The sequence below is a fragment of the Triplophysa dalaica genome, chromosome 4, assembly GCF_015846415.1.
Source record: "Triplophysa dalaica isolate WHDGS20190420 chromosome 4, ASM1584641v1, whole genome shotgun sequence".
Classification (NCBI taxonomy): Eukaryota; Metazoa; Chordata; class Actinopteri; order Cypriniformes; family Nemacheilidae; genus Triplophysa; species Triplophysa dalaica.
Window position 1 is genome coordinate 9,994,319 of NC_079545.1, and position 72,089 is coordinate 10,066,407.

General features: G+C 38.2%; 4 protein-coding genes across 6 annotated transcripts in view; 1 reads left to right on the forward strand and 3 right to left on the reverse strand.

The window, feature by feature from the left end:
- The first annotated feature begins 9,656 nt into the window (after positions 1-9,656).
- gpr83 (G protein-coupled receptor 83) lies at positions 9,657-12,509 on the forward strand. The gene is made up of 4 exons (XM_056745911.1): positions 9,657-10,114; positions 10,921-11,046; positions 11,233-11,366; positions 11,635-12,509. The coding sequence occupies exons 1-4, from the start codon at positions 9,794-9,796 to the stop codon at positions 12,110-12,112; spliced, it is 1,059 nt and encodes a 352-aa protein (XP_056601889.1). The 5' UTR covers positions 9,657-9,793; the 3' UTR covers positions 12,113-12,509.
- A 1,914-nt stretch (positions 12,510-14,423) lies between these two features.
- On the reverse strand, positions 14,424-43,647 carry arhgap20b (Rho GTPase activating protein 20b). 3 transcript variants are annotated; one of them, XM_056745909.1, is made up of 15 exons: positions 43,346-43,647; positions 42,244-42,314; positions 40,777-40,914; positions 40,534-40,680; positions 38,207-38,248; positions 38,016-38,106; positions 37,797-37,874; positions 37,381-37,447; positions 33,836-34,000; positions 27,219-27,379; positions 26,748-26,909; positions 26,517-26,626; positions 25,918-26,107; positions 18,987-19,101; positions 14,424-17,017 (listed from the first exon to the last, which is right to left on the reverse strand). In XM_056745909.1, the coding sequence occupies exons 1-15, from the start codon at positions 43,427-43,429 to the stop codon at positions 15,204-15,206; spliced, it is 3,435 nt and encodes a 1,144-aa protein (XP_056601887.1). In that variant the 5' UTR covers positions 43,430-43,647; the 3' UTR covers positions 14,424-15,203. The 3 variants fall into 3 exon arrangements, with proteins under 3 accessions (XP_056601887.1, XP_056601886.1, XP_056601885.1); XM_056745908.1 differs by adding an exon at positions 43,002-43,115 and having other exon boundaries at positions 37,797-38,106; XM_056745907.1 differs by having other exon boundaries at positions 37,797-38,106.
- Positions 43,648-53,678: 10,031 nt separating this feature from the next.
- Positions 53,679-60,172, reverse strand: fdx1b (ferredoxin 1b). Its single transcript, XM_056747046.1, has 4 exons — positions 59,190-60,172; positions 54,770-54,897; positions 54,229-54,358; positions 53,679-54,111 (listed from the first exon to the last, which is right to left on the reverse strand). The coding sequence occupies exons 1-4, from the start codon at positions 59,375-59,377 to the stop codon at positions 53,997-53,999; spliced, it is 561 nt and encodes a 186-aa protein (XP_056603024.1). The 5' UTR covers positions 59,378-60,172; the 3' UTR covers positions 53,679-53,996.
- Positions 60,173-64,253: 4,081 nt separating this feature from the next.
- Positions 64,254-72,089, reverse strand: part of msna (moesin a) — a 22,890-nt gene continuing 15,054 nt past the window's right edge. The window contains exons 3-14 of the mRNA XM_056745092.1: positions 71,201-71,296; positions 70,803-70,925; positions 70,109-70,260; positions 69,950-70,033; positions 69,699-69,845; positions 69,493-69,589; positions 67,871-68,034; positions 67,214-67,344; positions 66,978-67,138; positions 66,625-66,717; positions 65,865-66,095; positions 64,254-65,780 (exon numbers count right to left, since the gene is read on the reverse strand). Of these exons, the coding sequence (XP_056601070.1) occupies positions 65,616-65,780; positions 65,865-66,095; positions 66,625-66,717; positions 66,978-67,138; positions 67,214-67,344; positions 67,871-68,034; positions 69,493-69,589; positions 69,699-69,845; positions 69,950-70,033; positions 70,109-70,260; positions 70,803-70,925; positions 71,201-71,296 (1,644 nt within the window). The 3' untranslated portion in view covers positions 64,254-65,615. The remainder of the gene's footprint in view (positions 65,781-65,864; positions 66,096-66,624; positions 66,718-66,977; positions 67,139-67,213; positions 67,345-67,870; positions 68,035-69,492; positions 69,590-69,698; positions 69,846-69,949; positions 70,034-70,108; positions 70,261-70,802; positions 70,926-71,200; positions 71,297-72,089) is intronic.

A 72,089-nucleotide genomic window follows, 5' to 3' on the forward strand; every position in this document is an offset into this window, starting at 1 on the left:
GATGCCGAAGTCTTACGTGCTTTGGACGGTAGGAGTGGTCGATCCCCCCCCAGGTGGTAGCCGTCCGCGGCACAGGTGCACCGCAGGCGGACGTTCCACCCGGGGGATCTCGACGCAGTCCTTGGCTGCCTCACCATCGAGGGAAGTAAGGGAGCCGGAGCTGGTTTCACTGGAACGGTCCGTGAGTGGAGCGTTCAAAGTTTTTCACAGCTCCTCATGCACCTCCGGGAAAAACATGGCACCCGGGGTGGGCGCGGTTTGCACCGCGCACCGACCTCGGGAACCACGTATCCCCGGGTTAGCACGGATGACATCACTTCTGCTTCCTCCTGAACTCGACCGCTGGGGGTGGAGTTTGGATTCGGCAGAGTCGGATGCCAGTCTCCCTCCGATGCTGCGAGCGACATCTCATCTACGTCACACATCGTTTCCGAGTGTGTGCGTGAGGATCCGGACGGTATGCCACCGCCAGTTGGGGAACGTTCAGAAGAGCGAATCGGGGTGCGATCGGCCCGTGAGCACTTGGCTGGCGGGTTTACGTTCGCAGAGTTCCCCGTATCACTAACGCTGCTAACGTGGGTGGTCATCGGGGCCGTAGCCACAGATGTCACAGCCCGGGTAGCAGACGAAATGGTGGCTGGTTCCCGTAGGAAGACAGCCACCCGTGACCGCAACTTCTGAATGACAATCTGCCCGCAGTGCAGGCAGATGTGTCAACGAACGCTGCTTCAGTGTGCTGGACGCCCAGACACCTAATGCAGCGATCGTGTCCATCCACCTCCTCGATGAGGGTGCCGCACCCAAGAGAACAGCGGGACATGCCGCGCTGGAGAATGCTCAGTCAGTCCTGAAAAGGACTTTTAGAAAAAATCTCTAACACCTCCGGAACCGCCGAGACGCCCAGGGGAAGGTCGCTGCAGGAAGGGACGATCCGCTGTAACACGTCGTAGCACCAGCGTGTAGTTGTAGAGGATTGAATCCTGAGTTGTACTCATGAGCGATGGCTCTGAAGAACAAAAGGTAAGTGAATGCTGCACGCCGGCCTCCTTTTATACCGGATTTCCGGGGGCGGAGCCCGGCATGCAAATTGCATTCGCCAAATTTCATTGGCCTTTTCTATAGTAGTCAGAGTTGATTGGTTCTCAAGGGCGAACCCCCATCTGTCGTTCTCGACACAACGTCGAGAGACCGACAGAAAGGGAACCCAGATCGCCTTTTATCACGTAAAGGATATGTGGCAAAAATCGCACAACGGAGTCTATCCAATATCTTTTAATAAATCCACAGACGAAATAAAACAAGCATAATCAGGGAGAACAGAAACAAGTGAAAGACTAAATAACTAATGATGAACTCAGGCAAAGGAACACAGAATACAAAACCAAAACAGATTAAAACTGACACCATTCTTTTGTCACACCACAAGACTGAATATGAAAGTGGTGAATAACAGAAGCTTAGTGTCAGGAAAAAACCCAAAAATCTATAGAACAAGCTTTTCCACCTGTCAAAAAATAGGATATTCAAAACAATTTGTCAGTTCATTTACAACAAAAAACTGTTATGAATTACACATCAGAGTTTCATTTTGATTCACCAGATAAAAAAAGAGAAAAAACCCAAAGATTATTATTTCATAATATGGCCCATTACAATTGGCTAATGTTAGACATTAGAACGGTTTGTACACACTCCTATAGGCTGGTAGAATAATAAAATAAAATTTGATTCAATAATTTACGCAATATCAATATTGATGAGACACCTTTATTAATAACGATAGAAAAATAATTGATATAACGCTGCAAACTTAACGTAAGCTAGTTTTGTTGCATAACAAAGATTTACCTTGAAGCGCTCAGAAAACTTGTCCATTAGTACATATCTCCAACAAAGCTGATTAATCTTAATCCTTTTTATTTGTCATTACATGCATTTCACTCAGTTTATATTTTAGGCATTAACTTCACCTGATTAATAATTGTTAATGAGGCTATTACTTATTTGCACACGTTTACTTAAACTTTTACATATAACCAAAGAGCTAATAATATCCCTAACCATTTCACAATATCTCAGTGAAATATGAAAGGGTTAATGTATTGATCGACTTTTTTCTATAACATACAGTTAACCATGACAGAGGGTGATACGGACACCGGTGCAAAACAGAAGAGTTTTCTATCACATTGAAGGGGTTTATACTGTATCACCTGGCTGGACAGGAGTTGTGTTTTTGCCTTTCTGTATATTTGCTTTGTGGGGTGCAAACAATAGACTAGTTTACAAACTAAATCTAAGCAGAGTATTGAGAAATCTGATCAATTAATATTTATATTAATGTCCAGCTCTGCAACCCCAGACCTGGATTGTCTTTGCGGGGAACATCCACATCAGACATGTTTGTGTCTCCAGGAACTGAATCCAATCTGCTGAATCTGGGGAGTAACTGACAGAAAAAATAGAACTGTTGAGTATATTTCAGACCAACATGTTTAAGAACAACATTGACTGGTGTTAGAAATTATTCTTAGAGTAAAGGTTTAAGTTAAAATAATTCCTAACTCTGGGATTGACTAAATTCAGAAATAACATATATTTACAGTATTTGAATGCTTAACCGTCCTTCCCTTATCCCTTAAAGAAGACAAATACTCCTCTCAGTTTCTATCATAATTCATTTTGTTGTAGATGATACAGTCATATATATTACATATATTGGTGAAATGAATTAAAAAATATCTTCCATAACTCTATGATGCAATTTCTCCTAATTCTCTTTTTCCAAGTCCCGAGAATTTCAAATAGATTTTTAAATTCCACTATTTATAAAGGAATCATTAATGCGCTTTAAAATAATGTATTAATTTCGTGTTTCTGTTGTTTGTTAAAAGTCCCATTTTTTTACACAAGTATTTATTGATGGATTAATATTTCATTTATTAATTATTTTTACATTCACGCTTTTTATTCCCCGTTAAAACAATATATAATGAATGACTTTATCATTTTGCCTATTTATATTTGAATTAAAAAATGAAGTTTTAAACAAATAGATTCATGCCTATTTTTATTGTAGAAATAGTTATGAAACAATGAAATGCTTTATTACTTTACACAAGACTCTACTGGTCCTCCCTAGTGGTCCTCCATACCTGCGGTTCTCCATAGCTACCGTGCACCGATTAACTTAAATGGAGATTATCTCAAAATTTAGTTTTTTTTGCACCCTCAAATTCCAGTTTTGTAAACAGTTGTTGTTTAACCATATATCAATAGAAAGCTTTTTTCTTCAGCTAATTTCGAAAAATGTACTCTTTAGACTGGTTTGTCGTCCATGGTCACATATAGCAAAAATGTACACGTTTTACTTAACGTTACACATACATTCAACAACATTGTCAAAATGATCCGTCTTCACAAAAACATCTAAGAACTTAGTATTATGAATTCAGGCCAGTAGTTGGCGATGTCACTCTGTAATGAAGCACTACAGTCGGCTATATGACCGCACATGCATACATAGGTTTACTCAAAAGCACTGTTAGATGACCTTTGTCTGCATTAGACATTGCGATGCAGTAAATCTAGTCTTTACGTTTAGTAGTACAAACACAGTCCCGTAGTCCGCCATTATTATTTTGGTTATACTCGTACATACTTATAGACTGAACATATTATACATATGGGCACGACATCATCATTTTCACAGGCCCGAGACACCGTGGTTATGTAGATAAACAGCGGAAAAGTGTTTTTTTTTGGTGTAAAATGGTGTCATATGAATGTACCCTTAAATAATCCATCAATTGTTTTTGAGTTCTTTACAACTGTTACACAGCTCTTTTAGGATTATATTTTGAAAAATTTGCCTTTTCAAATTTAAACTTTTAAAATAATAGTGTTTTTTCTCACCTCATATAACCCAGACATAATTGACCCAAAAGATGATGATTGGTCTGTTTCAAATAAAGAAAGTTTAAAAGTTAAGTGTAACTGCTCAAAAGATAATATCACAAGAACACAAATGTATTTTTCACAGAAGTTGTAATTTACAACAAAAGTGAATTTAACCTACCTTTCCGACATAGTTTGATACCTTTCATCTCCCCCTGCAAAATAATAGCAACGTGCACTTTTTGTAAACAGTAACTTTCTTAAATTTATAAATTTTATGCAGTTTTCATGATATACGGCTTGTTAAATACCTGCTGTATTAACCAGTTCACAACTCTGTCGATTGCATCATCATTTTTCTGACACTTCAGTAATCCTGTGTCCTCATAAAACAGACAGTCCACTGTCAGTATATCTGTCCTGTTGACACATCTGCTGCTGTCTGGTACAGTTTTCTCTGGGTCAAACGTGTGATGTAGCACCACTAGCACCACCATCTTAGAATCTGTTCAAAGAAATTAAAATCTTATATCTTAAATCCTTTAGAAATGTGTCACCTTGTTTAAGAGTATTCATTTTTTTACATTTTGGAAATAATGTGATTTGTGACAACCTGTAGGGAATTTTTCCATTGCTGCCTCAAGATCAGTTCCAGTTCGAGAAACAATAGGACAGAAAACCAAAACAATTTCACTCTCTTCCACTGTATGACCAGTCGTAAGATCTTTCATTTTGTTTATCAGAATGTCAATAAACTCCTTGTGCACGTTTTTTGTTTTTCCAGCCAAAATTGGCAACAATTTGAGTCCCTCTGGAAACGAATTAAAGTAAAACAAAAAAACATCAGATTTAACATCATAATATTACAATAGATTTGGAAAGTTTACTTATTTCCATTAAACCAGTTAAACCAGGTGTTACAACACTTACCAATCTTATACCCACAAATTAGATTTAATAGAAGCATCACAGCAGAATAATACTGATAACATTTCAAGTAATAGAGCTGACATTTTTGTGGGTTACTCTAAATATATACACATATATACATATAAATCAAATCATTATTAACAGAACTTACTCGTTGCACCTGGCATGTTTCTGCCATAAACAGAAAGAGAACACATTGAGAGAACAAAATGACTCATCACCCCATTACACTTCTAACAACACACACTATTTCTGTTATAGCAGAGACGCAATCCTTATTTTAACTTCTCTATTTAAGTGCAATTCGATAAGATTTTCATTACATTTTCATTTGTGACGACATCTCAGTCAAATTATAAAAAAAGATGTAATTGATGATTTGACGTTACATTTTTTGTAATCCCTAGTTACTGACATTAAAACAATAGGGCATATTTGAAATAAAATTCAGCTTCTGTTTTACAAAGCTTTTTATAAAATTTGAAACATTAAAAATGTTCTTTACTACAAGTTGTCAAGAGAGGCCCCCACTGTTATTACCAAAATTACCACCAGAAAGAGCCAAGACACTTATTTTGTTCCCTACCAGCAATACACACAAAATAAATTTCCTCTGCTGTTATGTCCTGACCTATCAAATATGTAGGCTCAAGCCTATTAAATCTCTATTATAATATGTTTATTTACTTGGGCTATCACTTTCCTGTTAGTTATTACATTTTATTTTAAAGCATGCTGGTTTTAATTGCTTTTAACTGTAACTGTATTTTTCAAGAAAAAATTGTACACCACAAAAACAGGTTCTCAACCCAAGAAGGCATTAAAACCTGGATTGCTAGAGGCATTCATGACGTCACGTCACCGAAATCAACGAGTATCAAGCAAATTCTGCGCAAAACAATACAATGCCATTCCGCCTTAAGTCGCCTGACTCCATCCTGCACTCACCAGACATATTTATCTGTCGACTAGTGTTTTCCAATTTGCATGAAATTCACTTACCTCATTTATTACTTTGATCAAAGAACAAATAAACTGTTTCTAAATGAAGAGGCTTTCTGTGTGCACCACACTCCGGTATGAGCTCTAAACACAAGTCATGCTGTGATCTCTTAGGAAAATACTTTCACTTTCGATTTTTAGTGCAGAATTACCTCCAGCTCTATGTTAGTGTGGGTTGAAATTGTGGGTCTTAAGAAGAGTTACTTTGTGGAGATCTGTTGGATAAATTCCTTTTTTTGACATGTTCTAAATTATACTTCTCTACGAAGTATCGGTCTCTTGAGCATCACCCGCAATGCGGATCATGTTTGTGCGTATGGCATGCCGATTTAGCTTAAATTCTCCCCAGCGTTACTCTTCGTTATTGGATTTTTACTAGTAAGAATTAAATTAGAGAGCTCTAAAATATTTTTTTTACTTGTAACGATGACGATTAGAAAGCTCTATAATTATTTTTTTTACTAGTAACAATTATGATTCGAGAGCTCTCTTAAAGGTTCTGTGTGTAAGTTTCAGAGGCCACTATTGGCGATGTAGGAAATTGCAACCTACTGCTCCGCTACCCCCCTCCCCCTCCCATTAGAGAAGCTACGGTTGCCGTCACAGGACAAAAGGGTTCCATAAATGATAGCGGGGGTGTTGATAATTGCAATCTACGGACACAGGACAGAGATGTCGTCGTTTGAGACAGCAGAGAGTTACCTTTACAAGTCAAGTGACAAGGTTTATTTACAAAGAAAAATAAATAAATTAAATTGACTTAATTCATCATTTAATTTAATCGTAATAGTGAATATTATTGTTACTTGTTTACATTGTGTCAGTGATTTATTCGCTTATTTTGCATAGCATTTTTTGGCACGGTAACTTGGTTCGTAATTTACAGCCTATTGAAACGGCTTGCTAATGCTAAAGCCGTGTAATCTAACCGCGAAAGTCTTAGCAGACGTTTTTCTCATCATCACAGAGTCAATCAGAGGACTAAACACAGGTAATAAGAGGGAGAGGAAGAGGGCGGAGAGGTAGGGGTGTTGGAGAGGCAGGCAGGGCAAGGAGAGGCAGAGGGGCTAACGTTACCCGGGAGGACCGCACAAGAGAGGATGTGGAAGCTAAGCAGTATTATAATATAATATACACCGATTTATGCAAATTATGATTGTAAACATGATTTCTAACTTGATTTGCACACGGTCACACAACAAGGACTTGTGTTACAATTACAAAATGCTAAAAATTACAAGGAAAAACGCTACTTCACGCTCATCTGTTAGCTAAAGCTATCAAACAAACAGTTCACTTATATAGCGGAAATTAGACAAACTTACCGGTCCAGCAGAAAGTGGCAACTTCGGCGTCGCTTAGCAAACCCTTGTCCTGCTTCATGCCCTCCTTTTTGAAAAGAACCACGCCGATGTTTATTCGGGTTTTCTGTCATTTTTTGTCTCGACTTCGCCTTGCTGCATCGTATTTTCTCTTTTTTGACGATACAGATTGACGCTCTGTCAGCTCGTGTGCAGAGGATGTGTGGTCCGCCATAGGCGCAAATTTCACTTCTTACTGCAACAAAGAACTGTTTCTATTTCTAATAAAAAACACGACAAGAAAATGTTGTTATTATTCTTCCTCTACTTCTGCTAATCCTTCAATGTAGTGGCTTTGCAAGTTGCCCCCAAAACACAGCCGAAAAAAGGAAGAACATAGTCCCGTGCATCTTTCCTTTTACGAAACGCGCTCAGTTTGTCCGTGTAGTGCTAATATAGAAACATGGCAAGTGCAATTTGATAAATTACATGTAAGGGTGTGCCCGCGGTGTATATACATAAAATTGCTCATTGTAAGGTAATATAAACATTTTGGTTCATTTTGTAAGGTATTTCTTCACCACTCACAACATAGTTTTGTATTATATATTACATTCTGGTAAATAAATCCTTCAAAATGCTACACACTGTACCTTTAATGAATTAGAGAGCTCTGCAATTACATTTTTACTAGTAAGAATTGAATTACAGATATCTCTAATTTCATACTTACTAGTAATAATTCAGTTTATAGAGCTCTCTAATTTAATTCTGTCTTGAAAAAATTTAATTACTACGAGTAATGCTGGGGAAGTGTCTGATCCTTTATGACTATATTGTTGAGCAATAAGCAAGGATGAGGTACAGACACAACAGAAATATCAGAAAAAACAACTGTACAGCACTGTGTCTTAATGTGTCAACACAATACTGCTGTACTGTCATACAAAGCTGACAGCAAACAAATGGTCTGAGGGAAGGGGTGTGATTGACAGCGATGCAAGGAATAATTATGATTGTTTGCTTTAGTCTGTCAGGTGAGGGTAAATATTCTTGCAATCTAGTTTTAGTCTGAACATCAACAGCTTTAACCTTATGTGAATATCCAGTCATAAAAAGATTTTTCCACATTGAAATACAACCATAAGCAAAATACAGTAGGGTATGTAATGTACCATGAGAATATTTTTGAACAAAAAAATTGAATAGTGTTCTTTCTATATTTAGTTTCATTGGATGTATGCACCTGGCCTGTTAAATAATATTGATGTTTTATGTTATTTGACTCACTCTCATTGTGCTACTTTGACTGCTGCCAATCAAACAGTTCAAATGGAAAGTCTGTAATTCAAGATGATTATTTATTTGTGTGACAGAAAAAGAAACAAAAAAATGCATCTGTATAAGATAGACAATTGTCAATTGTAGGTTGAGATACTTTAATACTTTAGGTTTGAGAAAACTTTAGTCACCCTGTCACTGAAATAAAAAAATAAGTAATAAATCACTGCATCTGGACAGTAAACAATACATAATTTGTACAGGGGTATGATTCAGCCATATGCCAAAATGGATCAGGTATTTGATCATACATGATAAAAAATAACATTTCACTATTTTTTTTTTACGAAATTAATAACATACACTTGGATATTCAGATATATTGGAGGAAGAGAGTAGAAATTGGTTTAGTCATATTTAAATAAATAAAAATAACACTGAAGAAAATCTTTGTGAATACATTTGTGCATTGATAAATATGTGATTTTTTTGTCCTTTCAATATTTTATTTTCATTGCTTGAAGAAAACATTGTCAGTCTATAACTGGAAGTCAAGCTTTATGTCTTCCATATACAGAAATAAGTACAGAGGGTGTTTGCTTTCACACCATTGTCTGCAGCCAGAAATTGCCAAAATTGCTCAGTCGTTATCATGTTGTGTCATTCAGCTTTACTTATAGAGTCAAATAAATAGGTTCTTAAAATGAGAGAAGTGGTAGCAAAATGTTTCATTAGGTTATGTTTTTCATTGACGGATGAAAAGGTGAAAAGGTTCCTGGAGTGTGTAGCCTAAATTGAAAGAAACATTATTTAACTTTCAAGCCAACTGTTCAGATATTTATACTGTCTGATTTCCGAGGATGTAATGTGTTTTCTAAAGATCGCTGCTGCTATTTCTTGAAGGCATATTTTAAAATAAAATAGAATTAAGTTCTTAACAGTTGGTTTGGACTTTAAAGAGTTGCACAGGGAATACAGCTTAGAGGCCTGCAAAAAGAATATCATTATGAGCAGACTGTGTGGTATTCACAGCATACATCACATAAATGTATGGCTTTCTTTTCACAGCCAATCTGTCACATGCTGCCAGAACTACATATCTGAGACTTCTATACAGAAAATAGACTGATTCCAATTGGGTGCTTTAAATTTTGTTAAGACCACACCGTGCACGTGTGCGCGCACTCGTAGAGGTAAAACTCCGCGTGGATTGTATTCTTGTGTGGAGCTGTGTGAATGCGCCGATTACGGTGGTGCCAAGGGTCGAGACTCACCTATAACCATCCATCATCGGCCAATCTGCATCGCTACTGTGTCCAGCAGTGGATGAGTGAGTAGCTACTGCTTCTTTGAGGCGCCTGCCTTAATGGAATCTCGTTAAGATGACTTTCAGAAACACCTCCGTGGATTTATTCTCGCAGTTTTACATCTTGCAGAATTTCTCCACGTTTTTTAATTTCTCGCTGGTGGACGCGATATATGACAGAGCAGCGAGTTCTGAGTCTGAATCTCACAGACCGACCATCAGAGCGCTGCTCATCCTCGCGTACTCGGTTATCATCATCATCTCCCTCTTCGGAAATGTGGTCGTTTGTCATGTTGTCGTTAAGAACAAACGGATGCACTCGGTGACGAGTTTGTTTATTATGAATTTGGCCATTGCTGACATTCTTATAACTCTTCTTAACACGCCTTTTACTCTGGTAAGTTACTTTTGACAGTACTATTTTCTTATTTAAGAGTAAATGAATCGTAGATGAACGTTGTTGTTGTGTTAATAATACAGTTTTGAGGTAGTTACATAAATGGCAAATATAGCAACGGAAATTGTCATGCAAAATTAAGAAATCAGAATAGTTAACGTGCAAGAAATTTTCGAGTATGAAAATAAATTATCCCTAAATATTATTTCCTATCTCTTACTTTACAATACAACCAGACTTTAAGTTATTTGTAATAAAATAAAACAGCGGTGACTTACTTGATTTACTACCACTGTCAAAACGTAAATCATCAAAACTGTCAGAAAGATCCATGAACACTTATTATATCCTTTGAATTATACCAAACTTCACATTTATTTCTTGTTATTCTCATACCATACTAATGTTTTTATGCAATTCAAAAATGATGCTGTTTGAAATCTTGAGGTATAGTTTTCTGAGAACTTCAAGGTAAATCTTACCTTCTGTGTTTTAATCCAGCAAATGATAGAAATGTCTCAGCCATGTAAATTTTCCTGTAGAATGTCTCCACTAAATGAATAAGAGATTATGACATTAATGTGATACAGTACTTCACCCAAAATTAAAAAAATCTGTTATTATTTACTCACCCTCTTGTCATTTCAAACCTGTATGACTTTCTTTCATCTGCAGAACACAGCAAATCTATTTAAAGCATGTTATTAAATTGATTCTTTTTTGTTTATTTTTTATCTTAATAGTTTGTTTGATAAATTGGTACCGTTTATGCAGCTGATGTGCATTATTCATCTGTCTGTGCCCAGGTGCGGTTTGTTTACAGTACATGGGTGTTTGGGAAGGTAATGTGCCATGTAAGCCGCTTTGCACAGTATTGCTCCGTTCACGTCTCTGTCCTCACACTGGTTGCCATCGCTATTGATAGACATCAGGTAAATATGGACACTCACACATACACATACTTGACATGCATAACTCATACACACCCATCCATAAACACATTTTAGCTAAACTGCTTCAGATGTCTTAATTTACATCCCTTACAAGCGTCAAAGCATGCAGACACAAACACATTTTACCTTCATGTACTTCGATCTGACCACACTGCTGTCCATCAGGTGGTGATTTATCCAATGAAACAGAGGATGTCTCGGGTTAAGGGAGTGGCCTGGATCGGTGTTATCTGGGTGATGGGGTCTTGCTTCTCTCTACCTCATGCAATCTACCAGAAACTCCTGCGCTTTGAATTTATGTATGGATCCATCCTTCATTTGAAGAATTTGTGCCTGAACAGAGAAACTAAGTTAACCACATAAGAGAGATAAGACTTAATGAAGCCTCCTGTTGTACTTATTCTGCCCTCTTTTCATTATACCTTCTAGTTGAAAGCATTGTAAGTGACATTTCGCCAAATTTGACTAGCAGCATGGTTCTCTTACAGCACACAACATTACATAAAATAAAGAAAATGTTCCTCAACTAATGTCTCAGTAAAATATTTTTCTTTTCATCTTTCTCAGCAATAACAGGGTACGGATGGTATGTCTGCCCAGCTTCCCACACCCGTCTGATCTCTTCTGGAAGTATCTGGATCTCACCACTTTTGTCCTTCTCTACGTCCTGCCACTAGCGATCATCTCCATAGCGTACCTTGTGGTGGCCAAAAAGGTTTGGTTCCAAAACGCTGTTGGCGATATTACGTTGGCCCAATCAGCTGCCCATCGCCGGAGGAAGAAGACGACCCTGAAGATGCTGATTGCGGTGGTCGCCATGTTTGCTGTCTGCTGGTTCCCTCTAAATTGTTACGTGGTGCTACTGTCAAGTAAGGTGATCCAGGCAAATAATGGCCTGTACTTCACCTTCCACTGGCTGGCCATGAGCTCGACCTGCTATAACCCATTCATATACTGCTGGCTCAATCAGAGCTTTCGGGCAGAACTCAGAGCTCTGCCTTTAATCGGACGCTTGGCCAAGGTCAACGCTATCCAGCCATCCTAAGGAGGATGGTACATCCTACAATCTATTTTCTTATAGATATCTGATGTTTTTTCTTTTAAACACACTCGAACCCCAATCCTCCGTAGTTCTCTCATCTCAACCTCTGTGATTTTAGTATTTTTATCTCACCCAAGGCTGTCATTTAGTCCTCTCCATATTTCATTTAAAAAGAACATAATGTTGCCACAAGGTAAGACGACACTAAAGAAAAAGGATGTTAAAGAGAAGTTTCAAGAGAAAAAAATGATTGACTGGTTGTAAAGCATGTCTTAATGTTTGCAGAAGGGTTTGAAGTGGCTTTTTTGAAGTAGTGTATTATACTAGACATAGAAACAAGAAGCTTTATTGTTTAACTGTTACTTGACATCAATTTGACTAGTAAAAAAAGTCAAGTAAATCATTACTTTACTTTTTTTGTAAGGGCTGTTTTGTAATGATATTTACATCTGACAGCTTTTATTGCACTGATATCATAATCAAGGGGTGTTATTTTTACACTTATTTACTGTACATGATGTTTGTTTATTTACAACTTTAGCCATACCTCATCAAATACCTCATTGCACAAGAAATTCTCAGGAAATACTGTATTCAAAAGTGTTAAATATCTTGTTTATTTACGTAAAGGTTACAGTAAGTTAAAATATTAATAGTGTAAAATGAAGTGAAATGCAGCTGTCATAGATTCCTTTTTGAGTCTTGTAAGAGAACTTCCCTCTCTCACTCTCTCTCTCTCGTTCTGAACTATAAGCACGCTGTTGATGTCACCACATCTGACTGCGTTGTACATGTAAAAAGATAAAAGTTTAATGCCATTGAATTTTTGGCTCCGTTACATGTGCTCATTTAAAATATAAAGCCCTTTTCTGGACATTTTAGAAAAGAGCTTTTGTGAGAAATGATACAAATGAAACATTTAAAATTTTATATAAATGACAGAGAGTTGAGGGGGCACGGTGGCTTAGTGGTTAGCACGTTCTCCTCACACCTCCAGGGTTGGGGGTTCGATTCCCGCTTCCGACTTGTGTGTGTGTGGAGTTTGCATGTTCTCCCCGTGCCTCGGGGGTTTCCTCCGGGTACTCCGGTTTCCTCCCCTGGTCCAAAGACATGCATGGTAGGTTGATTGGCATCTCTGGAAAAAATTGTCCGTAGGGTGTGAGTGCGTGAGTGAATGAGTGAGTGTGTGTGCCCTGCGATGGGTTGGCACTCCATCCAGGGTTTATCCTGCCTTGACGCCCGATGACTCCTGAGATAGGCACAGGCTCCCCGTGACCCGAGGTAGTTCGGATAAGCGGTAGAAAATGGATGGATGACAGAGAGTTACTTTTGTAATGCAACACCTGTTCAAGTCACGACTATGGATTATGTTGCAGAGATTCAGGTAATTTATTCAAGTTATTCACACTATAAAAACTGTCAATGATGAATGACAAGAACTCCCACGTATTGCTCATGTGTGCGAGAGACATGTAGCAGTCAAATAACAGATGCCGCATTCAGCCTACAGAGCCTTTATCTCGTCATTGTTGTACCAGACTCTTTCTTCCCTGTTCTCTAAATGTACAAAAACATTTCTGTGCAGGCAACTGTGCAGGCATTTCTTATGTGAATGTGCAATGAATACAACGGTGAATGTAAAAGAGTAGATGAGCTTGTTTATTGTTTACAGTCCCATTTCAATTATTGAGCTTTAATGTGACAATTTAATGTTCACAGCAAAAAAAAATAACTAGCACAAAACTGTAACAGTTCACGGATGAAGGACAATGCCACAGGTGGTGAGTGAACGCAAAAGAGTTTAATAACCAAAACTGAGAACTGGAACGAAAAGATAATCCGCAAAATAATATAATCCAATGGGGGTTTTCCCAAAAAAAGTGATTCACTGAACAAATTACACACACGGGCAAAAAACATCAAAGGAATACAGTTACACAAGAAAAACATCCACGGTCACGATGACTATAGAAAACATCCAGGGAACTTTATAACAAGACCTGATTAAACACAATAGCCAATGGAGAGTACATATAGTGTCCTGTTAAGCATTCAATATAAAAATGTGTCATATTTTGTCACCACTGCTTATGGTGACGTCAGGTTTATTATTTGTCACACAAAGCTGACGCTGGTTTTGTTCCTACATCAGAATATATTTTGCTGTAAATGATTACAGCAAAACAAAGATATTAACACGTTGTCTTTTTTTCAATGAATATACATTAATGTATGTCCTATGCTTGTTGATGCAAGAACACCCAGATTGCCTTTTATCACGTAAAGGATATGTGGCAATAATCGCACGATAGAGTCTATCCAATATCTTTTAATAAATCAACAGACAAAATAAAACAAGCATAATAAGGGAGAACAGAAACAAGTGAAAGACTAAATAACTAATGATGAACTCAGGCAAAGGAACACAGAAATCATAACCAAAACAGATCAAAACTGACAACTTTCTTTTGTCACATCACAAAACAGAATATAAAAGTGGTCAATAACAAAAGCTTAGTGTCAGGAAAAACATTAAATTACAATTGGCTGACGTTAGACAACAGAACGGGTTATACACACTCCTATAGGCTGGCAGAATAATAAAATAAAATTTGATTTAATAATTTAGGCAAAATTAGGGCTGGGCAATAAAACGATTACAATATCGATGAGACACCTTCATCAATAACGATATAATTTTTTTGATACAACGCTCCAAACTTAACATGTTGGATAGTTTTGTTGTGCGATTAACATTGACTTGCTCAGAAAACTGTACCTCATTGAGAAAAATACCAGAGTGAGAAAATGAGATCACAGTCAGTAGAGAAAGTTAACTGTATTGTTCTAGAACTAAGGTTTAGATTCTCATCCATCTTTTTTGCTTCCTGTTTATTTTAATTCTTAATCTTTCTGTGTATTGCTTCACTCATTTTTCCTTCCGCTCTCTTTACCAGTTCAGTTAACATCATTGCATCATTACCAGCATGGAGCTCGCCAACACCCCTCCCCCTTACACACCACACTTTTCATTCTCACAGCTGTACCACTCTTTCAAGACCCATTTACATCACACCTATAATGATTCTCTTGATTATAGATTGTTTTGCACAGCTCCTCTGTTGCGAACATTTACCGGAAGCTTGATGCAAATTGTGTGGCGGAAAGTTCCTGCAAATTTGCTAGCTGGTTTCGGAGACGAGGTGCCCTGATTAGAATTTCCATGAAAGATGCTAATACTGCGACTTATGCCAGCACCACTGCTAATGCTAACAGCGGGTTGGGCATTTTCAATAATGCTACCAGGTTTGTGCGGGGCATCAGTGGCATTCCCGCAGCTAATAACTTTGTCACGAGTAACATATTCAACGTTCCGGACAGTATTCTTGTCTGGGTAACCGCATACTCCATTGCCAAGACTACTATTACCGCTGATCATGCTAACATCGACTCCAGCATCCTTCACGCCCACATCTTCAAAAGAAGGACTGAGTGCGTTCACCTGGATTGATGTTTGTTGTGGCGTTTCAGAACAAAGCACTAAAGGAACGTCATGACCATATAACAGTGTTTGGGGAATGGTCACTTCCAGCGATTCCCCCCCTTTGGCCTCATTTTGTTCGGTGAACCCTGGCTTCTCATTCTGCTCAGTTTCCATAGTGACACTTTTCGAAGTCTGATCTCTGACCTTCGAATGTTTGAGCATCACTTTTCTAGCAGAAGGAAAGAAAGTGATTTTCATTCTGCTAACTTTTTGCCCACCAGAGGCATGTATTACCGAGCGTACATTTAAACACCTCAACTGACTTTCAGAGTTGTCTTTTTTGATAATGATTTGCGGTGCACCCAAAGCTGTTTGTTTTAACTCGGATTCCTGCATCTCATTGTCGATCTGCTTTGCCATTGGGAGTGTCTGTGTGCAGCAGGGCTCCCGCGAGACTGCTTGAGAATCCACGTCATGTTCAGTCTTGTATGCGTCGGAGGACTTTAAAGCATTTGTGTCAAGCCCTCCATACTCAGCAAGACACTGACAATCTGAAGCACCTTCTCGTTGCATAGCTTTAACCTCCGCTATAATAGACTTCATCGAATCCTCGCTCTCGACTCTCGCAGCATGAGGAGATTCCTCAAACTTCCTTTCTTTCTTATCCATTTCTAAATCTTGATCCAACATGTCCACCTTCTCCTCCTCATCGTAAGTAAAAACGCTTGTCCAACGTTTCCTAGACATCTCTGGCGTGAGAGGCCGCATTCTCGCAGCGGCGCCAAACAGAAAAGGTCGACTCTGTGTATCTTGTGGGATTGGGATCAAATCGGCGGAGCTCAGAGACAGCGTGCTATCCAACGAGCTGAGAGAGGAAGTGGTAGCAGACGACAGGCTTGACATGCTTGCCAATTTCTGCGCGGGATGCTTGAAGCGGCTGGGGATTTGTGGCGACTTCCAGAAAGTGTAACGGCGTCGCCTTGGGCCCGTAGCCGAATTGTGAACCTGTTGTTCGGGGCTCAACCCCACGGAGCTCTGAGACTGTTCAATTCGGTTGTCTATCACAGCTGCATCATAGCTAGATTGTCGGATAACAGGAGAGTGCACCAACATTTGCGATTGGGGTGTTGCAAAATATATCACAGGCTCAGAGAGGCATCGATCACGCGTTTGGGTAAGTTTACCGACCCCCAGCGTGTACACAGAAGCACTAGATTGTGATGATATTGAATCCAGTGTTCCACAGCTGTACGTTCCTTGTGATGCTTGCGCATCAACATGAAAGGGGCGAATTCTTCTCTTCTCTTTAAAAGGAAGTCCGGCCGGAGGGAGGAAAAGTGGGTGGACTTCGGGAGAGAGAGGAGAAGATACGATGAAGTCTTGATCTGTGTCTTCTGAAGAGGAGTGTTGAAGATATGGACCATCTACAACAAAAGAAAAAGCCGTCACTTATACATGCACCTTCAAATTAATTCACTTTCAATGACTTGAAAGAAAGCTCATAGTGGCTTCACAGAGAGCTCTTTATCACATTTTCTGATATTAAAATTGCAAAAATAATTAACGTCCATTTTAAAATGTATTACAAATTACCATTTAAGACCTTGTCCACATGAATAAAAAAAAGATTTCAAGTATTATCCAAGTGCTGTCCATCCATGCTAAAACATCCTGAAAACCTTTACATCCATGTACTGCATATAAGTAAAACGTAAAACACTTCAACCTGCGTCAATTCTGTTTATTTACATTCTGCCTTATGTCGCAGAAATAATGGGAAAGGCAAAGAGTTTTTTTTAAAAGGGACAGACAATGAGGCAGGAATGTTGATGCATATTTTGCTGCCAACCATTAACTGAGAGTAATTAAATATTCTGTCTCCTTAAATGCAATCTGAAGAATGCACGGACTAACATAAATGTTATCAAACTGGAGAACTTCCAAAACATCCGTTGTGCAAACATGTGTCAGCGTTGTACAAAAGACTAGTTTTTTTTGACAGTTTAAAGCATTTATTAAGGAGAATTAGTGTAACACTGTGCAATTCTTTGGATTAATTTGTTAATTTACAGCACATAAAAGCTTTCATCCTTTGGCAAGTGTTACATTTAATGATCAAACCCTTATTCATGCAAAGACTTTTAATAATGAAATGTTTTTCGAAGCCCAATAAATGTTAAAATTGATAGTTTACTTTGTTCAATTATACTTCAATGTTGAATGGCTATAATTAACGTTAAAATTAAGAAAAAAAAGAAAAAAAAAGTAGTGCAAAAAAGTGTGATTAATTAATTATATTTTATATAATCGATCGATCGCACTACTTATAATCAAAACAAATCATGCTGCATATAGACCAGCATGCTTCGTTCTCCAAGTCATGCGTCACAGTACATCTGAGTGAATAAGATCCCACTGGACAACAGATGGAAGAATCAGCCATAAAGGTTACTCTGAGTGCGTGACTCATGTTTCTATGGCACAGAGATTTGATGGAAACCACCCTTGAGTAAAGGGAGTGTCAGACCGTCTTTAGTTGGCACTCAAAGATTGAAAGCCAAGGCAAAAAAAGGTGAACAAAATTGTCAGCCTTGAAGGCAAATTTCTTCACCCTGGGAATGCTTTAGGAGTTACTCTAAGCAACAGTGATTGGTTGGCCGTTATTGCAAGAAAAATGATGAAAAGATTTCTTAAGAGAAACAAACATTTCTCTTTAAGCGGGAGGATGACCACCTACCAAGACCAATTTCAAAATGGCTATAAGAGAAGCCTGAGAAGCTCCTTAAGTGTCTGAAGGCAAGATATGAGAAGAATGGGAGCTATTGTTTTGATTTATTCAGAGGCCCAGCTACTTGATTTCTCATAGCGCAGATCTCAGTTCTCAAGAGAAAGAAAAACAGACACAATTGAGAAAATTTGCTGACATGCAGATCAATTCGGATATAATTTAAAGAATAAACTAAACAGAATAAACTAGCAAAGACCAGCAGGTCACAGCAATAGACTATTGTTTAAAATGTATATTATAGCACACTGCATCATGTTTGATATTTCCTTTTGTTAAAACTAGAATGTGTATTATGCAGTATGTATTCTAAACCTACATTTATCAACATATGAATAAATAAAAAATCTAACTAAAGTGCACCCTCAGTCTGTTCTACAAAATGTTCGTAGGCTCCTTATAGTTTTTCTTCCTCAATTCACTTTTACTGCTAGGCATCACGCCGTATGAATAATCGATGAACATCACCTGTGCATGGGCAGCGGAAATGTGTGTGGGTGTACCGTGAAACGGCACAGTCAGAAAGGCTAATTGCTGTCTGAAAATGACCTCAATAGTCTTCCATGTGTCCGTATAACTAGGGCCAAAGTGTGTAACCACGCGATTACCTGCTGAGTCACGTGTTTCCTGCTCTGAAATTATCCGGCTGTTGAACAGACTCTCCAGATCATCTCCAAATACGGCTGGAGTGTTTTCTATCAGGAACTGGATGAGCTCTGCAACCTGAACAAAAGACATAGACCAAAACATCATCAATATGTAAACTTGCAGCGTTGAACCGTAGTTCAAGCCAGCTAATATGGAAACAAAACAGCTTGCAAAGTTTGTGATCGTTCAAAGTTTTAAAAGATTAATGCTTTGTGTATTTCCATAAGCTCTGTCGATGACGGTGGTGTTCGCCAGTTGCCTAGCACTTTGTTTCTGCCAGTTCAAGAGTGTTTACATATAACGCAGAAACTACGTAACACACGTGTGTGTGCGTCTGGTATGTCGATAAATATCCTTAATGCTTGTTTGCGCTTCTGCGTGACTCATTCCTGGAATTCCTTTCTCTGAAGTGCCCAATCACAAAAGCAAATATCCAATCACGATTTTCTTCACAACGCTACAAGTGAGCCCACAGGAATGGAAATCAACTGAATGATGGGAAAATGTAATGACAATAAACAGATCTGTACAATTTGCATTGGAAATTCAATTTCTAATATACACGAGGACTGTGGCCACGATCAAATGATATGCTTTGCTATTTTAAATCTCCACGACCGACTCCTGTTGGTCCTTTCTAATAAATTTGCATGGATTTAATGTACAGCAGCAAAATTGTAGTCCCGGACATGAGGAACCACAAAAATAAGCACAGCAGGTAATCCCCCAAATGACCCAATTACTGGACATTCAGTACACATTTATCATAGCTGTGTGACAGTAATAATTGTCAGAATGAACCGGGGTCTTATTTATAAATCTGTGCATAGATTTCATCCATAAAGTGTACGCACACACAAAAGGAAGATTTTAAACCAAAACCTGCGCGCAATTCCCTTTATAAAATCCCAGTTTGGGGAAGACTGTGCGTACATACTTCTCCACCCCATCTCCTTCACAAAATAACCATAGATTGAGTTTACAATGCCTAGTTTTCTTGCATATAATATGCATTATGCATGTCATCTGCCTATCTCCATCCATGTTAAGGTACATGACATTTAAAAGATATGAGCCACTGGATTGTTCTACCACCGGATCCAACAGCGTCAACAATAATATCAAAGTCTGCAAAGTGTGCTTTGTTGTCATTGACTTTATTGTTGTTGTTTTTTTTTGTTTTTTTTTGGAATGAACCAATGTTTAACCAAAACAGCAATAGACAATAATTTCAAATACTTAATTACACTAAACGAAAATAATAATAATAATTATAATATTAAAATAACAAATAACAAATAGATATAAATAAATAAACCCCTGAGAGTCTTAACTAGAGATATATCAACATTCTGTAAGTTCCTGACCAAGAGATGTTAAGAAAAAAAAATATAAGATAACTGAACTTGATGTCTTAATTCTGTATGATTATTTTATTGACATATACATAAATTATTTCTTTGGAAACAAATGTATTTCAATTAATGCCCATCCCTGTTAAAAAAATGTCTAATTTCACTTCCAAGGCTACTGTCATTATTTCATATAAATACATCTTTTTTAGTCTTGGTATCCATTCTAGTATACTAAGTTTATGTGTCTACATTCAAGTCACAGTGATTATCTTTCTGGCAACCATTAACGTTAAATGTATTGCAAATACGTGGGATTTTCAAAATGTATCCAAAGGGAAAAAACATCGGGTGCATTGATATATCTCTTCCTAACATTTTACTAATTTCCCTTTTAATTCCCTGCCAGTATACCTGTATTTTTGGACATTCCCAGAATATGTGAATATAGTCCCCTATCTTTCCACATTCCTTCAAACACTGTGGTAATGGTGATGAACTCTCAAATTTAGCAATCGACAGTGGAACCCTAAAAAAGCTCATTTTCATTTTCCATTCAAATCCCTTTCACATTTGGTTGCTAGTATCTTTATGACAGCTAACGCATACTTTGGGCCACATCTCACCGTCTATTATTGTGTTTAACTCTAATTCCTATTTTCTTTTAATATGGAATGTTTCATCGGATTGATTTTGCAATAACTTTCTGTAAATGTGTGCTATATGATTGTTAATTGGTTGACCATGTTCATTAATACTACTAAAATATTTTTCAACATTTGTTGGTATTTTTTCAAATGTATCCCAATGTTTATGACTTTTAATGTAGTGTCATAATTGTAAGTATCTGAAGAAATTATTTGTTTTCAAGTTAAACCTATCATATAATTCAGAAAAAGGTTTCATAAATTCCCCATCAAATAGCTGATTTATTATCTTTAAGCCATTCTCCTCCCATCTCACAAAGGCTTTATCACATATGGAGGAAATAAAATCTGGATTGTTTTTAATAGGTATAGCACGTGATAAGGTTGCTGCTCCTCAGAACTTTTTTTTATTGTAGACCAGATTTTAATAGTATGATGAATCCACCTATTTTTGTTCCATACTTATTTCAAATATTTTCTCAGAACAATTTAGCAATTAAGTGTAAGAGAAATAATAACGCACCTCACATTCTTTGCTATTATTAAAACGCAACTTGTCACAGCAGGAACGTGTTCAAAATCAACCCATGCACTAGAAATATGTATGGATTGTTTTTAGATGTAACTTAGTTGATTTAGATGTCATGTGATTTCCATTATCGAGAGTAGAATCCACAATAAAATGTGTCTATAAACGCGAAAGTGGGGCTTAAAACCATGTCTTATTACTTCACTCACACCAGTAAAAGAGTGCGTTTGCATGGTCTAAATGTCCATAGAGTGCACACTTGTTTGCATCACGCTTATTTTTGATAAATCCCGATATGTGCGCACACTTCCCCACATTTATAAATCATGTTTGGATGTGAAAGAAGAAAGTATTGTGTCACCATCCAGTGCTCGTTATATTTTATTTTCCTTATTTATATTTTTAATTACAGATCAAATTGTATTTTCATTTATTTGTTATTTAGCAACACATCTCTGCTCATTGAAATTAGTTCTGTACAAAATCATTTAGATCACAGTATATACCAATGTTTCCTTCGTAATTTGTGACATCACATTTTTATCTATGCACTACAATAAAGATGGGTAAAGACTATAATAAACATGTTATAATAAAGCGGGCTACACATTATTCCTCTGGAGCCTTCCCCCCTCACATAAAGGTTCCATAGCCCCAGCAACCCCCCCCTCCCCAAATAGATCTATTGACTAATGATAAAGAAATATGGGTATGAAAAGCGCACCTCTCAGAGTCATACCTCTCCAACTTTCAATGGGATGTCAACGTGATATGACATTTTTGAAGGGTCAGGAAGAACTATTTAACCTGCCTCATTCATGAAAGATTTTCAAAACAGAATGCTTATTTTTTCAGATCCAAATCATAAGTTGTTATAGTGACCAGCATCTAATAAGAATTCTCTTCTTTGGTATCCAGACAGCCTGTCCTGCTTTTTCAATGAATGGAATTACAAACACATACCAGGCAAATTAGAAAGAGCACATTTAGTGGATGAAAGAGCGCTGTGAGATAAAAAGAATTGACGTGATATTAAATGAAAAATCTGACTGCACAACTGAACTTCATGTAATTGGATGTCTGTGTTTGTTTATCAAGTGCGTAATAAAAAAAAAATATTAATTTATGTCGGTAACCTTCATCTCTTTGTCTTAAAAAACTCCCATAGAAAGCTCCACTTTCACACACATAGCTTAATCTGGATATCAGTTCTTGCGTTGTTCATATCAGTGACTTTGATAGGCCTAGATTGTGTTCAGGAGTCTGATTGTGAGCTGACGTGCTGTCAGTGGCCTGCTGTTATTCACAAGCCATTTGGTTTAAACCTTCTCTCTCTCTCTGAAAGGCTTTTATCTCTACACCAAGAAATGTCTCCATCTCCGCCATCCAGACACACTTCACTTCCTCTGTAGATGGGATCTAACCTCCCAAAAATACTTCAGTGAAGTTGATAAAAACACTAGCCTTCAGCTCTGCCATCATCATTCACTAACAAACTCCAAAGGCTTGTGGTTTCTTTGTCCACCTTTGAAAATGGCCCCTGCTGGCAGCTGCTGTAGCAACACCATTATGTGGGCTTCTTCTGAAGTGGTCTAGTTTTTCTAGTAGCACCATTGCATAATGTACATGAACTACCTACTGTTATTAAAAGCACAGTGTATGTAGATTATGATGGAAAGAAAGTGCATGCCAAATGTAAAAATCTGGTTCAACGAAACAAGATTCAACATGGCATCTGAAAATCTTGTTTGTTTGTTTGTTTGCTCCTCCAGATGCATAATAATGCAGAATCTGCTTGCTGAAAGAAATGATGAGTTTCTCTTGAGGTAAGAGATGTGCACACACCAGCTCTGTTGAAGGACGCTCCAGCTGCATCCCTCCCAGAGGCTGAGTGTTTAAATTTCAAAAGTGAATGCTTATTAAATCACTTTGGCCCCGGGTTTAACTCAGAATGAGGCCTGTGATGTCTCAACAAGAACAATAAGAACCGAGGGGTCTAACAGCCCATCAATAGCATAGATGACTGTTTGAACAATGGCTCCAATCGGTTAAATCCAGATGTAGTGTTCTTTTTTACAACAACACTGTCACGGTGTGTGAAGGAGAACCCAGGCACAGGCAGTAATTAAAGGGTTAACCAAAAAACTTTTATTAAAAACCTGTTAACTGTCAGAGCGCTTTTTGAGCCTACACATGAAAACACATGTTGGAACTAAAAAGGCGGTAACTCATGAATTCTTTGAAATACAGACTTACGGTTGGTCTCGTTTGAAAAAAGAAAAGTAGCTGATGATTGCAAAAAAGTCACACACACAAAACGTTTTTAAAGGTATGTTGTTAGGTTTATTTAAAAAAAAAAGTTAATGTTTTTATTTGATTAAAAAATACATTAAAAAAATAGGGGTCGCAAAAGGATGTCAAAAATCTAAGCAAACTCTTTATTAAAAAGAATCAATTACTCTCCCTACATAAATTATTTAAAAAAACACCAAAGAAATCTGTATTCTAGAGTCTTAGACCTTTCCAATGATATATCGTTTGTCATGATTCAATTAGAAATTACATGCACAATATTGACGCAAACGTAGGTTTCCCGTTTACGGAACGTATACATGACAGGCTACATTAAACAAAAATCCTGCAATGAGGAAAACACAACTTGACAGAACAAGAATCAAAACTAAAACTTCCAACAAGGGAAACAAAACAAACAAGATACAGGATAAATAATAAATCCAAAACATGAATTTCCAACAGGAACAAGGTAATCCAAGGATGAGACGAACAGGGAGGCAATCACATTTACAGAAAGCAATGAACCGACACGGAACAAGAGGCACTGAGACTATATATAGGGAAACACTAACCAGGGAAGATTGAACAGGGGCGTTGACGGCCAGGTGACAAGGATTAAACAGTATGGGATCTGGCTCGATAGGTGAGCGGGATTAAACACTAATGGGGCGCTAAAGGAGAAACAATCTGGCAGAGCTAAAGGATGCGACACCGGAGAGAGAGCAAGGCATGACAAAACCAAAACAATGCCATGCCCTTTCACCACATTAAAAACATGGGTCTGACATGTTCCTGCCACAAGACTCGAAAATCAAGATAAGGAGAGGCAGGATCGTGACAAACTCCGACTACACTGAGTAATCAGCTATAAATCTTATACTGTGCTGAAGCATCACGTTCCTCATTCTATATTACTTTCAGGATTACTTGGTTTTATTATGCCAAAATTCCCACTTGAGTTGAGTTGAGCGCAAACGTTGGCAAATTTAGCACGTTCGCAGTAATTACACCGCACAATTAGTGTCATTGGCATCGCCCGGTTCAAATTCACATCTTTGCACATTGTATGTAATTTACTTACAAATTGTTTAATTCACTATTGGTCTGAACACCCAGGGGCGGTTTCCAGGACAGAGATTAGTCTAATTCAGGACTAGGCCTTAGTTAAATTGGGATATTTAAGTAGTTTAAGAAAACATACCAAACAAAAAACATTACTCGAGACAAAACCACGGCAATTATCTTTTTAAGATTTGTCAGTTTAAGTTGTTTTTGATCAAGACATCTTTGACATTTAAGTTAGTCTGGGACTAGTTTCAAACCCCGTCCTGGAAACCACCCCACAGTGTATATGCCTGATGAAGCAAGAGTAACATTTCTAAGTAGCTGTGCATCTCACTTGTCCAACGCTGGTCCAGAAGAACTTCATCATTTACTTAAACAAAATACAACCAACAGAACCTCTATAACTGAATCAAGTTAAAGTAATATCTTTAGGATTTAAAAACTGCATATTTGTAAGATTAAAAAATATTGCGAAGTGATCTATAAATCTACTGTAGAAATATAGCATGATTATATTGCATTTATACATGATTCGAAAATGTGAATTGGTTGACTGGAGGGATCAAACACAGATATATTGGTCAGTTGTTTAAATGTACCCGTTGAAATTCAAGGTAAAACATTTAAATCATGTCATTTCAGAATAGCCTGTCATAAAAAAGTGGACTGAAGCGTTTAACAGCAGGTGCAGTAATAACATTTTCCAGGACAGACAGCCTAACTGTTTAGCAATCTGTTGTGATCACGATTTTTACTGACAGCATATTAGCGGCATGACAGCAGTGATAATGGCATAGAAATGAGCATTTTCTTCTTTGCACAATGTCTGGAAACCAGTTTCACAGCACAGTTTCTGTGTGTAATTAAGAAGGACAGTATTTATGTATTGAACATCTATACCTCCAATTTTGATTTTGGACTTAAAGCTAATATGTCACATACCCCTGGAAAGAATTAGTGGTATGAATTCATGTGTTCATAACCAGTTATTGTACTCGTTTACCTGCAATGTGCTCTTTCCTTCCAGCTCGGGGCTGACCTGGGATGACCTCCAGAGCATGTTGGGTGCGATGCAGAGGGCTAAATTGGATGCTGTCATCAGATTTACATGTGAGTGGCTGTGTATCCTGTGCAGCACTCCAAACAAGTGACACAGCAAGGTGAAATTCTCCTCCGGAAGCTGCGCAAACAAACTGGACGCATGCAGGTGGTGCCAAATGAACATTACACAAATGCAAAAAACGTATATTGAAAAAAATAAAAAATACGTAAAAAATGTTTTACTTTAATTTTGACTTCAACTAAAGACAGGTTAATGTCAAATTCCATAAAAGCACACCAATGGCCCCTGAATAAGGTTAAGACATCGAGAAAGGTTCACTACAGGTTTGGGAGCCGTAATACCATTTATTTGAACGTGTATTATCGCACACATCTGACATAAGTGTCTTGGTAATAGCATATCATTGGGATAAGCACCTGAAATCTCAGAATGCCTGAGTTGGCTTCCATTGGTGATACACAATAATACTGTACACAAGGGTGGCTAGGTGAACAGGTTTTATATTTTACCAAAGGATTGATTTGATCTGCTGTTCTCACCTTCTGATTTGATAAAGCTTATGCTGCTCTTCCTCGATCTGCAGAACTTCAATCCACTCTTCATACAGGTCACAACGTAACACACCACCAGGTAGTTCACGCAAAAACTCCTACACAAAAAATTGACAATAGAATCAATGCCAATTTAAAATTTATTAAAATTTAGATTCAGAGTGATTGTGTGAATGTGTATTCAGAACAAAAGGTCCAGTGGGATGAATAAGTACTGACTGTTATAAGAGATGCAGAGACAAACACAGACTCTTCATGTGGGGAAATGCTTTCCCCAGAATTCATTCGCTCCTTTAGAATCCTACAGCTTTTGGCATTCGCAGAGCGGCGGAAGATTCCACAGGTCTCAGGACCCTCACAGAACAAAAGATACAGCAGGTCCTGGACGCACACAATAACAAACAAATCCCTGAACTAACAAATCATGGACATCAATTTTAAGAATTTAATTTGAAAAGATTAGTAATGTAATTATTTTGTCCTACAATTATGGCTTGTGTGTATAACAAAAATGAGTCATGCACTAAATGGTCATAATAACACATAATCAAGCTCAAGCTGTGAACATATCACGAATCTAATGGGATTAAAGTCTTGATAACACTCTAGCATTGTGGGGAGACATGAAATACAGAAATAATAAAACGGTAAAATGTTACATTTATTGAATCAAACCATTGATTGACATACCGTTATTGGCTTGGGCAGGTTTCCATCAGGACAGATAGAGGAAAGAGTTTGGCCGAATAGCTTTTGAGGGGCGTTGTGCGACTCGACATCTGATTGGTTGAGTTGCCCCCTCCTCAGGGCCCAATCAATAAGAGACCTCCTTCTTTTGTGTTTAAAAAGACCTGATAATAAAACACAACAGAGCAATCGCATGAGAATCAGAATCGTCATTCTTCAGTTGTTTTTCAGAAAAGAAATAAAGAACATCATTAATATGTGCATTTGAATCAATCAGAACAGAATCAAGCTGCTTTCATATCAAATAAAAAATGCAAATAAAATGCATTTAGTGGCATTTAGTAATATTTGCATACTACTTATTTACTTCAGTAGGCCACTTATCATTACTATTATTTCTTCTCATGTCACATTTGTCACATTGTACCATTTCACGTTGAAAGTATATCACAAGGCTACGTCAAAGCTTAAATTTAGAACACTTATTTGCTAGGGTTATTTATGATTAATCACGTTCAGAATAAAAGTTTGTTTTTATGTAATATGTGTCTGTGTACTTATTCACCATGTCTACACCAACGCAACATGACAAAAGACAATAAAACAAATAAGAACCCATTATAATTTATTTTATCCACACTGGATACCGGGCGGCGCGTCCAGTGTAGACACAATGTTAATATTAATTTTGCATTTATAAACACATACATGTATACATTTAAGAAAACATAAAAAACTGTAAACAAGTCAATAAATGTTTATATTTAATCATGTTTCATTAAATATGTGTGCGTGTGTGTGTGTGTGTGCGTGCGTGTGTGTGTGTGTGTGTGTGTGTGTGTGTGTGTTTGTGTACAGATACATACAGTATATCTACAAACACAGTACACATATATACATATACAAACGTATGTATATATATACTGTAGATACTATAAATGTGTGTGTTTGAAATACAAAATTAATATGCACAGTACACAGACATGTAAACACAAACTTCTATCCTGGATGCTTTTAATTGCACTTAATCATTTAAGAGCCCTAGTATTTTCCAGATGTATAAAATCTGGTATTATGAAATACATATACAAAATATATCAAATGTAACATGTATGCACATAAAAAAAACATACATAAAGATACATGTTAAAAAGAAAATGCAATAGCTATTGCACACTTCCAAATGTTTTCTCACAGCATCACTTTAGTGTCTATATGTGTGCTATTGTCTGCAATATTACAGCAAATGGAGCGAATCTATCGTGAGCTATTTTCATTCTCTTCATTCAGCGATGAACGTGGGGGTCCCATTACTAATAACTGACCCTGGCTGGCACTATTATATATAATCAAGAGCTGTATTAAATTACTGATGAATTCAAAATAGCTTACTACTGTAGCATATTTTGTGAGATAATATCAGTTTTATGCAAATGAGTATTCTCTAAAACTGTAATCAATCAAATGTTAACTGTTTTCGCTGTTGCGCTAACTGGAGAGTTTAGTTTTTACGTAAAATACTGTGCAATGGAAAAAACGGTTTGTAGAAAAGATGAAAAGAATAAGTTGTATGTGCTTGCATAGTGAACTGACTGAACTTTTTAAGGCAATTAGAAAGTAAAATGCCAAAATCATGGGTCAACAAGAAGAGCTATGTGTCAAGAAAGGTTTTGTAAAAAGGTGCTAGAGTGATTCAAATTATATAGTTGACAGAGTCTTATGTCATGCTGACTGTAACTGAATTGTGAAGACTTTAAGTATAGTTGTTTGTTACGCAAGTACAAAGTTTCATTATTGTAACTGTGTGTGACTGATGGTCTTATCAAGGAAAATGTCACTGCCTTTTTTTAAAGGTCCTAAAAATCAAAGTTACACTCTTAGAATGAATTAGTTAACAGAATTCAAAGCATGGTTCTTTCAGAAAACTGTGAAATTCCTCACAATATGATTTAATGAGCACCACATGAAAGAATGCCATAATATACAGTAAATACATCAAACATTATCTCAGCAGTAGTCGGCTTGAGCAAAGACGTAGGTGGACGGTCAGTTCACTGAAAATCGTTACATGAAGATTAAAAAGCAGTCCCAGAAGCTCTAACATCCATGCTTACATTCTTCAACAAATATTAACCGTTGTTGTTCGTCTCACATCTGTGATCATTAAAACATTGAAGCGTGTTCTTGGCAACCAAACGTCTCTGCAAATGGACCCGATCCATTTCGCTTTCTCCGAAACAGGCCTGCCAAAGACTCTGTGAACCTTGCAGCCCATTATACTAGACAACACTGTTTTCCTCCTATTCCATGACTTAAGCTTAGCCTGTAATTAAACCATCTCAACCGTATTATTTAAGCAGCTCAACTCTGCTTTGTGTCACCGGGATCAGCGTTTAATGAGGAATGGGTCGCTGACTGTTAAGGTAAATAATTAAAAATACCATCAGCACTGTACTGCCTCTGGTCTGCTGCTCTCCATCCGACCCTTCCTATCTTTGCCAAATGCTTTCATGCTTATCAAATATGCAAATGACTGCCAGAAACTCGCTTCATACTCAGGACTCCAATCACTCTTTTTGAAAAGTTGGAAGCCAACGTACAGAAGACAACTATTTAAGCATTGATGCAAAATGGCATTTGACTTTTGCAAACGGCTTTTGATAAGTCTGTACTTATTATGCAAGACTTTCTGCCCGAGTCTTGTGTTTATATATTATTTAAATGTTAATTTTATGTCTCCTGTATTCTAATGCATGACTCCACAAAAGCACGTCTGACTCATATGCATGGCATTAAAGGATCTTAAAGCGGTACCATACAGCATTTCAAAGTGTTTCTTAAACCTGTAACTGTGTGTGTGTGTGTGTGTGTGTGTGTGTGTGTGTGTGTGTGTATGTGTGTGCCTCCTCTCTCCCTCTCTCTCTCTCTCCCTATCTCTCCCTCTCTCTCTCTCTTTCTTTCTCTTTCTATCTCTCTCACACACACACACACACACACACACAGGGGCGCTTGCAGTCTTACGACTTTATGCACTGTGCGTACAATATCGTTTTAATTATATGTTTAAATTAGTGGTGGGCATAGATTTTTTTCTTAATCTAGATTAATCTTGGAAGTAATCTAGATTAAAATGGCTCATTTGAATTCTGCCGCAGGCATTCAGAATATGTGTGCTACCCAAATAATGACTAAAAAGTAAGTCTTTGAGAACCGGTTTCTCAAGCCAGGTGGCGCATTAGACCAGGGGCTCATCACCTGTTTCCAAAATGCATCACAAACTGCTTGAGAAAGCTGTTCTACTATGATAATTGGTGATGAAAATAAATTATGTTCAATAAGATGTACTTGTGTTTACTTCCGCATTAGCTAAGGGATGATTTGCATTTAGGTGGTACTTGAGACTGGAAGAGCTCCAACAGTACATTTCAATTTAGTCATTTAGCAGACGCTTTTATCCAAAGCGACTTACAAAGAGTTTAGGGAGCAACAAGCGATATGTCATACAGGAGCCATAATAATAATAATTAGGTGACAATACAAATTTACTGGTTTCAACTAAAGATAGACCACTACCTGTTGAGAGAAAGTTTTTTTTTAAAACCTATTCCGCATTGCACAAGGTGCAAACAACCTTAGTCCTGTCGATGTTTCCATTGGGAAGCTTCTTAAAAATAAATTTTCCCTGAAGCAAACCCGGCGGCTTCAAAGCTGCCTCCATGTTAGCACGTCACGTTTGATGCGGTAATTTCACAGTAACGTTATGTTGTGTTCAAACCAAACGCGAATGCCGCGTCAAGCGCGAGTGATTTACATGTTAAGTCAATGCAAAGACGCGATAGACCTACTTGCGGCGCGAATCGCGCGAATGAAGCCCTGGTCAGGATATGACGCGAATTGCGCGAATCACGCGAGTTGAAAAATCTCGTTCTCGCCCGGTACAGTGCAATAAAGCTAGGTATACATCCGCGCTAAAATATCAAGGTGAAAGTCATCATATCTTGCGCAGGGCCGCATTAAGAGCTCACTGGGCCCCGGGGCTATCAGTTACTGCAGGGCCCCCCCACCACTTTAGGTCACCAACTACAGAGAAAGAGAAAAAAACACTGTTTTTTTAAACACTGCTGAAGTTGTTTTACATAAATATAATCTAGAATCATTCAGAATAACTGTTGCCAATTCCTTTACAAAATACAATTAAGTTTGATTAACATTATTGACACAATAGCGACATCAGCTTTATTAGCAGCTTCTGTCACTTTAAGACCAAGTGCGCTGTGCAAAACCGTCTCTCTTCTGCAAATTTTCTCAACAACAAGAAACCAAATCATTTTTTCTTTTCTTGGTAGCTAGATTTGTGCTTCAGAAAACTTCTCGTATAAACAAGGGTAAAACCCAACTAAAGGAAACACTAAACACTATTATGGTGACTTCTTATTGCTCATGTTTTCTTTAGTGATTGTGTTTGTTAACAGCAGCTGTTCATCATTAATGAGATAATAAAGTGATGATTGATTCCTTAACTCAACCTGATTTAACTCATTAACTTGTTCATGTGTTGTTTAGGGCAGCGGTTCCCAATCCTGGTCCTCGCGACCCACCGCTCTGCATATTTTGTGTATCTCTCTTGTTTAACACACCTGATTTAAATCTCTAGCTCATTAGAAGAGAGCTTAATGAATGAACCGCGTTCCGATTACGTGTTCCCTGAACTGTGTTCATTGCTCTCTACTCCCTGCACACATGAAATCGGCTGACGTTAATTTAAGAACACGAAGAACAAAACTTACTACGGAAGATTGAAGGGTAATTTAAGCGTAATTTTGAGATTTGCGCAACATTATCCACATTTCGAACGGGATTTATGGCAGAATATCTAGTGATGTTTACTTCGCAGGGCTCTTATGGGCGTATTAAACAAACCTCCGAAGCGGTAGGAGAAGCATACAAAATATGCAGAGTAGGGGGTCGCGAGGACCAGGATTGGGAACCGCTGGTTTAGGGAGACATCCAAAACATTTCCTGTAGTAATGCACGTGGACTGGAGTGGTCTAAATAACGTCTAAATAACGTCTAAGGAACAAATTTTTGCTTGCTGGGTGCTTAAATACGTGTTTAAATTATAAACTTACATCATGATGATGGCGCAGCACAATTGACATATTTCTACCGGACACATTAGCACTATCGCCACTGCCAGCCCTTTAGGCGAATAGTTTGATCAAACACAAAAAGCAATATCATACATCCATCAAGTTAATAATCAAACTTAACAGTTAACGTTACCTGAAATTGGTGGGGTCGATGATGACGCTGTGTCTTTATCATCAGCTCCAACATCCACCACTCCGTGATCATCAGCTTTAGTAAAATAACCTGATAGTTTTGGGATTTTACTGAGTAGCTCATGTTTCCTCTGCTGTTTAGCTTTTAAAAAAAACCATTTTTTTTTTAAAGATGACATTTTTTAGCTGTCGAAGACTGTTTTTTGCGTGGCAATTTTAAGAATAGTCTAGATTCTAGAATAAAGTGAAGAGTCGAGGCGATTGATTGGTTGATGCGTAGGCTATATTCTAATAAGGCGCAGACAGCCATCGCCTGATAGGCCTAAGCTGAATTGATGTATATAAAATAAATGCATTTGATTTGGTATATCAAATTGAAACGTGACGTTTCAATTCACCGTGCCCTGCTGCCCACGGGGGTTTGATTGACATGCGACCTGACCAATCATAACGCGAATGCGCAATTTTGTTAATAATATTAATGAGAATGATTCCATGATAATGCATGGAATACACGGCAAAGCGCTACTAAATAACAGGGCTAATTTGTGGGGGACGTGGTAAGGCTTTGGCAATCAGATGGCTAGTAGTAATCAATCTGCTCCACAGCCAATCACGGGCCCCCTCCTTGCTCGGGCCCCGGGGCTTTAGCCCCGCCTAGCCCTATTGTTAATGCGGCCATGATCTTGCGTAGTATAGACCCAGCTCCCAACCCAACTTTGAGAATAGACGAACGGCGACATTTTTTTATCGCGCGATAAGAGTCTCACGTTAACGCAGCACGTTAACGCCGTTAACGGCCCACCACTAGTTTAAATATTTTTAATAGTATTTATATTGATTATAAATCTGTGTACACTCAATGACATTTTGATAAACCAAGAGACAATGAGAATAAATGAATAAAGTATATAGTGTATGTTATAAAGTCAAATGTTTGTATAGCAGCTTCAGGGTCTGTAAAAGTAACATGTTGCCAGATCTTCATAGGTAAAAACTACCAACAAAGACTAACCGAAAATAAACCGAAAATAAGTAAAATAATATATCCGTAACTGAGCTTATTTTTACAAATAATGCGATGGTCACATTCGAAACTGCAGCGTGTGCATGGCGTTCTTATATGTAAGAAAGGTTTATCTTACATATATATCTCTTATATATGAATTATTTTTGTGGCATCTCTTGAGTAGACTATTTATTATAGTGTGTGAGCTTCATATTGGGTGGGGGATTCTGTGCGTTCCCTGAGATAAAATCCTGCAGGCGCCCCTTCACACACAGACACAAACACAAATTTGTCTGATTCTCTGCAGTGTGGGATGCTGGTGCACTCACCTGGTGTGTGTGTTCTAGTTTTTAGGGTGAAGTGAGGCGTCTTGATCGCCGCCTCTGTCTTCTGGGCAGCACTGAAAGCTTCCCGCAGGTGCTCGCCGGGCATGCGTCGATGCTTTTGCTGACTCTGCAATGAATGACGGAGGATGAAGAATGGAAGCTCATGGCCTGAGACAGACAAAAACACGAAGACAGGAAATTGGGGATGAGATCATATAAGTTGCAGGAAATTGCACACTGCAGGAGGCGAAGAATAGTATCGTTGTTTTTACAATTAAATGCCTAAATTTTTTGTGTATGTTTAAAAACCATGAGAGGAAATAATGTTTAATTTGACCTTGAGTCAAGGGTCTGGATTCCCTGTTTGAATTCGTTTTTTTATTTTACACTACATGTTACCAGTGTTGGTTGTAAGTAATTTGTTACTGTAATTGAATTGCTTCTTAAAAGTAGAGTAAGGGATTGCTCTTTCTTTTGTAATTTAATTACATTTACTTGTGATGTAATTAAACTAAATACTTTGTGTAATACATGTGCAATAGTGGAATTGACATGAAATTCAAAGTCTAACTTTAAAATCTGTGCTTTAATGTATAATTCTCACATTTGTAATACTTTGGTCAGTCAATAAAACTACTTTAAGTATTTTATATCATTTATTTGAAATAATTAAATGGGCCATTTCATGTCTATCCTTGAAACACTTAACTAATCAAGGTTGATTCATAATATTTAAAGTAATGAAATACTTTTTGGAGAGAGTGATTTGTACAATATTCTTATTACAATATTGAATATGTAATTAATAACTAGTTATTTATTACTTTTTTAGAAGCACACACACACAACTGTGCGTTTGTGTGTGTGCGTGCATGTCTGCGCTTCTGTCTGTGTGCGCGTTTGTCTGTGTGACTGTATATGTTGGTGCTTGCGTGTAATGAGTGTTTAGTGTGTGGTTGTGTTTGAATCTGTGTTTCTGTCTTGTGTCCAACACAGCGTGTAACTACACTCACCTAAAGGAATATTAGGAACACCTGTTAAATTTCTCATTAATGCAATTATGGTGGTGGTGTAATGGTGTGGGGGATGTTTTCTTGGCACACTTTAGGCCCCTTAGTGCCAATTGGGCATTGTTTAAATGCCACGGCCTACCTGAGCATTGTTTCTGACCATGTCCATCCCATTATGACCACCATGTACCCATCCTCTGATGGCTACTTCCAGCAGGATAATGCACCATGTCACAAAGCTCGAATAATTTCCAATTGGTTTCTTGAACATGACAATGAGTTCACTGTACTAAAATGGCCGGGCATCCCACAAATCTCCATCATCTGCAAGATGCTATCCTATCAATATGGGCCAACATTTCTAAAGAATGCTTTCAGCACATTGTTGAATCAATGCCACGTAGAATTAAGGCAGTTCTGAAGGCGAAAGGGGGTCAAACACAGTATTAGTATGGTGTTCCTAATAATCCTTTAGGTGAGTGTATATTGTACCTACCTTAGAAAGTACTGAGTAATTTAAAGTTACTACATGGGATATGGTTGGGTTTAGGTTCAGTGTAAGTACCTAGTTATTATCACCCCGTTATAATATTTACTATAATAAGTACGCAGTATGTAGATGGGAAACAGTTTTAGATTCCATTATGTGAAACGAAACCTCTCATATCCTGTTGCCGTAAACATAAACCTTGAGTGCAAATCAGTAAGATTACACACACGTTGCTGCAGGCTCTTTGTCTCCCTAAGAATCTAAATGATTTTGGTTCATTTCTGTCATTCTCACAGAGAAAAACACTTAATCTAGCCACCGGTTGCCAAAGATGCATCATGCAGACGAAGGCACAACGGGGAACCCTTTAAGGATGCTGGATGATGAGGGAAAGAAAACATTACGATCCTTGAATTATATCTGTATGAAATGTCTTTCCAGTGGTGTAGTCTACGTGATACGCAGGTATACGCCGTATACCCACTAGAAAAGATCAAGAATTTCCGTATACCCACTTAAAAAAGCGCAAGGTTACGTAACCACATCGTTTGTGTCAGAAAAGTACGACGCACTAACTTTTGGTGCAACCAGGAGATATGAAATCAAAGAGATCTTTGAAGGCAGCATTTACACTATCAGTGTTATCGTAAGCCTGCCCCCGAAGTTACTGGCGCTTCGTGCAGCTGCACCAGGTGTTACAGATAATGAGCCCGACGAGGCTCATGCGATGCTTTACGCGGGGTCCCCACTCCTCGCGTTAGTTCCGGGGTCGCAATGCGCACACTGTTCGCCCGTGTATTAAACTTTCTGCCTTTAACTCACCCCACTTTTAAAACGACTGCGTAGTCTTTAATAAAACAAGCATATTTGCTATCATTAACATAACTGTAAGTCATATTGTGACTGCTGGCATATTAAATTGTATCTAACTAGCCAACTTCACAAACGTAAGGTTGTGTGTTGAATCAATACATGAGGGAGAAAGGGAGAGATAACTTATACTACAATGTTTATAATTGTTTTAGATGATAAGAGATGAGAACTCCTTACAAGCCTTGTGAAAGTCAAGCTAGAGACACTGCAAGAAATCTATAGGTGAAACAGGTGCTTGATAAAACTGCACAAATGTTCATTGTTAATTATTGTAGTTAACTATCAATGTCAATAATAGATGCAACTCTCACACTTCAAGTGTTTGAAAAATCTAGTTATTTGGGACGAGTATCAGAGTTTGATTTTAACCATTTTTTTCAATATGATTTACTGTAAGTCTCTGACTTGGCCTTAGTCAAACTAAATCAAAATCTAAAGTTTATACTTTCACAAGTTATTCTTTACATTATGTAGTTGCCCTGATTAAAAAAAAAATAGAACCCTGCCCAAAACACAAGTGATGCAGATGGGAATCAATAGAAAAGGCATAAAATAAAAAAATTATAAAGAAATGTGTTTTATAATGGTATTTAAATGGAAACCACTAGAATGTATGTAATACTATTTTTTAGCAGGATGGGTTTATGTAGAAATACTTAATAGCTTTTCCCGTGGATCACTAATGTGCATTGAAAATTGCCAGCTGATAAAACCTGTGCTTTAGTGACTGTATACATAAATAAAACTCTTAACTGACTGATTTAAAACCAGCAAGTCCCACAGCTGTCATTGGCTATTGAAATCTTGCTTGCAATAAATCTTTCTTGATTACATATAGAGGCATACTCTATCCTTGCATTCGTGAGTGTGGTGGTGCTCATGGGTTGTCGACCAGGGACGGATGAGTAGGCTGGGGGGGAATCATAGTATACTCACTACAAAAAACTAGACTACACCACTGTGTCTTTCTAAATGTCTTTTTAAATAAGAGTAGACACACAATTCTGATCTCTTAACTGTGCAAATAGTATTTTTGCAAAAAATAAAACGGATCATCTTTTGAATCAGTGTATTCACCGTATACTGTGTTGCATTTATTTTGTTAGATTGCTCATATTTGTCTTAGAGGGTCTATGTAGTCGGTTATATGTTCTTTGTCATGTGAGTGTCATCACCTAGAAGGGTGTATGTCTCTTCTTCTTTGTCATAGTTTACACACAGCTGGTAGTCCGAGGCTTCCCGCTGCACACAGGAAGTGGTTATTTTGTTTTGGGGAAAGACAGGAAAAAGGAAATGGCTGTTATCAAAAAAGAGGAAATGCCGTTGGACTATCATTGCACTAGAATCATTGATGTTTACATTATCAGACAGAAATAAAACAATGTGCAATTAAAGAAATTACAACCTAAAATCTGCCAATTCAAGTTTGACGGGACTAATAGGCATACCAAGATTTATTCACGTATCAGATCAGATCCAGGATAATACTTTATGCAAAAACAAGCATGAGGGGCAAAGAGCTCGGTTCCCATTTCTATTTACTACTCTTGCGTACTGTCTGTATTTTTTCACCCTTTTAAGGACAACTCACCAGCAGTTTGCACTCTTGCTTAATGTAATGAACTACATTTTCTGCTGTGGTGCTCACATCCACTGCCACAGCGATGGTCTTGACAGCCGATAACATGCAAACAAACAACAAGAAAACCAAGAACACGAATAAGCTCCACACATAAACAGGGGCATAGTTTAGGTTCCCAGAGGGCCGGGAGGGGCCCGGGTTCACATTAAGCCAAAGAAGCTTGAGTACCGCTGGACTGTCCTCATCTGGGTGGCGGATCAGCAGGACGTAGAGAAGAATAGCGCTCGGCAAGACTCTCTGCCTGGCTCTGCAGGTGTGCCTGTGAAATGAAACTCAAAAAATCAAAAGGAGAAACTGACAAAATGCTTCAGCAGAGACAGTTTAAATTAAGAAAAAGAACAAAGGGTGTTTTTCCTTACCACTGAAGAGCTTGCAACCATCTCTCCTTTGTTTCTGAAGAACTTGAATTAAAGGTTGAAAGAGGAAGAAAGAGAGAGAGAGGGAAAGAATTACACATCTATTCAAGAATGATGTTTTTAGATAAATTATGCTGAATGAGAAGATAATTAACATGAGGTTGTGATATAAATAAGTGGGGACGATGGTTTGTATATCTGATTAACCTTTCTAGCACATTGTAAAATTGAATAAAAACCTGTAATTGTGGCTCATTCCAACATTGTGACCATTAAGCTATCTTGGCAGTTTGCAAATTACTGCAAATCATAAATATAAAGGGTCAACTCATGACATCTGGGAGCCAAGATTATGCCTTAGTTATATATTAATATTTAAAGGGTTAGTCCACTCAGAAATGAAAATTCTATCAGGAAATACTCACTCTCTAGTTGTTCCAAACCTGTATAAATGTCTTTGTTTGAGTGGACCACAGATGTATATTAACAACTGGATTGCGCCTGAATGCCAAACCAAAGTCAGAAGGAGAAGCGATCGCGCCTCCACCTCGCTATGCCCAACTGACAGAGAGCGCCATTGACTTAGAGTCAAAATGAATTCTAAAATCTAAAAATTACCAATTTTACAGCTTATGTGCAGATCGGAGCGTTTTAATTAACATGTGTGTTTACATGAATTGTTTCTTCTGATGTTTTTACCAAAGTTTTTGTTTATTTTGGGCAGAATTGCGACGTATAGAAATCAATGTATCGAAGGTGAGTGTTGCACACTGTTGAAATGGCACATGTGTAAATGTTTAGAAATAAAGCTTCATGACTTAAAGAACATATTCAGCCTGTATTTATTTGAAATTAGATTTCAGAAAGGCATACGCACTTTTGTGACCCAACTGAACTTTCGGTAAACATTCACAAACAATAGAGTCCCAGTAGATTATTTCTGATAACAATCAGAAGAAAAACTATAAAAAGTGACTTGGCTCAAGGTGTCTCTTCAATCATTTGAATTTAGACTGCGATACCAAATTCAACAACTAGATGTCAATGTACCATACGGTTTGTTTAAATGCGACCGACCTACAGGACCCATTCAACAAATTGAAAGGGCTTACATTTTATTGTATAGTGCCCATGTAACAGTGTAATTAAAAATGTAGAACATGTACTGGTTAGGATTAGGGTTTGGGTTAGTTACGTGTAATTATGCATAATTTATAGTAAATACTATAGTAAATACATGTAACATGTGTAACAGGGCACCGTAAAATAAGGTGTTACCCAAATTGTCTATTTAATAAAATGAACAGAACAAAATTCAACAAATTGTTTTTTTAAAACAATTGTTATACTGTAAAATAACAATACATTTTAATATTCACATAAATTAAATATAAATAGTTATGTTATTAGACACTAGCCAAACACAAACCTGAAGTTAACTGGGCGTCAGTTGCGAGCGCATCCGATGAAACCGTCAATGAAACATATGGGAATATCAACATGGTGGCGTGGTTGCTTAAGTGTAATGACGTTACGAGCAATCCAGTACTATATATAGAGCAGTGGGTTGGACGCAGAGAAAGATATTTGGAAGGATTCTTGTAACCAGTTCTTTGACCCCATTGACTACCATAGTAGGGAATAATGACAATAGTAGTCAAAAGTGCTGCAGCACTGTTTGCTGTCCTACATTCTTCAAAATATCAACAGAACAAAAATTATTTTCAAGCAATTATTCCTACTGTGGTAGTCTATGGGGTCCAAGAACTGTTTAGTTACAAGCATTATTCCAAATATCTTTCTGTGCGTTCATCAGAACAAAGAAATGTAATCAGATCTGGAACAACTCGAGGGTGAGTAAATAAGGACAGTTTTTATTTTTAGTTGAACGGTCCCTTTAAGTCATTTAAAAAAAATGCCTTAGATAAAACATCACTGCATTTTGAGACCAAACAATAGCACTGATTTTATTTATTTTAATTTTTAATTTTATATTTTAATCACTCATTAATAAAACCCAAAGGAACTTGATGCTTTAGCATCTTTTTGTTGGTGGAATCGAAACAAATTCAGTAAGCTAGAAAGGAAGAGAGTGGGAGGGATATTTTTGGTTCAGAATCAAAAGGATAGAGAAGCGATTAAAGAAAAGAGGAGGAATCATCAGCACAGCAGCCAAAGAATAATCAGTGTTTTATAAGAGTGTTCTTTACAATAACCCTTGTTAAACAAATAAGAGTCAGTCATATTTCTTTTACTGAACATGGCACATTGAATTGGCAAAGGTGTCATATATGTGATAACTATTACTTTGAGTGTTTTTCAAAACCTACCTAAATGTGGCTACGTAATTAGTGGTTGGCCAGCCAATCACAAACGAGTGCTTGGAGGTGACCTTCCTGTCTGTGATGTTATGAATACAGGATGCCAGCCATATGTCCGAGAGGCTAACACAAGCCTTCAGTTTTAGATATAAAGACCTGTAACAGATACACACTTATCAGGTACCAGAAAGATATTTTATATACTGATGCACATATGAACACACACACTCACACACAGAAATATTGACATACTTCGTTTTGGCGATGATAAGAGAATCTGTAAAAAGTAGCAAAATTCTCTCTTTTGATTGCAAGCCATTGGTAAAATGAGCATGGGCTTCCATCAACAGCATGGCATTCTGGGATACATGACACGCTTCATACCTATCGCTGTAGAAGAATCAACAACAGAGACATGTTATTTGTCAATGCAAATGTGTCGTGATGTTTATTAAAAATAATAACACTCAAGCATACATATCCCATGAATACTAGGGAACAAAATGCTGCTATTTGAATATTTTATAATTGGAATCCTGCCTTTTTTCAAGTGGAAATATTTGGTGAATTAAAAGTGCATTAAAACTGAACTACTCTGAGTTTACTCCATTACACATGAAGTGGTTGTTTTCCATGAAGGCTACAATCTCTTTCTGTAACCCCTTACTGCGTCGTCATGCGAGATGAGAGAACCATGAATACATATTTTATGTGTGTGTGTTCTTTCTGGGTAGAGCGATGAGGCTTGCAAGTGTGATAGACAAACGCTCTTCCTGAATTTCCATGTAAACCTTTGCCATTTGAAAGGCTGATTCACAAAGTAAGTGTTGTGTATAGAAGTTGCCATATAACTGATGTGATGTATTCACTGTATGTGCATACGATTATACTATTATGCATTTTTAGAATCTCTGAGTATGGTGCAACATAAAAAAAGTGTTTGCTTCAAATCTAACAGCATCAAGAGGACTATGTGAGGGTTAAGGGTGAGTTATAAGGAAATATCATCATAGCTGTATGACGAGCACTACATCTATGAAAGGTCCAAAGTAAAATAGTTTTAAAGGTCCTTTTAAGTAACATCTGCCTTGTCATCCTCCCGAGCGTGCAAATCTTTCTCCTTCGTTACGGTCTGAATGACGCACATTGCTAGCTTTCTTCTTCTAATGTGTGTTTGCATTCCTGACTATATAAGGCACAGTGTGTTTCCAGGGCTGTACCAAGGGATTGGTCAGATACGCTGTAAATGGTGCATGAGTGTGTGTTGTGCATGACAGAGAGAAAAAATGAACCATGTCTCAAAGAATAGAGAATCGTGTTCACCAAAAAAGCATACAGACACATAATTAAGAGAGTCCTATAATTATGAAGTGTGTGATTAAGCTACAACAACTTCAACAGATCTTTAACACACACACACACTGATTTCACTACATGATTTATTTTACATTATAATCAGCCAAATCTGAAAAATCTAATCACACCACACAACCTTACGGGAAACGAAAAAAAAAATCATTTTGAATCAAAATCAAAGGAAGAGCCAAGACAGGAGAAGCAATTCATGAACGTGTGTGTGTGTGGAGAGCACAAATGAAAAGAAAACTACAATTACAATTTTCGTAGATGATGCTTTAATTGCGCATTTAAAAGAACAGGCATTACAAGAAGAGCTCTTCAGAAAGCCAAAGCATATGTGTGTGTGTTTCTTGCTTATACCTTTGTCTGATTTTGAAAGCTTTAATAACTCCAGACCCAGATTTTCTTCTTGGAACTGTAGACTTCATGTTCTACAAAAGTAGAAAACAAAATATCCATAACACACCGGGTTGAAACACTAATCAATGGAACTCTCAGGAAGTAGGAAAAGTCAACAATATATTATTAGTAACTATAGTTACAGACAAAATCATCTGAACAGTGTGAGTATTGCGTCTACATCTGCACTTAGTCTGTTCATGCCTTCACTGACCTTTCCATTATTTTACAAAGGAGAAATGGCATATCTTATGTCACAAATTGTTACTAGGCATCTAATTATTACAATATACAGTATGGAATTGCTTTACAATCATTATTCAAATGATGCAAAGATAAAAAAAGGATCCACCAAGAATAAACTTCACCTCATCTGAATTAATTCCTTAGTTGGATTTCTGGAGCAAAAATTGTATTAGTGTGACTGTTCTGCTAAACTAAAAAGGGCACCACTTGGAGTTTATGATGAATCACATTTACTGACTTTCCATTTTTATGGTGGGACCTGTAGACTGTACCTGTCAGTCTGATCACGTACAACAGATCTTGAGAAAATGTAATTGGCAGAAATAACAGGCACCTCAATAGTGCCTGTTGAGTTAAATAATGTATTAGCTTCTCAAATGAACCCATTCACCTACTAAGTGACAGTACATCTTATATCAAAAGTCTAGCTGTGAGCGCAGACGACAGCATAGAACATACTATTAACAAATTACCTGGAAAATCTCTGCTGTGTTGCCTGGGGTTACGATGACTAGGGTTCACACTTTACAGTTTGATGGGACACAGCTATGTTCATTTTATGAGGGAAATTTGTGACTTTAACAAGCCTGAAATGAAATGACTTGTGAGGGGATTTTTTTAAAGCATTTAGTAAATTCATTTTAAAACAGAAACAATGAGCTCAAGATCATACTGTACCACTAAATTCAACACAGATTTCTGCAATGTTTCCCTCGAATAAGGTTAAAAGGTTTATGGGTTTTATGCCCCTTCGTGGACACCAAAACCTGATGCTAAGATTCCACACAAAACAGCTGCTGCCTCTAAGCACATTCACCTTTCTGTCTGAAGGCCTGGTCACCAGTCCCTCGCTGGTAGATTGAAGGTCAATTGGATTTGAAATCATCAGCTGCGGACTCATTTTAATCCATATCTCTCAGTCATTTATCCTCAGCAAAGCTGCTGTAAGTCTTCTTATTTCACAGAAAGAAAAAAGACAGCATCAATTCCTACAAGGCAGTAGTGCGGAATGGAGGCGGAAATCACTCAGTGTTGATTCTGAACATAGTAGTTTTGACGTTTTCAAAATGGTTTGACTTTCTCAACCCAGATGTTCATGTTGTGATGAGGAACTTTAGCCACTCATCTCCCTCTCCACACAACTTTTTCACTTTAATTTTCTGTGCCGTCCCCTTTCTTTCCACCCTCCCTCCTTGGCAAGGGCTTCTCATTTTTATTTCCCATCCCTGTTTCCCTTCTCTCACACATCTCTCTCTAAATATGGACATGGGGGTTCAACGGTGGCTGAAGTTTCGTGGCCCCCCACTGGATGCTTTCATTACTACAGAAACTGACCATTACAACAACGGCAGCCCTGCATTCAACAGCAATGTCCTTGTGACGATATTGCAACACTGCTTCACTCAAAACCTTCACTGCAGCTTTAATGGCCACAAGTGTGTTCTGGATCTAAATGGCAAACAATTTACAGCAGCCTTTTCAGGGAATCTGTATATCTTAGAAAGGCAGAAGAAAATCCTCCTAAAACCTAATGGATTTCATTCTTATCGTGTAATTAGATTCCTTGCAAATGGAACGGCACCCACAAGAGTCAGAAGTCTTAGTCAAACAAGAAGTTATCTTTTCACTTTGCTCTTGTAACATTGCAGTTGTTAGGCAGAGAAAGGACCCATTAGAAAACAACGACTTTAATAAAACAAAACAAAGACCAAAACTAGGTATGGTAGCAAACATACTGCATGTAACATGACAAAAAAAATCCCTGACAAATGACAAGTGAAACAAAAGTGCTTCTATAGACTGAACGAATGAGGATAACAAGCAGAGAACCAATAGAAAACAGAACTAAAAAGGACTACAAAATGTGACAGGACAGGAAGTTAAATAAAAGTCCACAATACACAGGGAAAACACAGCTTTGTAGAACGTGCTGCACTTTATCACAGACTTCTGGGATTTTTTAACACATTCGGCTTTTTGAAAGAGCCATATGCTTTTGTTATCACTGATATGATGTGTTTAGTTTTAGCCAAACGGGGCGCTGTGAATTATGGCCAAACACACTTAGATCTTGTCTTGTGGTTTGTTGAAGGGACACTCGACCCAATAATGAAAATTCTGTCATGAGTTACTCCCCCAAAGTTGTTTCAAACCTGAATACTGTACATTTCATTGATCTGTTGAACACAAAGGAAGATATTTGGAAATGATGTCCCAGAAATGTCAGTTACTAACATTTTTCCAAATATCTTTCTTTTTGATTGTAGTGGAGTAGGCGGGGCGAGACCGTGGTTCGAGACCGGTGAGTAATTGTGAATGATCGTCAACTGTGCGCACACCGGGCTCGAATCACATAGGAGATTGGGAGCATATAAGAGAACGAGCGACCGGACCGTCGAAGAGAGAGGACCGGGCCCGAACATGTTTTACGGTTGTATGTATGTATGTATGTATGTATGTATGTATGTATGTAAGTATGTAAGTATGTATGTAAGTATGTATGTTTTTGTTTTGTGATTTGTTCGCCGGCGGTCAGGGCCACCGGCTGTTATTATTTATATTAAAACTTTATTTTAACTTTCTTCCGGTTCCCGACTCCTTCCTTTTATTAAACCGTATTACAGTGATATGTACAGGTTCGGGACATCATGATGGTATGTAAACGATGACAGAATTTTTGTTTTTGTCTGGAGTGTTCCTTTAAGATGCAAATTCGTTTATTTCATCTTTCTCCTGGCAACCCTTGCAAGTTTGTTCTAAATCTTTTTGTTATTGCATGAACATTTAACATGCTAACTGAGGGCTAGAGTCTCAGTTGTAGCTCTTGGGTTTTTCTGTGAGCATTGTACAATCTGACCTTTAATGACTTAGATAATGATATATTGTGATATAAGATAATGACCAGATTTGGACCAGATAAATACAGAATGATCAAGCAAAAGAACCATGCCCATGGAAAATAAGGAATTTTCTCCTCCTACCTCAGTGTGGGGGTTTATTCATCTCCATTCATCACATCAAGTTAAAACGTCACACAGTAAGCACAAGCAGTAGATGCGTAGAGTTTGGTCACATAAATGATTGTAAATAAGTAATTCACTAAAATTAACATTTGCTGAAATCAGACATGTCATTGAATTTACTAAATTAAAAGATATCTAGTGGATCCATTAAAAAGGTCACCTTTATGTCATCCCCATGACTTTCTTTCTTCAGCAGAACACCGAATAATTTGAATAATGTTGGAAACCAAACAAGATTGGACCCAATTAACTTCCACTGTATGAAGACATTTCTCAAAAAAATTGTGTTCCACAAAAGGAAGAGCCATATGCACGTTTTTAATGACATGAGAGTGACTAAACAATTTTTTTGGGGGGGTGAACTATCCCGCAGATCCCTCCTGAAGTTAAGCACTATACATGCAGTTGCATTAGCAACAAAGGTATGTACATACTGTAACATATGTCATGTGTCTTGCTACAACAAACGCATACACTGCACTGAAAAAGTCATGTAGCAAAGGCTGATGAAAAACTTGCTTAAGACACGTCATGATGAAAGCCAACTTCCCCTTTAAGACCAACTGAATGTTTGAATTTCCCCTTTAAGAGATGGGCTTTAGCTGGTTGAGTGTTGAAATGGTGATTGCACACACATAAGATTATTCACAGAGATACAGAATGCTCTCTCACACCACGCACGCATGGTCATCACAACCTCACATTGGGCAACAACCCCTCATCACAAACTCAAATTATACACTGTTGAACAGCTATCTAGCAAAACACACCCAGCAACACATAAATGACATACTAACATGCCAATTGCGATGTCAAGATGCTATATGCACTCTTCAATAGTCTAACAGCAGCTGAAGATGTTAAGCTCATGTGAAGTCCATGTCACAGTTCATGAACGCATTTGCTCGATAAACCTAACTGTGAATTACAGTTCTCTGCACTGGTAGACAATAGCACAAGGTCATATTTTTTATTCCAACCAAATGCATTTATATTAAATATACCTAATGTATAGTAGAGTAAGTGTTAGATGTCCACGTCGAAATGAAAAAGCACTGCTTACGCAGTATGTGTAAATCAATTTGTGTAAAAGCATCTGCAGAATGCATTATTGTAAACAAACCCTTCACAGAAACCTGCTGCCCTTATTAGATTCGAAGCAAAACTTGATTTGGATGATTTATGCATCATTCAAATAGCGACGACAAGTCTTATACTTGTTTTGCTGTATTTATAGGTTTTGCAAACACGTACACACACGCAAACACAGTTGGGTAATAAGTGATGTGTGTGCATAGCAGCAATGTAAAGAAATGCATTTAAAACACAATAACTACAACAGATCCATGCACTATACTTTATATCTTTGCAGTCAATTACATCTGTGTCATTGTGTACGTGTTTGAAAGAAAGTATCTGATATGAATGTGTCATCACGACTAGTGTGGTTAGAAGACTTCAATGATCTTTATCTGCATACACTACAGTGTCACTGTGAGACGATGCAGACCAAGACGCGACCCATGCCAGAACCGGACCAAATCCAGATCGCTCCAGAAAACGTTCCTGATATATCTTCCAAAATAGCTCTTTTTCCCTCAATACAGGCAGGTTTACAATCTTCCATTTTAGCGGTACAAGCTAACTACATGACAAATAGAGAAAAGTGGGCTGAGGTGTCTCTTCAAAGGAAGTGCCTTTTTGCTGTGAGAGCTGTGATGGGTTTAACTGAAAACTCTTTCTCCATCGTTTCTGTCAGAAAAGACAAAAGGGCCGAAATATTGCTGGCATGGTGACACGCAGTCAGCTGCAGCATGAAAGGAGGACGTTGGAGAAAGGTCATGATTGTGAGTCAGAGATCGCTCGACTCAGAATATTTGCCTTTATATGACGGTTAATGAGGAACAGGAAAAAGACGTTGGCCTCAAGTTCCATAGTATTCAGACTCCATACGAACAATGTAGGCCTAAAAATTGAAGGTATGAGTCACCCTGCACACGTCTGTCTGTTCTTTCCCTTGGATTATCGTTTTTTTTTTGCTGTTTCTCGCAGCTTCTGATCCTTTGTGCTCTGTAGTCTCACAATATGGAGGCAACTACATATTAACATAATTGGCTTCCGCCGTGACACACATTTCTGTTCAGAAATACGTTGTTATAATTGGCCCAAAACACCCTCTTCAATGCTCTTTAATTTTCTTAGTTTGTTTGCCTTCTAGTGATGATCTAGAATGTTTTCAATCAAGAATAACAAAGGATGACCTTGTACAACCCTACAGTACCCAAATTATGCACTATACATTATGCTCCTAAACTATGCATTGTGTAGGCTACTCTACATCTATCATTTTATATACTAACCAGAAGTGTCCTCGGTTTCTCAAATGCATGAACGAAAGTGCGTGCCAATCGTTTTCATCGGAGAGGCGACAACACTTACTGCCAGGACATTATGTATGCAACAGTCTTCACTTACAAACCAACATTCTGATAAACCACATTAAGGCCTCTGAAAGCAACTAAATGCTTGTTCGCGACTCAAAACTAGGAATACAAATATCATGTAGGTTTTAATTAAAATGCATCATCCTACAGGTCTAGATCCAGCTCATCTACTCGGCCATCATCGAGTCCTATGTTCATCCATATCTGTATGGCTTGGTTTAGCTACCAAATCAGGCATTAAGAGACTACAATGGATAGTCAGAACAGCTGAGAGGATTATTGGTGTCCCCCTGCTCGACCTCCAAGACCACCACATCGCTAGAGTGAGAAAAAGTGCATTTACTATTTAGTTTGGATCCCGCTCACCCCTCTCACTCCCTCTTTGAACTGTTGCCATCTGGCCGGCGCTACAGAGCACTGACCACCAGAACTGCCGGACAGTTTTTTCTTGCATGCTGAACAATTTAAAGCTCTTACTACAAACTGTTCATCACATTGCACATTTGTACAAAGCATGTCATTAAGAAATTGTACATTGTAAGCAAAATGATACGATAAACTTGTAAATAACACATCTTTACATTCATTTAAACAATTATACTTTATGTTGTTTTTTTCACTTTGTATATAGTGCATTATTATTATCATAATTTTTTTTTTAAGAAAAACTGAGGACGCACAATAATAACACAATGACAGCTTTCATAATATATTAACACTGTTCAGACAAATGTGCTTACATATTATGATACTCTGTACTAAATGGCAAAACATGATAAGCAGTTTTTTTAAATCAGATTTTTTGTTACCCTAACCTGCCATGCTGCAATGTTAATTTTCGTTGTTTACAACCAGACATGTAAGGTTAGGTGCTGGCCTCTTGTAACTTTTGTAAACATCTCCACTGCCGTCCTTATTTGTTTGCGTTGTGTCATATATCGAGTTATCATTTCACTGAACTATGCGAATGACTGTTGAATATTTCAAAAGAACTGTGAATCATTGGCTTATCGGTTGTCAACCTAATAAATGCGTTACTGAACACTACAAATTAAAATTAAAAGAGTGTTTTGGACAACTTAGTAATTATTGTTCTTCAATTTTTCGCTTTAAAGTGTGTCTAGGATCAGCACAGAAGGGTTGCTCAAACTGAACAAGTGCACAGCCACAGCCAAACAATCGATTTGTTTGCATCAGCAAAAATATTTCTACAATTGTTTCAGTCATTCTTTATGACAAAAAAGGAAGTTCATCGTCCATCAGCAAATGTAATGTTTCTTTGATCCCTGCATCAAGAAATAGATCAGCCGTTTCTATTTTATGATATAGATGGTTTTAGCATGAACAACTTAAACATTATGTGCCCCAAACTTAACTTCTGATAGGCCTCAGAAAGAAAAACTGCAAGATTTAATACAATTAATATACACTAAAATATTCATATCTATTAAATATAAAATAATTTGTTAGAGGCTACTTAACTCAGACTGAATGTTAACTTCGGGCCAGGTGGGTGTGTCCGATGAAACCGTCAATAGACTATATGCATTAAAGAAAGCTAATAAATAAAAGCTTTTATTTGCATAAAATCACAAACATTTGTTGATAATACTACTTCAGATTATAATTATAATGATGATACTTAAATACTTTGTTTTTTTTACTATTTATTTTTAGACTGCACCTCTTTATCTTTTAATGCAAATATATAGTGTTTCAGATTATGGGATCAACTTTATTGCATATGGAAATTAATATAAGAAGGTTAACCACGGGGTTACATTTGCACTGTTTGACATAATGCTTTCCTGTAGCTCAGTGGTAAGAGCATTGCGTTAACAACGCAAGGTTGTGGGTTCGATTCCAGGGGATTGCAAATACCTATGAAAAATGTATAGGATAAAGCAATGTAAGTCGCTTTTGGATAAAAGAGTCTGCCAAATGCCTAAATGTAAATGTAATGTAAATGTAATGAAAGTGAATAACCAGGATTGACAATAACGCAGGGTAAAGGGCCCATAATTACATTGCCCCAAGTGTAAAAAACTATTTTTACTCCTTATTTAAAGCAGCCGTTTCATGCATCATGACTTATTTACAATGTCAAACATACTGTCTTCTCAGGCTTGACATGGTCAACTTGTCAAAAAACAAGTTGGACCTATCACATAGTATTTCTGTGCTCGATACTATTGCCCAACATTCGTATAGGTATCTGGAAAGTTTTTTCAAACATGAAAATCCGTTTCGTAACAACTTTTCTAGTCCCTTATTGGGCGATTCTCCCGGAAAAGTGAAAGAAATTGCCTGCCCACGTGTCCACCGACGAGATATGACCTGCCTGCCATCAGGATTGGCTGTGCTGCATCAAGATTGGCTGGACTGTGGGCCTCCAGCTTCAGCTCGTTACTCTTGCGATAGTGAGAGAATTGGAGTTGTAGGTTATCGTGTTCATGGCATTTCAGTGATGGAAGTTATAAAAACAGTGGATTTGGAGATTGTTTGAAACTGATAGATGGCGCGGTAAGATGGTGCACATGAATTGCATGGGGTAAGTGAAGTGAGTCAAATGTCTGTGTTTTGTGGGAAATGGGTGCTCTCCCCATCCTCAAACACCCCCCCCCCCCCCAATTTATTGTATGTCTTTGGAAATAATCGTGCAGCTGTATCTGTCTGTTATAAATGTGAACAAACAAAAGACTCCGCGGATATTTAAAGGGTGTGATACTATTCTCTAACTACTCAAGATTAACATGAGATATGCAGAAACGGTCTAAGATATTTAACACTTGGATTTGGATATTTACGTGAAATGAAAAAGTGAACAGGGCAGCAAGTGCTCAGAAAGAGTGTGAAAGTATGTCGTCTCATGCTGGGCTTAGATCCATTCAATCTAAAGCTCTCGAGCTATATGTGGGTGCCCGTCAAATGAGAAGATCCAGGGTAAATGTGAGACCCACTACAGATAGGCAGTCATCAGCAGTGTGAAATAAAGTGTGAAAACTCACAACATCTTAGATAGAAAATGTACACATCACCATATAACAGCTGAGTACAACACTACCACTCGACCACAAGAACAGACTGTGGAGAGTTTTGATGGTTAAACTAAAAACTCTGTCAGAATAGTGAAAGTCGATTATTCTCGGTGTGTATTAAAACAATGGGGCACTGAAGAATGTCAGCCAAAGTTTTCTAAATCAGACTTACCTTACGCTTAAAATTCACACTTCAGCAAACTCACACCAACGCCTCAACCAGCAGCACTGAACACAGGGTGTCAAAACTTTGTTCAACCTCATGTCTCATTTTAAGTTTTGTCCTTTATACCCACTGCACTTTCATTTTAAAAACGAGTCCATACGAGGTCTGCCCTGTTGGAATGAATTTGAAATTAATTTTCCAATACAAGCAAGTTTATGTCACGGACAGAGGTGCTGGGAATTGAATTCAAATGTAATTGGACTCAGAAAACTTTTCTTGGAAAGTGGAGGCAAATGCCAGAAAAAACAGTTCATCTGGGTCAAACTCAACAGGTGAAAAAACAGGGACATCTGAGCTCTTTATGAATGAGGTTCACAGTTTCCTGCTTTTCTATATTTGACCAGAATACCTTGTGTGATTTTAATACTACACCTTGCCCAAAAAAGTGAGTATGTGCTAGAGGTTTGGAAGTGTGTGTGAGAGCACTCACATTAGTGGTAATGAAAGAAGATAGTTTTCAAGCAAGGCCTCCAAATGCATCTCCTTTCCATGCATGGATAAGAATGGCATTATTGAGCATTTCCTATTTCCAGGGGTTCGAAATTCTACGAGCTCTTAGTAATCTGAAGACTTTGCAGCCCAACACACATATACTGGTCTACAGTTTGTGGAGTAATTTGGCGGGAAAGTTTGCGGCTGTTATTGCAAACTCTGAGTTGCTTTTTTTACATTTCACAACCACTTTAACGCACACACACACAGTGTTGTCTCTTAACCTTCAGATATTTCCTGCTCTAAAGCTGCTGTGTTATCTTCCTTTTTTTTACTTCCTCCTGATGCTGTTGGCTTATTAGTGAACGCTCACGCTGTCCGTTTCATACAACACACTCATCTGCGTCTGATACATACACACCCAGGAACCTCGGGCGAACGTAACCGAACGACAGTTGTCCAGCTCCAGGAGCCCTGAGGACCGGAGAGATCCGACAGAATCTCTGCGTACAGGTTTGAAACTGTGCTTCTCTAGACTAGAAATACATTGAGGCTATAGAGATAAAAGAAACTAAGCAAAAGAGAAGTTTATAAAAGGGCAAAAAGAAAGAGAAAGAAACCACCGTGCATGAAAAGCTACTTAATGAGAGGAGAAATGTGAAACTCGAAGACTGCATTAGTTTTGTCCACTTGTATTAATTCATTTGTTTTTTTGTCTATATATTGTACTGTACCACCTAGTTATTTTCTTTTTCATTTAGGTGCTGTTCTCTTTACACAATAACCAGCTTTATTCACTCTAAATAACAAGAGTATATTAATAATTAAGATTTATTGACAATTGCATGATTTATATTTTCATCTCTACAGGTCTTTCCACCCCTCGAGCTCTCTTTCTCTGATATAGACTCTTCTCTTAGAGTATTTGACAGACTGTGGTTGACACTCGATTTAAGGGGGTGTCAGTTTGTCAAATACCCCAAGAGAGGAGGCACGAGTCTCCAAAGGCTTTGACCCAAGCTCTTCTGTTTGACGTTTATCCACGTTTGCAGTATCTGTGTAAGTTTACTTTTGAATGCATAATAGAGATATAAAATAAAATGAGGTGGGAAACTTGTCATGCACAAAACTAAACACACTGTATATAATTGAATAGTTTAAATAAAAATCTATATGTAACGCAATCATCATTGAGAATTGGATAGTTGAATAATCATGTTATTAAAAAGATAAGGCAACACTATGTTTCAGTAATGCATTTCTGTTAACTGCTGATGTACTCATTTTTACATATTCTGTGTTTGAATAAAAGCAGCCATGTTTGGCACATTGTTCACACTAACATCTGCTGACAACTGTTTGAATACACAACAGAAAGCTGAAGTAGAGTTGTGAAATGTGTGTTTTGTATGTGTGTGTGGGTGTTTGTTATCTGTTAATTTAATCTTACCACATTTTATCTAAGTTCTAGCGCACTTATAGATCCCCATTTCTTTTAGAAAAAAAACGGTTAAAACTGCAGCTACCCGGAGCTCAGTTGTGAGTGTATTTTGTTTCTGCAAAGGTCAAGACATACTGATAAAATGTATATAAACTTGAATCCACTGTCCGTTGCTTTAGATAAGATGCATAAATGAAATGTATGTAACCTTGACGTGAGCCTGTATCTGCATAATTCAAATATTGCAGTAGAGGTTCACGCATTGAAGGAATTCATAAAGACAAATAAGAGATGTCAGTCCACCTTGTAAGTACTCAACTATGGGTGTAAAGAAAGTCGTTTTGTAGTTGTGAGCCAGAGGTTCAGAGTTTTGCTTAAGAACAGATAGGAAATAATGCAATTCTCAAGTTTACCACTAGGGGTTCACTAGCACGTTTCACCATAGCCCCTACATTTAACCATTAGGCATTAAACACAGTCACCCTTTATGTAACTCACCCACAATAACCAAATATAGGTGGGATTCAGTTTAAAAGCGATATAGGGAACATTTTAATTTTATCATCATTTATTCATAGTCATGTAATTCAAAACCTGTATGACTTACTTTCTTAGATATATATTTTTAGTATATATGTAACACTGGCTCCCATTGACTTTCATTGTATGGACACAAAGCCAAAGAGACATTTTTCTAAATATCTTCTTCAATAGTACGACTGCTGGAAAATGTTTCTGTTGAGGTTAAGCCACGTTCGGTTTGTCATATTATGGATGTAAAATAACCAAAATGCATGTTCTTAAAAGAAAACTCATTTGACTGTGTAATAAATGAAATAGTAATCAAGCGTGTGCGTCATTGTATCATTTGCTGCTCTGCGCATCTTGCTTTCCTCTTTGATCTTTGATCTCTTGGGGAACACAAACTGTCATTCCGTCCATCCAGCAGTTCACAGTCACCTGACACCCCAAACGAGATCTGAACCAATGACAGAGCAGAATCAGAAATCATTCCCAAAACCATCTGGGAAGTGAATAGATAAAGATCATTGATTTAGTACGTAAGCGTGTGAAGGAAGTCATCTAAAGGCCTTACGTCTTTGTGAGTCCATAAGCCAAATCCAGCATGTCAATTTCTTCATCCACCGTTGGCTCCAGTTTGTCATACACACTTTCTTCAAATATCAGATGACATGTGGAACAAGCCAGAGTACCTTCACACGCTCCTGAGACACACATGAAAATAATATTTTTCTTTTTTTTTGCACTTCATTTCTAAAGGCCAAGAACTGTCAGTCAGGAGAATTCAAAGATGCATGAAACTTCAGGCATCTTCCATTATATATTAATTTCTGAACTAATCCTAAAATACATGTAAATACATGTTTTGCTTGGACATAAATATACACTACGCCTTTTTTTTACAAGTTTGTCCCGTTTCGATTTTCTACAAATAGATGCAAATAAAAAGCTAACTTTTAATTTGGAATGTGGGAGGAATGTTGACACTAGTTTACAGAATGAATCAGAAATTAACATTTAACTTATTTATTCAGAAATATTTTTTTGTAGTTGTCTCTTTCCACAGCTATACATTCAGACATAAACATTTAGAAGTAAAATATTGTTTTTTTTACCAAATCCACTGATGTCAAGATTTTTCTTGATGACAGCATCTAGAAGACTCTCCCCCTCTGTAACAAAGACACTGCTTTTCATTCCCGACTGATTTACAAAGTGCACCAACACTTTCGAGCCTGAGGAACTGAGAACACACACAATCTCTTTTTATTAAACGGATGCAATCTTACCAACGAAAAAACAAGTTAAAATCAAACCTACAAATCGCAACATACATAGAAGGGGTTGGGTTGATGAGTCAAATGTCACGATTGAAGTAGAGAACAAAACAGCTGTAGCTCTTGTTTGCAGAGGATAAAATGCAATTAAGTTTTTTTCGAAACCAAGAGGGAATTTTAAAGAAGACAAATCTGAAGGCTTTACAAGAAATCTTTCTGAACTCTGACATTTGAAAACAAAATGTGAAAGCAATGTGTTCTTCTCACCACGCTTATGATCTTCTGGTCTTTTACAGTTATGACTGGAAAAAAGGCAGAAAAATAATTCACCACTTAAAAAAATGCAACTCCTCAAACTGCCCATCAACGTAAATGTTTCTGTACGGTTTACAAGTAAAGGTGTGTTTTTTTCCTTTGAGAGATCCATTGTGCGGCTTCTTAAAGGGTTTTGGCTTGAGGCTTTGATTATAACTGATCCCCTGTGCAAAGATAGAACAGACTGACAACCAGAAGTGGCTGATCTAGCACTTGATAACTCAGGATCTCTAAAAGCATTGCTTTTGCATTACATTTTAACATACAAAGAAAATAAATTTGAAAGAAAATTTGAAGGTTAATTTTTATTTGTACTCAAGGGGGGAAATAAACTTAAATTCAAACAGTTTGATTCATCAAAGATTTGATGAGAAACTGAGGAAAAATGTTATTTAACTTTGCTTTCATAAGCAAATGTCATGATGTTTGTCAAGTGCCCTTTGAAAATGTTTTCTCACGGAGTCTTTCTTCAACAGACTGTTATCAGGAAATTTGCAAATAGACATCTGCAGATCTAAATACGTGTTAATTGAATTTGATATTCGGAGGAACGCATACGATGTTCTTTTAGAAACACAGAGATATGGGGATTATGAGTCACGTTTCATCAGTGCAGCGGTGATAAGCAACACCATTGATTGGTTGATCGTTTATCTGATGTAGGTTGAGAAAAGGAGTTTTGATCTCTGTGGTACCCTGGTTGCCAGGGTGTGGGTTGTGCTGACTATAAAAAAGCAATTAGAATTGAAACATGTGACCCACTCTGTGAGAAAACTATTTTCTAAATAATGTAAAGAACCTTAACTTAGTGTATGTAATTTAGCAGCATCTAGTTTGAGGTTGCGAACTGCAACCAACTGCTTCGCTCCACCGCTCACCCCTCCCTTTCAAAGCACTACGGTGATTGACACAGAAGTAGGATGATGTCACATTTTCGCTTCTTTGCCGAAGGAGATAATGTATTTACGAAACGCACACTGTAGGGTAGTTTGTGCATTAAGGACTGATGTGATTGAAACAACATGATGAATTCCGTGCAAAGGGACCCGTCGTGTATGTGGAAAGAAATAGCTCATTCTAACATTCTAAGGTAATAAAACATAACGCTTTATTATGTAAGGTCTTTATACACCTCTGAAGACATAGCTATGTATAATATATTGCTTTTCTGTCAATAGACCTCCAAGAGATTACACATTGCACCCTTAATGCTGACTGAATGAGGCCATGTCAAAGATTGAAATTATAGTGAAATTAATAGTTGAAATTGAACTTTGATGCTTGTTATCTCAGAATTTGATTTTCACATACTGGCTCACAAATCTGATTCTCTATGTGTTGCACATGATGGAAAACCTCTATTATTTGAATTGCGAGGGCAAAGCACTTGGTGATGTTATCGAGCTATTAATATTTCACATTGTTAAAAAATTACCATTGAGTCACAGTTGGAACCATTTTTTCACAGCAATGGTGATTCATGGAGGCATTCAATAGTTCCTGGAAGTTACTTGTAACACATTGTGACGGGGTAAGAGACACGGCAGACACAGAGCAACGGTGCAAGCAACCCCAGCGGGGAATTTATTAAACAACTTAAAATATACTGTCCCACAAGGTAACATCCTGGGTGCTCTTAAATCATAATTGGCCAGTCCGTGCTCGTGTATGAAGGTCCTCGTCCCTGCTTCCCTCGCTGTCCTTCCGTTTTCCATTCCGGGGCGAATGGTGACAGCGGTGTTGTCTCTCGACCCAGGACCTCGAGTGATCTTCGCACGCGGCCTTTATGCCCGGCAGCTAATCCAGCGCAGGTGTAGCGCAATCAGCGCTAGCTGCCGGGCTGTTGCCCAGGTGACGCTGATCCCAGGTCAGCTCCGCGTCACATTCCCCCCCCCAAGCGTCAACCTGGTCTCCGATCGCTCCTGTAGGCGCCTCGGGAAAATCGTAGGGGTGGGTGGGGAAATGGGGCCTAACATCCCAGCCCATGCTTGCTGGTTGAAAGGCCGGCTTAGTGACGGACTGGATCTCCGGCTGGTCCTCGAGTGGGACTCCCGTCCTCGGCAGCGCTCTCGTCCCGCTGAGCCGCTTCCTCTGTCGGCCAGGCAGCTTCATCCGGCAGCTGGGTCGCACTCTGGCAGCTAAGCAGCGCACTTGGGTGACTCTGCAGCACTCTCCGGCAGCTCCATAGCTCGGTCGGGCGGCTAGCAGCAGGCTCTGGCGGCTGGACAGCTCTGTCGGGCAGCTAAGTAGCGCTTCCTGTCGGCTCGTCCGCTCCTTCTGCCCTCGGGATCGTCCCTTGGTTCGGCGCCATCGATCTCTCGGCCTCTCTCCTCTTCTTCGTCCCTGGGTTCCTCCCTCTTGGGCGGTCGAGTTAGAGGGCGTGTCCGTCCGGTCCGAGACCCAGGAAGTACGAGGATTATTATAGCCTTTCCCTACCGGTCTCCTTCCTTCAGTCGCCTGCATTCTCCACCACTTGTGACGGGGTAAGAGACACGGCAGACACAGAGCAACGGTGCAAGCAACCCCAGCGGGGAATTTATTAAACAACTTAAAATATACTGTCCCACAAGGTAACATCCTGGGTGCTCTTAAATCATAATTGGCCAGTCCGTGCTCGTGTATGAAGGTCCTCGTCCCTGCTTCCCTCGCTGTCCTTCCGTTTTCCATTCCGGGGCGAATGGTGACAGCGGTGTTGTCTCTCGACCCAGGACCTCGAGTGATCTTCGCACGCGGCCTTTATGCCCGGCAGCTAATCCAGCGCAGGTGTAGCGCAATCAGCGCTAGCTGCCGGGCTGTTGCCCAGGTGACGCTGATCCCAGGTCAGCTCCGCGTCACACACATGGAGTTGTGACTAAACAGACCAACTGAGGTAAACCTCTAACCTATTTAAGACAAAAACATTTAATGCCTAAAAAATAAAGAAATAAAGCATTTAAAGAGAACTTCCTGGAACTGTCTGAAGGCTCTATGAATCACGTGATGCTCCAGCGTTTAGGACTTTCGTTGGCAGAACTCTCTCTCTCAATGGCTCTGCATGGAAAGACGCACCGCAGTGACTTCTAAGACTTCAAGCTAAATCCGTATGCACGCAAGGCTCCATACAATGCCTCCTTGATGTAGAGAACACATCCAGGTACTTTCATGCATTCTCTGATTTGTGTCCTTGAGTATTGGGACTGGACTTTGACGTTATTGATGAAGTGCAACGGCAACACGAGGACACCACGACACTGCTGAAGAACGGATATTGAGAAATGGCCGGTCAGAATATCAGAATAGCATCTACAGTATAAATCAAACGCGGTCAAAAAAGTCTATCCTTAAAAAGTTAACTGTCTTCTACGTCTTTAGCACTGACCATTTGTATACATGTGATAGTTGTAAAAAGTACAAATAGACTAAATAAAAATATGAAAACTATTTCTACAATGTGCATAGATGCTGTATTTTTTTATTTTTTTTAAGGGCAATGTGTTGGAAAGGAAAAGCGGAAAAGATGAAAGCGAAGACCAGAAGCAGACTTGAAATCGTATGAGGTGAAGCTGAAGGCTGGAAACAGTCAAGACAGACAAACAGAATTCCAAGGTTTCATTTTCAATCATGTTGAACTACAGACACGTAATTTCCCAAATACACACACACACACATAATAACTATCCCTTAAACTGTCCCTTAAATGTCACGTACTAAGCACGATAAAGCGCCTTATATTGTGTAATTCTAGTAGGTGTCTTATGGAATAGCAATCCTGTATGATATTTTTTAAATGTCATTTTAGAAAAACGGCTGTTTTTAGGTCAAGTATAGTTCATGTAAAGTAATTGTCGTAATGTTTACGAAGAAAAATGTACATTGTAAGCGCAGCTAAAATTCATGCATGAAATCAGATGTACAAATTCAAACAAAAACATACATTGTTGCACTGATAAAGATAAAGGCTTACCCATTTTGCGGGGACTGACTGCAGAGTTTGGGAAGTTTGTGAAAAGGTCTCGTGAGCATCATCTCAGATCTTGGGTGGACCAAACTTGAACAGATGAAGCTCCTTATGCGAGTACGATAGGCCATGCTGTCCGTGTTTGTGATCCGTTCGCCTGTCGACAAGTGTGATAGGGAAGGCTCACATCTCATTTCTGAATGTTTTTTTAGGAGAAATCTGAAAGCTCTATGAGGTGGTCAAGGTTGTAAACACACACACACACACACACACACACACACACACACACACATACAGAGAGAGAAAATACGAAACAATAAACCTTGATCTTAAAGCTCACGGTCCTTTTATACAAAATAAGCAAGTTGGAGAAAGCTCAAGCACACAAGCAATTTGGTTTTAAGGCTGTCATTGTATTATCTTAGTCACAGTTTTGTAGAGATAAAAGATAGAGAAAGATCATAGAGAACATCACACTTAACACTCAAAATGACTGCATAGTGCACTTTCCAAAAGAGCTTATCATATTAAATTCATGAAAAGATATAAATTGTTTAAATCTTGTAAAATAAACACACAATTATCACTTTTTAATGGACACCACCAATTAAATGTTCCTAACTATACATCTTAACACTTGACAAAAAAGCACATTCATTATGCATTTAGCTGTGGCCGACATTTTATAACCCTTGGATCCACAAAAACGTTCCAAAATTACAATTCAAGTTACCAAATGAGTTTTGCATATGTGAAATTCATAACTACACATATACTGTATGTTACATTTAGCATGTTTGGACTTAAAGGGCTTCTTTATGCTCCTTCTTCATGTGAGCAGTCGTCATGCTTTTGGTCATTAGCGCAAGTCTACGAATGACACAGTTACACACACATTTAATCGTACATTTTTGTTCACTCTTCATAAAGAGAAATTGCAGTTACCGGAATTATACTTCAGCACAGTGTCATTAATATAATTAAATAAATTGTTTTTCATTTCTTACTTGGTCTCAAAGCTACGTTCTTCTTCACTAACAAAAACTCAAAAACATTAACAGTGTCACCTTTTTATTCCTGACCTGTTTTAAACTGTCAATTTGAGTCCTTGAATGGAACCAATGTTTTGGGTAGTTAAATCCTAAGCCTTCATGTCATTAACAACATGTCATATAATTATTTTACATTTAATGTTAGGCAAAAAAAGGGCAAAGTAAAGATTTGAATTAAAATTATAGAGGCTCAGAAAAGGTGATCAATTATAGAGCATAAAACAGCCGGAAAGAGCCTTGAGGCTCATGAGTTATCTTGACCTGAAAGTAATTGTTCATCTTCATCTCACACACAGCAGACTCTATATCTTGCATGTATATATGATATAAAACATTTGTTCTCCAGTTCACTTTTTAATGGTATTCCTGGTAAATTGTGTCTTTGCACATTTCTGCAACCTCTTAAATCCTGCATTTAAAACCTGATGACACAACTTCAAACATACACATTCATGTAACCGGTTTTGGATAGTAACAATAATATGATTTTGGGTTCAAGTAAAATTTCAAGAATACTTTCAACGTTAAGTACAATACACCAAAGAGTTTTAATTTTGGAAAAGCAAAATGTTTTTAGGAAAGAACATTATGCGATACCACAAAACAAGTCCAAAGCATTTCAGTTCTTCACTTAAGTTCTTTCTTTCGAAATGTATTCTCATAAAATTCTTCAAACAGACGAGGTCGTTTTTGTTCCCTGAATTTCCGGAACAGTTCCCCATATGTACATCGTCACAATAGAAAATGCAAAACATGAACAAACATTATTCTGCTCAACCTTTTTACCAGTGATTGAAAGTACTTGTAGTCGGAGACCAAAAATGACTTCTTTCAGTATTTTTTTTAAATGTAGTAGCTCGCTAGGGAAATGTTATGTGCAATATAAAGGTTTTAAACTAAGGCCCGAAGAAACACTGTAATTGTAATGCTGCCCATTTAACTTGCATTGTTGTCAGCATGATACATTTTTCTTCAATTGTTCTTACCTGTCTTGAATCAGACGTGATGTGTATTTTTACCTGTCTCTCATGAATTGCTGTTAAAGGAAATCGCATAAATGTTGCCAGTCTGTTCTCAGTAAGAAACGAGTTTGTGATGTGAAAAGAAGACATTTTTCGGCTTCTCCCAGGTATAATGGCCCTTCACAATTTTCTATAAAACCAGAAAAATCTCTGATATAATTCATACCTTTCCGCAAGTGCAAATCTTGAATATGCGAGAGAAAGAGTAATAAGGAAATATGACGACCAACATGAACCGACAAAAAAACAATCTTGACAAACTGAGGGATCACTTCGGTAATAAACCTTTAAACCAAAGGTAAGTGTACTACTAAAAGTCCATTATAACAGTGATGAGAAGAATGCATCTGAATGCATCACAAGAAACTACACAGACTCACATGTGAACAGTAAAAAAAAATATTCAGGATCCTTTTATTAAATATCTGCCTGAGTATGGTTTGATGAATAAACAAATAGACAGTGTTGACTTTTTGGGCGCCAGAGGCTTTCTCAAGGCCAAAATGAGGGATTTTAATCTTCAGTTGATAACAGTGGCCTTCAGTAGTCTAGAGCGGTGGTCAGCGTTCCCAGTGCTAAAAGATGCCGGACATGAACTCCACGCGGAAAGACATTTGTCTGTGTTTTGTTGGCAATCGCCACCTACGCCCATAATGTAAAAACCCGAAGGGATAACTGGAATGATGTATTGTGTGCTCGTGCTGTAGTTATGTCCCCGAACTGCCTGCCTCCAGCAGCTTGTTTTTTCCCGGAAATAATCGTACAGCTGTATCTCTCTTTTATAAATTTGATCAAACTAAATACTCTTCGAAGATGCAATCTATGCAATACTACTGTAAAGGTACTCAAGATTAATATGAGACTGACAGAAGCTGCGTGTGTTACCCAATCTTTAAGTACTTCAAAACTTATTTTTAATGCAATATTACATGAACAAATCAAGCAAAATTATTAAGTTATTTAAGCACATGTCACATGATAAACTAAGGAATTACTACTTTAAAGCATTGGCGTTAACTTCTTGATTTAACATTTCTTAACATATATGATGAACAATTAAGATGAGATGAGATGCTTTTAAACACATCATGTGCTCTCCCATAACCTATTCCCACGCACCACTCTTCTGAAGGATGGTATCCACAAAAATACAAACGGAATCTCTTCTAAATCTTAAAGACAACTGAACAATAAACACTATCAAGTCTTTCATTTCGTTGTAAAGCACATAAAATAGTACTTTTTCAACAAAAATACTATCCTAATGCTTTCGCATGCAAAGCATGCTGCAAACTCCAAATCCGCTGCTCAGTTAGTGAAATTAACTAAAAGCAGACAAGTAAAGATGCGTTATACAAGTTTAAGTAGTTTGAACATGATGAAATTAAGTTGGATTCATTTTCTTCAATTTTGGTTTAAACAAAAGAACACAATTGTGTTAAGGAAACTTTACTCAATTCATTTCATGAAATCTACTACCACACAGAACCATTTTTAAAAGTGTTGCTGCTGATCTAATACTTACATCAAACTTCTTTTTAAAATGTCCGCCTACCATTTTTCAAAATGACAGATTTTTGACAAATGTGTTTACTGGTCCTCTGTAGAAAAAACACGGTTCCTGGGTTAGTCACGATCAGGTAAGAGTGTTGTGTTTCAGTCCAATAAAACTGCATTAATAAGCCTTTTGTTTTTCTCCCCATTGTAATATTTCCACTCATTTGTCATCCATACCACATTTATCTACACGGCTTCGCGGCAGAACGGAAGATGTCTGACGTCATGTGAAAAGGGCCTATTTTGCGGGTTGGACAGATGGGACATGTCCCCGCCACTTTTTGGAATAAATTAAGAAATGGAAGGTGTGTATAGTTTAGGGGCCATTAACAGCTTTAGTTAATGTATACACATATCATTTATATTTATGTATAAACTACAATTTAATATTTACTGTGGTGAAGTAAAAAACGGTATTCAAGGAAATGTTCTATACAGTTTGCTATAATACATACTACTCCTGAATTTTTTCATGTGAGACAGTAAAAAAACAAAAGTAGTTTTAAAAGCTACAATTAACTTGAAGTATAGCTAACGACTTTTACAGATGGCTAGCTAAGCTGTGACTTAACTACTTTAATTTATGAGTAGCTTCAAAGTAGCTTCCCCAACACTGGAAGCGTCACATTCTCTATACGTCGGACCAAGGATATTAAAAAGCACTTATGGCTTGTTGTTTATAAATTAGTATTTGTATTGATTACTTCTCATCTTTGGCAGTCTGACGTCAGCCTGAAGGGAGCATAGAGAACTCAGAATACAGAAAATGGTAACTGTCCAGATCATGGATCGTGGTTTTCTCAAAACATTCCTATTAAGCAAGAATGACAGACTCCTTTGTTTTTACAGACATCCTGTTTCTTTACACAGCAAGATCCCCATCCACTGGTCCAGTAGGTTTCATTAATAAGTTCAAACAAAAAATATATTTTTTGATGCATTTTCGTGATGGTTGTTGTTTACCGTTCTTTGTATGAAAGTATTATTATTTTATAAGACCAAATAACTTTTATTTGTGCCCAATATAGATATAACAGGAAATTTTAAGGGCCTCTGTCCACAGTTCGTTGACACTGGAACTAACTTGAATAAAGCTAAATAATGCCCTCTGCTGTTGAATGCATAAAACTAGACAGACTAGGAACCATTATCTGACCCTCTGCTGTAAAATCTAAATATTCAAATAACTAGGTTGTAACCAGCTGAAATCACTTAAAGCACTGTTTAAACTATCTAATGAGTATCTAAATGAGTATCTTTTTCATTAAATGGAATCTGCTCATGTCTGTATATTATTATTTTTTTAAACAGAAAAGGTGTTGCTGATTTTAACTGTATGGTTTATAGAGAGATTTCGACAGAGATATTTCTTTCGTCCATATTGGATTAGGTTTTGTCGAACCAGATAGTACAATACGCTCTACAAACAACACTGGCCGTTAATCTGACGACTTTAATATTTTATTGACAGTTGCGATGAAAACATGATAAGCAGCAATCTTTTCTGTGATGGGCTGACGAGGAGCCAGCTGCGGCCAAATGGCGGGAAACGTCCAATTCTGAATGATGTCACGTCACCCAGGTAACAAGCTTTATATATGATAAGAACAAGCATAAAAGAGACCTCTGTTCTTATATATCAAAACAGCTCAGATTATTCAAGTGTAAGATCCAAATAAAGAATAAATTCTTCAAAAGCAGCCAGGGACGTCATATTGCTTCAGTGCGGCATATCGCCGCATGAATAAAGATGAATGTAAGGTTAGATTACAAAAATCAACTAAGGCACTGCCTACAGGTGCGGGGCTACTCCAAAAACTGTGTTCACTCTGGGTAAATACTGTTCAGACATAAAGGGAGAAATGGAATCCCAGAAGATGCTTAGAAGTGTCTAATAAAGGATCCTTCGAAATAATACTGCAAAAGGCAATCAAACGCCTAAAAAAAAGTCTTTTCCTTCAGAAAAAAAGCTTAAAATAAGAATACGATTAAAACTAAACTAAAAATACAGTTTGATATTTTCTCTTCAGTGAAAAGGCTCAAACAGGGAGCGGCCACATACCTGCAGCAGTGAGAAACTATTACTAAACTAAATTTTAATAGGAATCCACACACACTCTCTCTCCCACACAAACACACACACATGCGCACAAAAACACACACACACACACTTTGCTCTCGCGGGCCACCTGTTTTGGCTGAGTGGTTCATTGGCAGCAGGTAGCAGGTCTTAAGCATGTGTTTTAATCAATACTGTAATTTTCTAATTCGAAAAGGCACAGAGATGCAATGTTACAGCAACTCATCATAGCTAGGCTATTACACCATTTCAATGGCACTGTGTAGATTAATAAAATGTCAACTACTTTGAATTACGGTCCTGGTATGCTGGCATACGGTTGGTCCTTCTTCTCCAGAGTTTGCTTTCTCAATCTGTCCTTACAATGGAATGTTTTTCTACTTCAATGCTCAGGGAAATCCAGTTCTGCTCGTCATCAATTTGAATGAATCAAAACCCTTTAGTTCAGCCAAACAGCAAACCGTTAATATGTTTTCAAATAAAAGAGCTACGTCTATGTCAAAACACAAAGCAAGAAATAAATCTCCTCTATCATGATGCAGTAACCCAAACAATGCCTCTGAATTAAAGGGATCGTGAATTGTGCAGCATTATTCTATATTTGGCTTTATTGTTCGGCCTGTCTGGCTGTTGGAGTGGTGCGTTGTGGGTACTGTAGTTTCTCTGCAGACATGACGTGCAAGGCAGGCTGTAGTGCCCCCTGCTGGCCGACCGTGGTAAATTACATGCACTCAAACTCGTCGATTCGCTGTTTGGTGTTTCCAGAGCGGATCTGGCGAAGCGTCTTGTACTTGTCGCGTCCTGCTCGTACGTTCTCTGCGTGGATCATGTCGTTCTGGGTCTTCTTGGTCTCGTCCCGAGCGTTGGCCAGCTCAGAAGTCAGAGCCTGCGAGAGAATGAATAAAGATTGGTGACGACTCTGCGAAGAGTGCTTTCTGTGTGATTGTGTCTAAGTGGTTTTCCTTCTCACCAGAAGGTGTTTCTGCACCCGTTCGTTCTTCTCTGCCTCCGTCATGCGCTCCTCCTCGCTCCTGTCTTTGTAAGAGACTGCAGAGGAAAATTCGGCGCTGGCCTCTGCGCTGCTCTCGTCACCCTCGTCGTTATCGTTTTCGCTGTGCACAGGCTCCGTCACGTGGGTCGCTGTCACTTTATTTCTCAGTTCCTCTTTCGTCTTCTCAAGGTCCTCCTGGACTACGATGGCCTGTAAGGAACATACAGCGACCCATTAAAACTAAATCAAAACAGTGTCATGCCACATGTTGTCAGATAAATAATCAATGTACATATATGTACAATCGAAAATTGCAATAATAACGTGCATTGTATTTTTCATAATGTTTTATAATCTCTCTTTCCCTATCATCACTATTTATATGTACATGAAGATGCTTTGAAGCTGCGTTTTCATTTGAACTGAATAGTCCATGGCAACAAATACATAAATGGAGATGAAAATATTTAGCATGGTCTAGAAAGGGACACTTCATATATTATGAATGGGTGCCAGATAACAAAATATCTTCTTTTGTGTTCTGCAGAAGAAAGAAAGTCATACCGGTTTGAAATGACAAGAAAGTGAGAAAAAATCCTTTTTAGGTGAATTATCACTTTAAGACATCAAACGTTATGGGATCGGATGCTTCTTCGCCGTTTTTTTGCTTCTGTCTGTGTGTTTATCGTTAGCTTTTAATTGCAAGCATCTGCTAGCAATGACAAGTAACCATGTTTACCTTCTGTTGCCATTCTGTTGCTTCTTCCTCTTTCTTCTTTTTGGCGTCTTCAAGCAATGAGATCTTTGAGGTTAACTCTGCCAGTTCAGTCGCCTGTCCGAACACACAAACAGACCCACACATTCTCAGAGATGCAGAGGAACACGTGTAATTGTGGTTGCCTTACATTCTGTGGTCAGGGGATGTTTGGAATTGTATTTTTGGTTGCTATGGCAACGGCTTATCCCGCTCTGTGGGGTCACCACGGCAACCTACTGCATGTGGGGCTGCTGTATAGTTGTTGTGAAGTTGTTATGGAGAACATGGTGCCATGGTGGCTGATATTGTATAATGTGGTTGTCATGGTAACTAACCAGATGCTCTTGGTTCTTCATCTGGTTCTCGGACTGCTGCAGCAGAGTCGCTTTGGCCTCCTCCGCCAGGCGGCGCTCTCGCTCCAGACGCTCTGCCTCCTCTTGAGCGCTTTTACGCTCCTGGTCCAGCTCAAGCGCCCGGCGGGTCTGCTCCTCCAACTCTGCACAAAAACACAAAAATGATTGATCAAGTAATGCAAAAATACAAGCAGCATGTCTCACTCTGTCCACTTCACCTTGCTGAGCTTTTCTGGTTTGTTCCTCTATCACTTTGAGTTTCTCCATCAGCTCCTCCTTTTCTTTCTCGATCTTCTCCTTCTCCTTTTCTGCTTGCTCTCTCTTTTTCCGTTCGTCCTCCAGCATTGCCCTGCAACATGAGGGTGTGTGTGTGAGTGCCCGTTAGGTTAAACACAAAAACAGACACACTTGTTAGAAGAGGAACTTGCCCTTCGAAGGCACTGTGAAGCATCAAACTATAAAGAATGAACAACAAACCACTTATCAACTAAAGGAACCTGCTGAAAAGAACATTACAGTGATAGTTCAACTAAAATGAAATATTTGTCATCATAAACCGTTTCAAAACTTCAAGACTTTCTTCCCCAGAACACAAAAGAAGATATTTTGAACAAAGTTGGTAACCGAACAGCGGCAGCACCCATTCACTTCTATCAAAGTGAATGGGGTCCATTTCACAACTTTTTTTTCAAAATATCTTCTTTTGTGTTCTGAAGAAGAAAAAGTCATAGAGGTTTGAAATGACAAGAGGGTGAGCAAATGATGACAGAATTTTTACTTGGTGAACTATGAATTTCCTTAATGGTCATGCTGTTCTTATGATGCTAATTTTGAGCCCTAGACTCTAAATCAACCTGTCTTGCTTGCTCTCTCACCTTTCCATCTTCTTGTGATTCTTTTCTTCTTTGGCCTGTGCCTTCATCTGCTGGACCTCGATGGTGTCTGGTTTACGGCGTCTCATGTACAGCTCATGGTTCCCCATGCACAGGGCCAGAATCCTCTTATTAATGCGCAAGCGCTGGGCATAGAAGACAAAGTCCTGCGGGGACAGAATGAAAAATGTTATATACAAACTTACCCAAAGTTGCTAACCTATAAAAAAGATGAGTTTTTTTTTAAAGGGGGGATTTAACAGCATTTCATGCATTCTGACTTCTTTACAATGTTACACGTGCTGGTTTCTCATGCTTAACATTGTAAACATGTTAAAAAAACAGTTGTACATAAGACGTTGTATTTTTGTGCTTGATACCCTCTCCCCCATCACTCCCAACTTGTTTCAGAAAGTTTTTTATAAGTCTGGATCCTATTCCTTTTATTTGGCAACTCTCCTGGAAAAGCTTGGCGATGCAAACGACATAGCCCACCTACGCGTCAATCAACGATAGTAAGACCCCCTTACCATCAAGATTAGCTGTTCTGCATCAAGTTTGTGGTTCTGCATTGCAACTCGTTACTCTTGTGATAGGGAGAAGTTTGAGGTGTTTGTTTGTTCACAGAATTTCAGTGAAGGATGTAATATAAACGATAGATTTAACGCTTGCTTTGGACTGGAGATCATTTGAAACTGATAGATGGCGCGGTCCCAGTGCTAAAAGATGCTAGACATGAACCGCACGTGGTAATTGAAAACACAGAATTTGTCTGTGTTTTGTTGACAATCGGTGTGTACGTGCATAATGTACAAAACACGAAGGGATTAATTGGATGATGTGTTGTGTGCTTGTGCTGTCGTTTCATCCCACTGCCTGCCTCCAGCAGCTCGTGTTTTTCCAGAAATAATCATACAGCTGTATCTCTCTTTAACGTATCTCGACGCATGTAAAACTACTGTATAGGTACTCAAGATTAATATGAGATTGGCAGAAAGTGCGTATGATACTGGCTCATTAATATTGCAACGCTGACTCTTACACCGCGTCTACACTGGTGTACCATTAGAACCCATTATAATTTCATTTCAAAGAAGGTGGACCATCTGTGACTAAGCTGATCCTTAAATGAAACGCAACAGAAAGCTTGTGAGTTTAGAGACGGCCATGAACGTGAGTGCCGAACGCTCACTGTTATACCACCGATAAGAGACACACATTCCCATCTACACTCTCTTGTGTGACTGTAAAAAAGACAAACAGACCAAACGTGCTGCTACAAAGAAAAACTCTGATATGTTAACTGTCTGTGTACAACATTATTTCACTAGTCTACTGCTTATCAAACACCGTAATAGTTTTACTTGTCTAGACACAGAAATAAGAATGGACACATGATAAATCGCACAATAAGCTTAAGGTTTCCCTAAGTGGTTTAAACCGGTCTAACTGGTCTGCCTGTCTAGTGTTTAGCAGGTTTGGCCATCATTCTATACTGACCGTCTGTCAAGTGCATAAAACAGGCTTGTCTGGTTGTGTATCTAAGATGGCCAAACTAGCTTAATACCGGTTTAAAGCTGTTCTTTTCTTAAAAGAGGTGGCAGAAAAAGCTTCTCATCACCTACCGGGGATTTCTTATCAATGGGTTTGATGACAAACTTCTTATCGTTGAAAGAAATGTTTCGGATCTCACTCCAGGGGAAACCAATTTTAGGTGTCATCCTGAAAAAAGCAAAATAGAGTCAGTCAGTTTGATTTGATATTTCTTGAAGTTTTGACATACTTCAGAAGTGAAGGGCATACTACAAAATGAATTTCTTTAAAAACCTACTTGTCGTTCTGCTCGTAAATGTTGAGTCCCAGGGCGTCGACTCCCAGCCAGAGCTCAGATCCTTTCTTATTCTTAATACTGAAATAATTCACCCCGTACATCTCCAGATCCTGAGCTATCTTCAGATACTCCATCATCGCGTCCTCTCTGAAACACACACATAGTCGCGTTATCGCCCGGCCGCTGTGAACGGTGATAACCCACAGAAAGGCCAAGAGCACATTCCATCGGCTGGGTGTATGTGTCTGTACCTCAACATGCCCTTGTGCTCCTCGTGCCAGACCTGAATTCTTTCCTCCCACTGCTCTTTGCTTAGCTTGTGCTGCTCCAGAACCCTGCAGAAAAAAGATTGGTTAGAAAGTATCTGAGATTACACCACAAAGTATGGATATTAAGATATCCACACGCACCTCTGTGGGAGCAGTTTCTCGCCAGACAGGTATCCGGGCATGTGAACATCTTTGTTGTAGTCGGTGTATTTGGCCTGCACTGCATAAGATCCCAACAGTACGGCGGTCTCGGGGGGGCAGTAGATATCGTCATTCAGAATCCCTTCCTTTACCTGAAACATGCAGCAAACAATGGATGTTAAAAGGAGACATGCAATGCAATTCCATTGTTGACCACCAGATTGTGCTAAAGCTTGCACTCAACAGCAGGAGGCATCCATTTCAGTTTACTCAATGTAACACATGTTCTCTGTAAGTATATCTGAGCCCACAGCACATGTTTGGCCTTGGCTTTGACAGTGATGTGACGTTTATATACTGGATCTCAAGAGACTACAGATCACCAGAAAGTGTCCTATATCAGTTTAAAGTGACATACAATATTATATACATATCTGGGGTTACCAAAGACTCAAAAATATTGTGATATAGTCAATATAGTGTGTAGTTAGTCAATTAAAAATGCTGATAAGTAATATAGTAATCTTCAACTTGAAACTGTGTGTTTAACTAATGATATTGTATATTGAGTTCTTTAAATGAAGTTGAATCTCTTTTTCCTAATAAAATGAAATGTAAAAAATGTAACCCAATACTTTATTATATTATAGTATATATATATATATATAATATATAATGAAGAAAGCACACACACCTGAAGGAAGAAAAGTCTTTGAGTGGCCTCTTGAATCAGCTCCTCGGAAACATCTTCAGGATAAAACTTTGCCCGGAATTTAAACAGCAGAGGACTCTCCTTGCGGACGTCCTGAGCCGTAACCTAGGCAACAAGGAATGAAACAGAATTGATCACCGGGGTTACACATAGCCATTCATTCATTCACCTGCCTTCTGGTCTCCATCATCTACAGTACAAATGAACAGACCTTTCATTTATTTTCTCTATTATTCTTTATCAATAAGACTTTCTTTGAGACACAAAGAGCTAATATACTGAAAGTCTAAAAATGGCTGATGATTGATGGTTTCACTAATGTATAGCTTATGAAAGTGCTTATAAACTGAGCATTCATGTGCTTACACACACACACACACCTTCTTGTTGAGTTTAAGCCAGGTGGAAAAGCCTTTGGTGTCCTGGTACTGCAGTCCGAAGAACCAAACCTCCCTCAAACCGATGGTTTTCACCACCTATAGACATACAAAACACACATCTTATACCAATCTTAAAAAAAATGACTGTTTAAAGACAAAAGCAAACCTACTGAACACTTATCCGTTAAACATAATTTCACAAGTTTATATGACATGGAAAAATATCTTAACTATGCTGTGAAGAGTGAGACCGTGAGCTGGTTTGGGCTAGTCTGGTGCATGTTTTAGTTTCTGTAAAAACTTGTTGACCAGGGAAGTCAAAAATGAACCGTCACATGATTGGGACCAACATCCAAGACACAAAATTTGTTGTTAGTCAGATTTTTTACTATGCAGGGTAGGGCTGCAACAACGAATCGATAAAATCGATAAAAATCGATTAGTAAAAAAGTTGTCAACGAATTTCATTATCGATTCGTTGTGTCGCGCGACGCGGAGACGTTTGGTTATTAAAAAAAAACTTTATTTGAGCGCGGAGCGAAGTAAACACACTCGGTCTCTCTCGCGCACTGATGCTAGCAGAGTTCGGCGCCTCATATACAGGGCGGAGCAAAAATAAAAAAACGAGCGGAGGAAAGATACATGACGGAGGCAGAGAAATCAGCGCGACCCAAGTCATCATAGGTGCGGGAGCATTTCACACTAAATAAACAGAAAAACTGTGTTAACTACAAAATATGCAAACGCGACATGGCGGGAGCAACGCGGCAATGATCCAGCACCTGAAACTCAAACATGTTTGAGTCTGTGATGAGGAGGAAGGGAGTTCAACAGCAGGTTCAGTCATTACAGAATCCTACTTTTGTTCCGTTTCGAAGTGAAGAACGTA

Bases quoted from the DNA above. Each gene is read 5' to 3' on its own strand.
- gpr83 (XM_056745911.1), top strand. From the start codon at position 9,794: ATGACTTTCAGAAACACCTCCGTGGATTTATTCTCGCAGTTTTACATC. The intron at 10,115-10,920 runs GTAAGTTACTTT...GTCTGTGCCCAG, and splicing joins TTAACACGCCTTTTACTCTG to GTGCGGTTTGTTTACAGTAC. The intron at 11,367-11,634 runs GTATGGATCCAT...CATCTTTCTCAG, and splicing joins CTCCTGCGCTTTGAATTTAT to CAATAACAGGGTACGGATGG.
- fdx1b (XM_056747046.1), bottom strand. From the start codon at position 59,377: ATGAGATGTGAGCCTTCCCTATCACACTTGTCGACAGGCGAACGGATC. The intron at 54,898-59,189 runs GTAAGCCTTTAT...GTGTGTTCTCAG, and splicing joins AGTCAGTCCCCGCAAAATGG to TTCCTCAGGCTCGAAAGTGT. The intron at 54,359-54,769 runs GTAAAAAAAACA...TGTGTGTCTCAG, and splicing joins TCTTGACATCAGTGGATTTG to GAGCGTGTGAAGGTACTCTG.
- arhgap20b (XM_056745907.1), bottom strand. From the start codon at position 43,429: ATGAGTCCGCAGCTGATGATTTCAAATCCAATTGACCTTCAATCTACC. The intron at 37,448-37,796 runs GTGAGTTGTCCT...TCCTGTGTGCAG, and splicing joins AGCAAGAGTGCAAACTGCTG to CGGGAAGCCTCGGACTACCA. The intron at 27,380-33,835 runs GTGAGTGCACCA...TTTTATTATCAG, and splicing joins AACTAGAACACACACACCAG to GTCTTTTTAAACACAAAAGA.